The sequence below is a fragment of the Xenopus tropicalis genome, chromosome 4, assembly GCF_000004195.4.
Source record: "Xenopus tropicalis strain Nigerian chromosome 4, UCB_Xtro_10.0, whole genome shotgun sequence".
NCBI classification, from domain to species: domain Eukaryota; kingdom Metazoa; phylum Chordata; class Amphibia; order Anura; family Pipidae; genus Xenopus; species Xenopus tropicalis.
The window spans coordinates 131,263,320-131,324,267 of NC_030680.2; the positions used below are offsets into that span (position 1 = coordinate 131,263,320).

General features: G+C 40.2%; 1 protein-coding gene across 1 annotated transcript; it reads left to right on the forward strand.

Annotated features, from left to right (window-relative positions):
• Positions 1 to 19,699: 19,699 nt before the first annotated feature.
• cav3.1 (caveolin 3, gene 1) lies at positions 19,700 to 60,342 on the forward strand. The gene is given in 2 exon segments (NM_001103028.1): positions 19,700 to 19,853; positions 58,062 to 60,342. Coding segments are annotated over 2 exon segments (468 nt in total). The 5' UTR covers positions 19,700 to 19,727; the 3' UTR covers positions 58,404 to 60,342.
• The last annotated feature ends 606 nt before the right edge of the window (positions 60,343 to 60,948 follow it).

Consider the following 60,948-nt stretch of genomic DNA (forward strand, 5'->3'; position numbering starts at 1 on the left):
CCTGAAACTGATTAATACAAGCATAATTATATTAAGGCTAAATGGAATATCAAAAGTTCATTACAAAATGAGTTTACTTTTATTATTATTATTACTACAAATGGTCCCCAACTAGGGTTTCCATCCGGCTGGTGTTTCACGACATATCCGGTAAAAAAACCCAGCCAGGGCCGGTATTACAAATTTACCGGCATGTACCATGTACTTACCAGTACATTTGTAATCCCTAGTGGTCTGCCTTCAGCTCGCCCCTATTTCTTCCACCCTGCGGTTCCCTCCAGTTTTCCAGACAGCTTAGCACCACTGCCCCTCTTTGTGTCATTGTTCCACCCTCCACCACCATGTCATCGGTCAAGGTGACATCAGAAAAGGTGGCAACCCTATCCTCAACCACCATAATATATTTATATATATACAGTATACAGTATGTGTTTGTGATGGAAGAAGAGCAAATGTTTACAAATAAAGAAATCACATTTCATTGAACCTATCCATACATTGCCCCATGTGTACATATTAACACTACTTGGATTGCAGACATGGTGCACTTAAGGGAAATAAGGCAGGGAATAAAAAGGCAGTTATGTCAGAGTTTATGCAGCTCTTTAAAAGAAGAGGTCTGACATTTCTGCCAGATGCTTCAGTCAAACATTGTAAAGGGTGGTGCCAGGTGGGCTCTGCACAAATGCCCCTTTTGCCTATTTATTTAAGCAGGAGATTATGTTACCATGATTGCAATATGTTTTGGAGGTGTATTGGGGCTTTGGGGCGGGCAGGCTGGCAGGACATTTTAGTCCCTTATTCCATTCTATATCAGCTAAGGTCAGAACTTCCCTTTAGGTAATGCGATTGCCAGGGAAGCACTAACACATTCATGGGAAGCTGTCTTATGCACTCAGTCACAGTTATAAATAAAAATACTTCTATTTAATGCTAATTGCCTTTTAATTCCTTTGACCCTAGAAAGTGCAGCGTTGGCCAGGGAAAAAATACAGACATGCAAGCAACATGCTAGGGAGTGCACAAATCATACAGCGGGATGAGCTGTCACTTCAGCCAGATGGACTTGACTTTATATAGGAATACGGCACAGTATATGCAGCTGTTCCCTATTTGGATGGGGTCTGATCTGAGCCAGAAGTATTTGGGAGAATTTGCTGGCAGATTTCCCTGCGATTTTCAACATTAATAACCCCTCGTGAGAAGAAAAAAAAAAAAAAGTAGAGAAAGGGAAATTTATCTGGGCTGGGGGGGAAGTGGAATTTTCAACAAGAAATGTGAGTTTTGGCTTTCATTTGGGGACGTCATTACTCAGTGTGTGATGGGATGTGAGCAACACGTGTGAACATTGCCCTGTCCCAGGTAGCTTCTTATGGAAAAACAGGGAGACTTTCACTGGTTATTCAGATTGGGATAAAAGGATTTATTGTCCCAAGTGGGGCTAAAGAATGTTAATTACCCTCAAGAAAAATCCACGTTCACTAAAGGCTTCGGTCTGACCTAAAAGAATTTGAAAATACATTTCATACCAGATCATTAGAATAATTAATGAGTAAATCTGTCCCAGGCATGTAACTATAGAGGAAGGAGCCCCGGAGGGACGGGGTGCCCAAATGGAGGGGTTTGCTGCACAGAAAATCCCCCTAACCTGCCACTTTATAATTGGCACGCCCACCATAGCGGGCAAGCACACACGTGCGAGAGGATGTGGGGGCAGTTTTGCTGTTTGCACCGGGGCCTGCTGAATATTTTTTTTGCAGGAGGACCCCATGACTGCTAGTTTCACCGCTGATTTGCCCCGTTTCACTACACTGAAAAATTCAGGAAACTGCAAAAATGTGTGAAATGCATTGAAGTCAATGGGCGTGCTTTCACTGATGTTGCCCATAGCAGCCAATCAGATTTTGCTTATGTTTTATAACTTGTAGGTGACCACTCAAATCTAACTGCTGATTGGTTGCTATGGGTGACATCACCAGTGATGTTGTCTTATACTCTATAATAAATATGCCCTATGCACTAGTACACTGGGGGAAATCCCTATCTGGGGGTGAGGGGTTACACACTGGGGAAATCAATTATAAGAGGTCCAGATACATTAAATATTGCCAAGAGAAGCAGTAACACAAGAGGGCTTATTTACAAACCCAGGCCCAGCATGCAAAATAGGCTACAATTGGGCATTTTAGAGCTGAAGGCAGTGAGAATAGGGCTGGTGTGTGCCTCCTGCTCTTTGCAGGGAGCACTATATTTGTAATCCAGAACATACCCAGCACACCCCTGGGCATAAATGCTCTTAGAATGAGCACTTAGGGGCATGGTCTTGCTTTAAAAATGAGGCCTAATATCTATAACATTTAGTATTTATCAGATTATTATTTATCAATTGTTAAGATCAGCAGTTTAATACTACTAATATCTGGCATTTAGTTCAACCAACATAAGTTTTTGCTTTCAGGTAGGTAGGATGGTGTCTGCAGTACTGCTGAATATGTATATATAAATAATAATAATAATCAAAATGCAGTCCATCTTGCAGCTACCTAGCTGTCGCTTAATTATTGTTCCCTGAATCCTTGGACAGTTGCACTGCTGGGGGCACAATGAGTTTTCATTCAATAACATCTGGAGAGTTGAAAGTTAAGTTATAAACACTTCGACCCAGTTGCGGTGCCTTCTTGTCACCAATGCGGTTAAGGACAGCTCTGAGTTCATGCCTTATGGTTGAACTGAGTGAACGTAATAGACTGAGAATCCCAATAAGTCACTTTCCATTACCACCCAATAGGAAATAAGCCGCTGCCTTGGCTGAATATCAGAGCCTGGGTTTATTGTCTGTAGACTGTCATGTTTAATACATATTTGTGGGGCGCTTGATAGAAACCGGATGGCCTGAGCTGTCAGTGCAGTGAAACATAAAAACAAATAAAGAGAAGTTTTGCTTATCACTCTGTATCCCCGACGGAAGCCACGTTCATATCAGGCTCAGATTTAACAGCAGAGCCATACAATCTCCAATTACCTTGTTAGGCTTAGACACATAAAGAAACCACATATGGTTTTGAGGCAGGGCGCCTGGGGATAGACTGAGAGTGATGGAAGATTTATAACCAGGACTGATCGTCAGAAACTGTTTTGAAAAATAGTGCTGGTATGAAGTAATAAATATATATAAGATATAGGTGACTCCAAATGAACAGACTAAAATGAAAGGCAGAAGGATAGAGGGTTATGCTTGAATTCTATGGGCTACACATGGTGCTTTGCTTAGTGCATCAAGTGCAGTGATCAACATGCAAGACAACTGCAAGTCCCACTTCCCATTGACAGCAAGAAGAAATATCACAAGGAGCCTTTACCATTAGAGCAACTAACATCTCCTTATCCCCCTCCTACAGTCATTCCCTCCATTCCAGATGTGCACAAGCGCAAACACCTCAGCCATTCTGCCTGTCACATCTCTGGCTGGCTCCAAGGAGGTGCAGGCACAGGTGAACCCCCAGAAGATCACCGCCCCCCACTGGCCTTCACCTACTGATTGTCTGGCAAAAAATCACAAGCAGGATTTGGCACATACAAAACTGCTCTTACTTGCACACATAAGCGCACCCAAAAACGTCTAGAGTGTTCTGATGAATTAAACCATTTGTGACAGGTAGAAGGGGGTTTCTAGTGAGGGTTTTGATATTCAGCCAAAATGCAAATATTGTGGACTCAGTGCATCTCTAGCTGTGCATGTGACTTCATGCAATATTTTGCCTTAATGCTTGTACCGCCAACCAATACTATTTGGCATGGCACTCTCCCCACCCCCATTGCACAGCACCGCCTCCGCTTACTCACAGAATCTCCACCTACTCAGTCTCCTACCAAGTCTAGGTCAACTCTCCCCCCCTGCGAACCCTGTTCTATCCCTAACCCATCAATCACTACCCTGCTATTGCGTCCCAACCCATCAATTACTTCAGAGGCACATGTTTCTTCTGCTTACCCCTAGTTCCAACCCTAGTGTTGTCCAGAATGGTGGGCCAAATCATCAACTAAATGCCTTCTAAAGCTGGCCATACACGCACCGATACTATCGTACGAAACCTCGTTTCGTACGATATTCGGTGCGTGTATGGCATGTCGGCGAGTCGACCGATATCGCAGGAAGCTGCTGATATCGGACGACTCGCCGATCGGCCAGGTTAGAAAATTTTGATTGGGCGCCATAGAAGGCCCCTGACCAAAATCTGCCGTCAGGGCTGAATCGGCAGAAGGAGGTAGAAATCCTATTGTTTTTACCTCCTTATCTGCTGTTTCAGCCCTGACCGTGTGTGGCGGATCTGACGATGTTTCGTGCGACCGATGGTCGCACGAAACATCGTCAGATCGCCACGTGTATGGCCAGCTTAATACTGCCCTCTCCTTTCTAGCCTATTCACTTTTCCAGGGGCTGTTAGGGTGCTGAGAAACCCCTTCTGCTCATGTTTGGTCCCCAAAATAACTGAATAAATTGTAAACAAAATGTCAAGCGCATTATTAGGATTATTTTATAGATGCAATTGTGACTAAATCCAGAGGACCAATTTTGGTGTGTACATACAGAAAATGACTTATTTAATGCATTTTACCTTTAAACAGACAAAGAACATATTGCATGATTTCTCCAGCTGCCTTAAGGGCATTGCTCAGTGGCCACGCTGACGCCTCTCTATGCGGCTAAGGCTTTTGGGTATGACTGAGCTGAATACAAACCTTTGTTTTATGTGGCTATATTGTACATGATGACTCAATAAACTGAAATGGCAATCACAGATGCATCACATTTTTGTTGCACCAACAACTGACCCATATGAAAGAAGCTTTTATTGTCACTTCGCTCGGAGTATAGGATTCATTTTACCTGAGCCTGTATTGATTTATCTCCACAACATATTCCATGTGGCTCATGTGTTGGTCAAAATAAATTGTCTTATATTTATTTCCACAAATGTTTTTTAATTTAGAACACTAATAGGCTCAGGTCTGCCGTCTTTAATTATACTGCTGTTTGTATTTATACATTGTATTGTAAAACACTGCATGTGATTATATAAATACAATACCAATCCACCACGTGACTGTTTTGCATCATTCAGAGCAGCAGAAGTGAGAGTGCTAGGTCTACTCAGCAGGGTGGAACATTATCCCTACACGGAACATCAGTGTGAATGAAACTAAAGACGGTAGCAGAATCCACAGTCACGTCATTCCTGCACAGAGTGAGAATTCCTCATGGTTTCTCTTTGTTTATCCTTCTGGTCCAGTTACATTTCTCACAGACATATATCATTACACTGCACCTGGATGTAGCACAAAGGGACCCTATAAAGCAAAGTATTCACTTGTATAAATAATTTTTAAGGGGGGGTTTGAGTTCACCTTATGGTTTCAACCAGTGTAGAAGAGAGAGTGGTAATCTGTCTGCATCCCTTGCAAGGTAGTTTAAGGCACAGTGTTGGGGAGGGTGCAACTGATCAAAGGAAAGAAAGACATCAAATGGCCATTGGTCAGGACTGGTGAGACTGCGTGGACATGGTTGTGAGACTGGGGAAAGTTATTACAGACACAGAAGGGCCCCCATAACTGGTTGACCCTGGGCACATACCCTTCTTGCCCTTTTATTGAGCTGGCCCTGCTATGCTCCCCTGGTTGTTACACCAGTGGTCTTCGGCCCTCTCATTCAAAAAAAAAGCTAGATCATGAAGATGATGATTATTGTTATCATTGGTGCTATTATTCATCAATTTCTGGCCACCATCACACTAGTATAGAGAGCTGTACTTGGAGTCCAAACCAGTAAATCATGGGGAGTGGGGAGCAGGGCATAGAGAGTATCCGGTTCATAAGTGGACATAAGACCATTCTCCATATCATATTCTGCATCAGTTGGCAGGAATAACAGTGGAAAGTGAGAGGGAGAAATATTGGTAGTTATGGGTAAAAAAAAGTATATTTCAATTCCATTTAAAAAAAAAAAAAAAAAGAGAAATGCCTATACATACCTGCATGGGAAATAATCTAATGATAACATATAAATGTGTCTGCTGTATACATAGGCAGCTATATAGAGCTCTGTATAGCTGGGAGGACATTGCAATACATTTACAAATACTAACAGAAAGAGGGAAAAGACTTGGGTCACTGGAGCTTAACATGACATGTCACAAAATGCCAGCAGCAATAGAAGCAGCTCTATATTATATCAAGTTTATTTTTGCTTTCTAGTTTCCTTAGTGTTGGTGCTTCAGATGTACGTTGAAGATCAGAAGCTCAGCGGTGGGTCGAGGTGATTTTCGCCAATGCGTGTAATTACAAATTCAGTACAACATGATAGTTCAACTGCATGGAGAGAAAGAAAATAACTTTTTACATGAGCTACTTAGGATAGCACAGTCCCGTAAGCATGGGGGGGGTTTACCTGAGAAGAACCTTATGAGAAGGGTTCTTTAGGACATTGCTAGAGGACAGAACACAGGCTGGACATGTCCTACCTATATATTAAAGGGTTATGTAATGCAAACACGTCGTGTGTTTTAGGTCTTGTAACCATTAGCAACGAATCAGGTCTTTCTCCTTCAAGCACTAGGCCAGTAAGTTCTACCTGCTGATTGGACCAGAAATGGAACAAACATCACACCTGCCCTTACATTTCCCTCACCCTATCTATTCATTACAATATGCCATGTTATATCTCTTTACCAAATGCCTATTCCAAATACAGGGCACACTCTAAAGCTAGAAGCCCATAGGCAAGTGAAAATATGCATATATCCATGCAAGCCCCTTCAAGATTTGCTTTCTTTCTGGGTGCAATTCTGCACCCTTTTGCACCTAGTGATAATAAGTGGCTATGATATATACCAGTGATCCCCAGCCAGTGGCTCAGGGGCAACATGTTGCTCCCCAACCCCTTGGATGTTGCTCTCAGTGCCCCCAAACCAGGGAGTTATTTTTGAATTCCTGACTTGGGGGCAAGTTTGGTTGAATAAAAACAAGATTTCCTACCAAATAAAGCCCCCTGTAAGCTGATAGTGTGCATAGAGGCTCCCTAATAGCCAATCACAGCCCTTATTTGGCACCTCCATGAACTTTTATGGTGCTTGTGTTGCTCTTCAAGTCTTTTTACATTTGACAGTGGCTCACGAGTAAGAAAGGTTGGGGACCCCTGATATATACAGTAGTGAACAGCACTTCCCCCTCCCGGTGGGATGGTCACATTGTATAGATAGCCCTCTGTTATTACTGGTCCATTGAATGTTTACTTTCTTAATGGGAGCAAGATGATTTACATGAACTTTGTGCAGCAGAAAGAGGGAAATCAGCCAATTTGTAAACTTATACGTTAACATCCCCGTGACCATTCAAGAGAACGTCAGCTTCCTGCGGTTGTATCCCAAACATTAGAACATGCTATGATCTTATTCTTTGCCTAATTCCACCAGATTAAAAAAAAAATACAGAAAAAGCTGGAAGTGAAATAAAAGAATTTATATAACAAATGACCAAGGAAGCCTTCCAGATGGAAATACTGTTTTTAAACCAAAACAGTTTGTTTCTATTAAAACCAGGCTCATGACATAGTAAATAAAACTAGCAGAGAATGGAAAAAACAAGATCATAGTAGACCAAGATGGAGACTTTGTTGCTTTACATAATTAATGTAAAGCAACAAAGTCTCCATCTATATATAAATATATTTTAAATATATAAGGGGATCATATAATAACCTCTCTAATGTTTTATTTACCAGTAGGTCCTTCCAACGGACACGAGGGCACCCACTCCATTTAGAAGAAGGGAGGTTCCATTTAAATATCTTTTTCTGTGAGAGCTGTGAAGTTATGGAATACCCTCCCCGAATCAGTCGTACTGGCTGATACATTATATAACTTTAAGAAGGGGCTGGATGGATTCTTATCAAGTGAGGGAATACAGGGGTATGGGAGATAGCTCTCAGTACAAGTGAGGGAATACAGGGTTATGGGAGATAGCTCTCAGTACAAGTGAGGGAATACAGGGTTATGGTAGATAGCTCTCAGTACAAGTGAGGGAATACAGGGGTAGGGGAGATAGCTCTCAGTACAAGTGAGGGGATACAGGGGTAGGGGAGATAGCTCTCAGTACAAGTGAGGGAATACAGGGTTATGGGAGATAGCTCTCAGTACAAGTGAGGGAATACAGGGGTAGGGAAGATAGCTCTCAGTACAAGTGAGGGAATACAGGGGTAGGGGGGATAGCTCTCAGTACAAGTGAGGGAATACAGGGGTAGGGGGGATAGCTCTCAGTACAAGTGAGGGAATACAGGGGTAGGGGAGATAGCTCTCAGTACAAGTGAGGGAATACAGGGGTATGGGAGATAGCTCTCAGTACAAGTGAGGGAATACAGGGTTATGGGAGATAGCTCTCAGTACAAGTGAGGGAATACAGGGGTAGGGAAGATAGCTCTCAGTACAAGTGAGGGAATACAGGGGTAGGGAAGATAGCTCTCAGTACAAGTGAGGGAATACAGGGGTATGGGAGATAGCTCTCAGTACAAGTGAGGGAATACAGGGGTAGGGAAGATAGCTCTCAGTACAAGTGAGGGAATACAGGGGTATGGGAGATAGCTCTCAGTACAAGTGAGGGAATACAGGGGTATGGGAGATAGCTCTCAGTACAAGTGAGGGAATACAGGGGTATGGGAGATAGCTCTCAGTACAAGTGAGGGAATACAGGGGTATGGGAGATAGCTCTCAGTACAAGTGAGGGAATACAGGGGTAGGGGAGATAGCTCTCAGTACAAGTGAGGGAATACAGGGGTAGGGGGATAGCTCTCAGTACAAGTGAGGGAATACAGGGGTAGGGGAGATAGCTCTCAGTACAAGTGAGGGAATACAGGGGTAGGGGAGATAGCTCTCAGTACAAGTGAGGGAATACAGGGGTAGGGGAGATAGCTCTCAGTACAAGTGAGGGAATACAGGGGTTATGGGAGATAGCTCTCAGTACAAGTGAGGGAATACAGGGGTAGGGGAGATAGCTCTCAGTACAAGTGAGGGAATACAGCGGTAGGGGAGATAGCTCTCAGTACAAGTGAGGGAATACAGGGGTAGGGGGGATAGCTCTCAGTACAAGTGAGGGAATACAGGGGTATGGGAGATAGCTCTCAGTACAAGTGAGGGAATACAGGGGTAGGGGGGATAGCTCTCAGTACAAGTGAGGGAATACAGGGGTATGGGAGATATCTCTCAGTACAAGTGAGGGAATACAGGGGTAGGGGAGATAGCTCTCAGTACAAGTGAGGGAATACAGGGGTATGGGAGATAGCTCTCAGTACAAGTGAGGGAATACAGGGGTAGGGGAGATAGCTCTCAGTACAAGTGAGGGAATACAGGGGTATGGGGGATAGCTCTCAGTACAAGTGAGGGAATACAGGGGTATGGGAGATAGCTCTCAGTACAAGTGAGGGAATACAGGGGTATGGGAGATAGCTCTCAGTACAAGTGAGGGAATACAGGGGTAGGGGAGATAGCTCTCAGTACAAGTGAGGGAATACAGGGTTATGGGAGATAGCTCTCAGTACAAGTGAGGGAATACGGGGGTAGGGGAGATAGCTCTCAGTACAAGTGAGGGAATACAGGGGTAGGGGAGATAGCTCTCAGTACAAGTGAGGGAATACAGGGGTAGGGGAGATAGCTCTCAGTACAAGTGAGGGAATACAGGGGTAGGGGAGATAGCTCTCAGTACAAGTGAGGGAATACAGGGGTAGGGGGGATAGCTCTCAGTACAAGTGAGGGAATACAGGGGTAGGGGGGATAGCTCTCAGTACAAGTGAGGGAATACAGGGGTAGGGGAGATAGCTCTCAGTACAAGTGAGGGAATACAGGGGTAGGGGGGATAGCTCTCAGTACAAGTGAGGGAATACAGGGGTAGGGGAGATAGCTCTCAGTACAAGTGAGGGAATACAGGGGTAGGGGGGATAGCTCTCAGTACAAGTGAGGGAATACAGGGTTATGGGGGATAGCTCTCAGTACAAGTGAGGGAATACAGGGTTATGGGAGATAGCTCTTAGTACAAGCTGATCCAGGGACTGGTCTGATTGCCATCTTGGAGTCAGGAAGGAATTTTTTCCCTCTGAGAGGCTTCAGATGGTTTTTTTTGCCTTCCTCTGGATTAACTAGAAGTTAGGCAGGTTATATATAGGCATTATGGTTGAACGTGATGGACGTATGTCTTTTTTCAACCTAACTTACTATGTTACTATGTTACTATGTAATGGGGCCCTGCAACATGTGTTTAGGTTCAGGCTCCACCAGAAGACACTAAAATTGAACATATATGGGCTGATAAAAGCTGCCAACTTGGCCCCTTCAGGTCTAGTCAACAGCATCTCCATGTATGGGGGCCCTTGGAGATCCTGTTGATCAATATATTGTTGACAACCTTCTGTATGTCCATCGGACTGGTTTAAAATCTTGTCAGATAAGCATTTTCTGACAAAATCCCTGATGGGTCTCTGTTAACCCTACTAATAATCTGACTGTTGGCTCGGAGGTCAAATGGAAAATCCTCATATGGCCTCTTGTGCTGCAGGCCAAATCAAGTAAAGCTCTGCTCTTTTGGCAACCTTGACCAGTTTAAGACAGCTTAATTAGAAGATGTAGATTTGCAACTTTATTGAAATTAAAGAAAGAAACAAACCCCAGCAATTTGAGCCTACTGAGTCTGCCATTGCCCAAGGAGATGCAGCTAAGAAACCAGTAATGACTTTATAGTACAATTACCAGGAGAATTCCTTCATGCCACAGCATTAGGGAAATCTAAATAATTCTTTACAGATATCTATAACTAAAGGCGAAAGATTTCTATATAATGAAAGAAAATGTAATTCTAAGAAATGTTCCAATATACGTTGATTAAAACATTCTCAGTCATTTTAAAGGTATTTGTAAATGTAATTGCCATTAAAAACTATATTTGGTTTGTCTGACGATTATATTCCCTGGTCTGTTGAATCTTAGGGTAGAGGGTGAATCTTCAGTGAAGCAAAATAATTTCCTACTCAAACTATCCAGAGATAGTGGTGCCATGTCTCTTCTTTAACCAAATGGGTTTTCTATGGTTTCAAGAGATATTTGGACACTTTGTGAGCATAAACACTGTACAACATTCATGTATCGAGAATCCAAGGCTGCAAAAAAACGATGAGGGTAATTTTTCCATACTTCCATTGGTATCATTTTAGAGGTTTTTTCTACTGTGACTAAACTCACTTTTTAAAAAAGCGCTCATATATTAAAAAAATATGAATAGAAAAAGCATGAATGGAAAAAACACAAAACAGGAATCCAAATAAGAATACAAAAAAACTCAAAATCCTTATTTTCGTAAGAATTTTTGTGCGCCTACAAATGAAAAAAACACAAAAACCTCTAAAACCACCAGTTAAATATAGATTGTTACAATTTGTCTAGTATAGCTCCCATTGACTTCTACTCGACTTTTGACAGCTTTTAGATGGTGAAGTTTTGTGTTAATGTGGTTTCGAGTAATTAGTATAATCCACGACTTTTAGTGCTAATAGACATCATTCAGGAGAATGAACAAAATATAAATGCTAGTAAATGGGCCCCTCAATGTATGAGCTGTGGAATAGATTGTGAAATATAGCCTTTAGCGCTTATTCAGTAAACACTTGCAAGGGTACTATGCACCTCAAAAAGCACTAACGGCACAACTACCTGCCATAGGGCAGATGGAAAGAATTCTTTATCACCCTGAACCTACCAGCAGCTAGCCAATCACCACCGGCTGCTGTGTCATAGCCCAGCCCAGCTCCTGATATCACAAGTTGGCCCCTGAACATCATCGTTAGGCCCCCCTGACATCACCCTTACTGCTCCTCATATCACTTGCCCTGCCCCTTGCCCAGCCCTTCAGGTGGCAACCTACCCTTCATCAATACCGTTCTGCTGAACTCTCTGCAAGTTCTCTTTTGATGGGTGCAAGGAGCAGCTTCTCTGTGGACTGGTCATTTGACTGATTATGCTTGTACTTACTAGTAGTAGAATGTGAGTTTTCTTTCAGTTTCCGGTTTTTCCCCATTTAGTGCAAGATATAAAAGAAATAACGCAAATATTTCCTAATTTGAAAAATTGGCAAAAGAATATTTAGCAAAAGTTTATTCTGTGAATGTTGAAAAAAAGGAGGGTATACTGCCCCTTTAATAATTAAGAGCTCTTAGTATTACCAGATGTTCTTCTTGACACATACATTTGTGAGCTACATTTTAGCTCCCTGTGCAAATCTCTAAATGAACAGAACCTGGCACGTATTCTGCATCACACGCAGAACATTTTCCCACAAAGTTCCATGCAATAAAAAGATACTTTCTTTTTGCTGACGGTACCAGATTGAGAGAGTAATAAAAATGAGACTAGAGTGAGAAAGCTGAGAGAGACTTCCAATTGAACTGGAAATGTAAACCCTCAAATCAATGTAAAATTGCTCAATTTACATTCATTTTATTTTCTAATTTGCAATATATTAAGTCTTCCTGCTGGTCAGTTATTCCAACCAGTCTACAGTCAGGAGAAAATCTCAGAAGCAGCACAGAAAAGTCATCTGTTTCTTTCAACAGTCACAGATTCTCTAAGCAGCAATTTGCTGTTTACAAGCAGGGAACTGCTAATGAAAGACCTTTTGATAAATACTTTTTACTTTAAAGCTTAGAATTGTAATAGGGCATGTAAACCCAAAGGGGTTTAAGGGTACAAGGGTACGCAGCACTGTACAATCTTACACAATTACACACAGGGAGGACAAGTGTTATAATAAATCCAATAAATATGGATAAATACACAGGGAGTAAGTGCCATGTGTTATGAGACACAGTAGGAAGGAGGTCCCTGCCCCGTAGAGCTTACAATCTAAGTGATGTATAGTAGAACTGAAATGATTAACAAACACATATTTTGGCTGGGTGAGCTGACTTCAATATGCATTGGAAACTTACATTTTCTTTCATTGGGCAAACACTGATCTGCATGGGGCATTGGTTAGAAGGATTATCACAAATTGCCTAAACCAGTGATTTAGATAATTTCCTCCAACATTTCGAACTGAACCCCAGGACAATCCCAAGTTTATTTGTATCAGCACCACATTGATATGTTCTGTGCACAGAATTGGGTTAAGAAACACTGATCTAAACTGTATATAACCATGGTGTAACTAGATGTTACTGGGACCCACACCAAATTCACTTTAGGGCCACAAAACATTTTTAAAAAGATATATCAAAGTTTCTCATTAATTAGGGTCTCACTTAGCCACTTCTGGGCCCTGCAACCCCCATTATACCCCTGTATATAACCTTGCTGGGATAGCTAGGGCACTTAAGGGAGTAATAAACAGAAATTTAAACCTGAAATATATATCAGAATCAACCACAAAGGACTTACTGGAAAGAACTGGACCAGTATAGAGGTAACAAAGATCTAAAGAAGATTGTGCGTGCAATAAAAAACTAGAAGGAAAAGTAAAACATTCAAAGCAATAAACTGCAGGAACTGTTTAAAAGGCCAAATGCTTAGAACAGGGCTGTCCAACTGGAAACCTGTCAGCTGGATTTGAGAGAATTTCTATGGCTCTATTTCTATGTTCGACATCATGATGCTGATACTATGCAACCCAAGAGCATATGGTGTATAACATTATCAACCCACAGTACAGAAGAAAATGGCCGACATTACTTTACTGTAGCAGATTTTCAATAAGGCTAGGGGCCACCTTAAAAAACAACAAAAAAACTCACTGCATTTCTGCACTGCTCTGGAACCTGGTTCTATTGTAATCAGCAGTGCTCTGATTGGATCTTTCTTGTTGTGGTTTCTCCAATCAGAGCACAGCTCTTTTGACATACAGTAAAACTGACCAAAGCACAGATGTCAGTCTATGTATGGCCCATCTTTAGCCTCCCTAAACAAAAAATTCACCTTTTGCCTATGGTAATGTGCAATACTGACCATTATTTAGCAGTAAAAGTATTTCCCGATAGGGATGTAGCGAACATCGGCAAAAATGTTCGCGAACTCGTTCGCGGATTTTCGACAAAACTCGCGAATATTCGCGAACTTTGCGAACCCCATAGACATCAATGGGAAGGCGAACTTTAAAACCTAGAAAAGCCATTTCTGGCTAGAAAACTGATTTTAAAGTTGTTTAAAGGGTGCCACGACCTGGACAGTGGCATGCAGGAGGGGGATCAAGGGCAAAAATGTCTCTGAAAAATACTTTGTAAAAAAAACGCCAAAAAAAAAAACGCCAAAAAAAACGCCAAAAAAAACGCAAGCTATTCCTATGTATACGCAAAGGCAAAAAACCGAAGTGAAAAAACACGGCGGAAAAAACCGAGGCAAAAAAATGTGGCGCAAAAAAAAACGCGGCGAACCCAAAATGGCGAACATTGCCAAAAGTTTGCGAATTTGCGGACTTGCGAACACCCGATGTTTGCGCGAATTAGTTCGCCGGCGAACAGTTCACTACATCTCTATTTCCCGACTACTACCCTTGTTTTTGTCTATCTCTATAAGGAAGCGTGAACTTCTATCTGTATTACTTATACTTTTTGTCAGCTTGTTTGGTCAGGTTCCAGCTCCCCTTCCTATAAATAATCAGCGTAGGAGTTGTGGGAGTGGGTACTGAAAGATGGCAACTCACTACTGACCATTTAGATGCTTCATATACTTTATGTGGTTAAGACTGAAAGCATCTTTAGTGCCCCAAGGTGAAATAATGTTTTCTAAGACTGGCAGAACGGTTTCTATTCTTCATGAATATACTATAAAGCAGTTTCCCAAAGACCCATCACACTTGGATGGGTTTCATTGCGCATGATGGAGCTGTTGCTACTCACCATCTAGAAGTTGCCAAGAGTCATTTTGTTACCATGACAAGATACACAGAGCCGAGCTTCATTTCCCTGTAACTTTCCTGGAGCTTTCTACCATATCTAAAGATTACCAAAGGCAGTGGGATGGAAAGAGGGAGTCCAGTCCGATCCAATCCATCACGTTAAGGACTTGGGTTTGAGTCTGCCCTCTGTGGGAAAATTCCTACAAGCGCCTGTGCCAGCCATCCCCAAAGTAAATATGAACATAACAAAGATATTTGCTTGTTTTTCTTCATGTCATTTTTAAAGGGAAGATTTTTCTTGTTAGGCAGGGTCTGGAACATTTAGCTGTGAAATCTATTGCTGGGTTGTGCAAGACTTTGAAAGTAACAGTACATTTCTTCCCATACATCTACTGAAAGAGCCAGATCCATTCTTTAACCTTGTCCAATTGAGCAGGGTAATGTTTGTGAGTTTACAGGGCAGGCCAGCACCTCCTTCATCAAATGAACATTTATGGCCTGAAGCTAAGGGAGTTCCCACCTTACACTGTAATATACCCTTTCCTCTCACAAGCCTATCTCCAAGTACATCTCTTATCAATGCCTGGAAGGAATGAATAATGAGCAGCTGAAAGCCAATATTTATTCTGGGTCTGTTCCCAGCTCAATCCAAAGTGTTAGGAATTAGGTGGGATTAGCCATAATGGTCCTCTAGTTATTACAGAAGGAAAACAGTAGCTTCAGTAACTCCATCACAAGCTCTTGCCATATTCAGTTGTGTGTATATATGCTATATTTTCATATACTGTATGAACATGGGGCATCAGCAGGAAATGAATCCCTGCACCCCCCACTGAAATGTCTTTAATGAACAGAGAGGGAGACTACAGGTATGGGACCTATTATCCAGAATGCTCAGGACCTGGGGTTTTCTGGATAAGGGATCTTTCCGTAATTTGGATCTCCATAACTTAAGCCTGCTAGACATCATTTAAATATTTTCTAAACGCAGTAGGCTTGTTTTGCATCCAATAAGGATTAATTATATCTTAGTTGGGATCAAATACAAGGTACTGTTTTATTATTGCAATTAGTATTAATAGTAGGTTAAGAAAGAGAGTCTGCAAACGATATCTGTACTGTTTTATTATTACAGAGAAAAAGGAAATCCTTTTTAAAAATTAGAATTATTTGCTTTTAATGGAGTCTATGGGAGATGGCCTTTCCCTAATTCGGAACTTTCTGGATAACGAGTTTCCGGATAAGGGATCCCATACCTGTGCCTAACATATGTAGGAGTAAACATTAGGGGTGCCTGCTAAAATGTGTACTTTGAAACCAAACAGGGAAAGAATGAAACATAAGCAAAGAAAGATGCATTAGTATTTGCACAAATAACTTCCATTTATGGGACTCTGATACCACAAATTCTTGGATCTTGAAACACAATCTAGGAACATAATTTATCTATAGTAACTCTGCTTGTCATGGTTTGTCTCCTCTCTCTGTAGGAACTTTATGCTGGACTTGTCAAGATTGCACAAAATTGCAGCCAGACCATCTCTTTCCATTCCCAGAGCCCTAATGGTAAATGGTTAATGTAAGCTTCTTCTTTTTAAACTTAAAAAAACATACCGTATATACTCGAGTATAAGCCGATCCGAATATAAGCCGAGGTACCTAATTTTACCTAAGAAAACTGGAAAAACTTATTGACTCGAGTATAAGCCTAGGGTGGGAAATGCAGCCGCTACTGTTAAGTTTTAATAATCAAAATAAATACAATTACATTAAATGAGGCATCAGTGGGGTATATGTTTTTCAATATTTATTTCAGTAACAGTAAACAAGCTCTGTAAGCGGAGAAGAGGGTTAACAAAAACAATATGAGTTCTACCCCCACGCTCATTGCACATTGGCAAACTGGCAGCAGACCCGGTCCCAGAGGAGATGTAAGGGGCAATAAGTATTGCTAGTGGGAGCCTAGGCCAGGGCACTGGAGGGTCTGGTTGCAGGTGGCCTAATTTGCACACAAAGGAGAGAGGGTGCTAGTCCAGAGGCCTCAAAGCAGGGGCTCATTTTTTAATTTCTGATAATGAGGCAAGTTTTGGAGGCATAAAAACCAAGTATAATGCTAAACAGAGCCTTCTGTAGGCTGCCAGTCCACATAGGGGCTATTAAGTAGCCAATTATAGGTCTTCTTGTTACCCCCATGAACCTTTTTTCATGCTTGTGTTGCTCTCCAACACTTTCTCCATTTGAATGTGGCTCATGGGTATGAAAGGTTGGGGATCCCTGGTCTAGAGGGATCCATGGCACCTGACTCGAGTATAAGCCGAGTATAGGCTTATACTCGAGTATATACAGGGCTGTTTCATGCAATTAAAATTATGAGGCATCAACATAGTTGTTCTATTGCAACAGGATTGCTAAAATGGTTGAAGTTGTTGCTGAATCACATACAATTTGAAACCCCAGAGCTACCACTACCCTGACTGTGGTGCTAATTCTAGGGTTCCCACAGCAGGCACAGCAGACTTGTGCCAAAAGAATAACAATATTTCTAGCCAACAAAAGGAAACGGTGCCACCAGTAACCATGGTGGATTAACTCACCAAATCAAATACGTGGTCTAGGTGCCCCAGCCCCAGGCCCTCAGCTCAGGCAGTGGAAACACCATCAGTAGTAGAACTAGTAAGGGGGTTTCCAGGCACTCTAGGAATCCAGTGGGCCACAAAATAAAAGCTCAGATTCCTCTTTAATAACGAATTAAAACACCTCTAGCGGCCCTAAGCCTTTTGTGCCCAGAAGGCACTTAGTCATGGTCCTTCTGCTCACTGAAAGGCATCGGGCTGCTGGAGGTGTTCATGTTTTAATTCAACCTTAATAAGAGGATTTCTAACTTTTGTTTTGTGGCCCTGTGGATTCCTAGAGTGCCTGGAAACCCCCTTACTGGTTCTATTACTGACGGTGTTTCCACAAGCTGAGGGTCTGGTGAACCTGTATCACATATTTGATTTGGTTAGTTGACCTACAACAGTTAATAGTGGCACCTTTTCCTTTTGTTGGCTAGAAATATCGTTATTCTTTTGGCACAAGTCCACCTGCATTGCAACAGGCGGCACACATCATGCGGCTGCAATTTGCTGGAATTATTTAAGAAAATGCTCCATTCTAGCGATTTGCATCCAAAACTGCACTTTGCACACTCCCTTTGTGGTGGTAAATGACCCCTATTGTATTTAACATATAACCCATTTAGCAAATAAATTAAAATTACCCAATTTAAGTGGCCGTTGGAAATGCACTTGTCTGTATTTTAATAGTACACTACAGTGGTTTCAACTTTAATCTTGGACAAAATTACATTAGGGGGACAATTGTATATGGCAGTTTGTAGACAGCAACAGAATTAATAGAAGAAGCTGCATCCCTAACATTACTGTCAGATATAAACAAGTCTGAGCGTATGTGTGTCCATGAGTGAGTAATTATAGCAAGATAATGACATGATTAATGGCCACAAAATATCATATTCCTAGCAGATACATGATTATTTATGGTTAAATTGCATTAACCTATCTAATGGGTACACTTTCCTGTTAATGTGTGTAATGGTGAGAGGAATGACATGCATCATGTGTCCTTTATTAATAAAACATATATCTTTCTTTTTTCATTAAAGAATGATTCTTTTCAGTAAGTGATCTTCCAAGCTGCTCTCAGTAGGGTCTGCCAGGAATCACAGCAGATGACTGGTGTCTTGGTGCAAGCTTGGATCTCTCTAATTAAAACCAAATGCAAAGAAAGGATGTTTTTTAGCTTCTGGCTGTGAAATTTAGAATATGTGATATTAGTAACATAATTAAAATGGTGACAGTTAGTCAGTTAGGATAGCCAAACAGGGGAACTACGGCAAAGAGCCTCCTTTGTCAGCTAGTTACAGTTCCAAGCAGGGTTGGACTGGGCTGGACCAGGAAAAAACCCAATAGGCCCCAGCCCATGAAGGCCTCCACCGACCCAGGCCCCCTCCAGATTTTGGCACTCTACCCTCGCCCCCGGTAGTGACCACAAGGAAAAAGTAAAAGGTATGCGGCACGTGAGGGTGGAGGCTGGCGGATTTGACAAGAGTTAACAACTAAAGCCCCTGAGGTGGCAGCCCCAGAGGACCCAAGTTGCCCCAGTCTGACACTGGTTCCAACTTCAGATCTAAAACTATTTACTAAAAAAGGACTTACCATTGTACAATGGCTTGCAAAAGAATTCAGGCCGGTGACCAACACTGTCATTTTACTGGACACCAAATCCTACACTGATGGGTGGCGGTACAACACACTCTGAAAGACTGTGTGGGCAACAATTTAAGAATAACAGTTGTTAGTGTAAAATTACAAAGAATTTGGAGTTTCATCATCTACAGTACATAATAACATTAAAAGAATCAGAGAATCCAAAGAAATCGCTGTACGCAAGGGACAAGGCCAAAAGCCATTACTGGATGATTGTGATCTTTGGGCCAAGAAATATTGTATATTAGAAATCATTAATGCTCCCATGCTCCTTTGGTCCTATCTCCATACTATATAGTAGTGCTGAGGAATGTATCTCTCTAAGTTCGAGTGATCTGATGGATCAGATTCAGAGGAGAGCTAGCCTGGGGTCAGATATGACACTGAGCTTGGCTAAGTTATGTAAAGCAGCTGTCCTTTGGCATTCAGGGAAGCTTGTCAGGCACGCATCACAAAGATACAGCAAACCCTTCTTTCAGAGGCTACTACCCAAACACAAGGGACAGCGGGACGGCAGCGGAGTGTAAGGTGCTGGGAAAGATGCAAGATAGAGTTATGGCAGAGGAACAATCCTTCTATGAAGGCAAGATCGCAAAGGATCTACTGACTAAGGAGATTGATCTGGTGGACAGAGACCCCAAGCGGATTAATGACTCTGTGATTAAGGTCTGGTTCTTTTGTGCACAAGTTAAATATACTCATGAATGCAGTGATCATTTGCACTGTCTTTAAAGGGTTGATTTACCTTTAAGTTAACTTTTAGTATGTTATAGAATGGCCAATTGTAAGCAACTTTTTAATTGGTCTTCATTATTTATTAGTTACAGTTTTTGACGTATTTGCAAAACTATAGTTTAATTGTTATTGCTACATTGTAGTACTTATTTTTTTTTGTTCAAGTCCTCTCCTATTCATATATCAGTCTTTCATTCAAACACCCTGGTTGCTAAGGTAATTTTGACCCTATAGCAATAGCTGCTGAAAATCCAAACGTGAGAACTGATGAACAAAAACTAAAATAATTAAAAAAACTACCAATGATAAAAAATGAAGACCAATTGCAAACGGTCTCAGAATATTACTCTCTGCATCATACTAAAAGTTAACTCAAAGGTGATCAAACCCCATTAAGATCTGTGTTGTGCAGATCCCTGTTGTGCAGATCCCTGTTGCGCAGATCCCTGTTGCGCAGATCCCTGTTGCGCAGATCCCTGTTGTGCAGATCCCTGTTGCGCAGATCCCTGTTGTGCAGATCCCTGTTGTGCAGATCCCTGTTGCTCTTGTTGGTGAGATCATTGGGCACGCAGATTCTCTAGTAGACAGCATTGCCAAACAAGCATGACATAACCTTTGGGTTGGCCATGGTCCAGAAATTGTTGTTTAATTCTAATCATAGATCTGCTTCATTTAGCTTGTAAAGTGCATATCAGCAATGTCCTAGTGCGGATTCCAGTCCAACTGATACACAATATTTACATATATATAACTATGTACAGCCCTCCGGGAGACCATGGACCAGCCAAGGAGTTTGCATGTCTGCTGTGAAAATATCTATTGATATTCTATAACTGAATTACATCCTCCATTCTGTAACTTGACAGTGGTCCGGAAAGAATGTCATTTATGGGTTGCAAAATCTAAAACAAGTTATTGATTGTTACATTGATCTGAGAACAAAACAATTTGGAAGCGGACAGTTTCCTGATAATGCCAAGATACCGTGACAGGCATCAAATGGGTTGTCTCAGTTGCTCAATGTCATGAAGCTGAAAACCATACTGTCTTCAAGCTGTTACTGTGCTACCATTTGAGTAATCCTAAACCAAGTCCTAAATGAGTTCTAGTTTAACAACATCTGGCATGCTACTAATTCCCTACTTCTGAATTAAAGCAAAGTCAGTCATAAATGTTTCCATCCAAATATAGAAGATTTCAATGAGTTGCATGTGTTGGAAGAGCTTCTATCATCACTGTTCCAAGCAGCTAATTGACACTCCCCTCCTTTCATTCATACTCTACACCCTCCTGCCATAGAACCTCTGCAACTGTCCCTCAGTACATGGAACAGACTGTATAGTTAGAGGGTTTCTAATACATTTAGTTTGGCAGTCAGCGAAGCTGCTTATCAACCATGAGAAGTCCTGTTCTTTGTCAAGGGCTACATATATTGTCTCATAGTTTGGCTCATCTCGATGAGACATTAATCAGGTTCTAAAGGTCATCTTCTCCCAGAAGCTCTGTTAAACCTTTATATGCTTGCCCGAAGGTGGTCGCTTCTAGTTATTCAGCTTCATAACAAATTTCTGGTAACCTTTAACCACTTGACATAGTCCTTCATTATATCTGAGATTTACAGCACAGTTAATACATTGAGGTTTTTCACAGTGGAAATCATTGTGAGCCGTTGAGACAGATAAAACTTCCTAACAAATTGGGTTTATTATTATTATAGTTGCAGAGGCATTTGTAGGGTAAGAAAGAGATTACTGGCAAAGAGTGACATGTCTGGAATTTGCCATCTGCTAGAATAGGTGCTATAAATGGCATTGATGCTGGGAGGAAAAAAATGCGTTGGGGGTGGGAGACACCTATATAAAGCCTATTAACTAGAATTCCAACTATTAGACGGACATTGAAGTGATCCACATTGCACACAGCCCGGCAGTAAAATCTTGACACCATAAGGATATTTTTTATTTATAAAAACTTAACTGTAGGCTGCAAAAGCCTGGGTATTTGTTTTTATGGGTTGTTCCATCTATGCATACGTCTTACTTGGAATATTAGTAGTCTACCATTAAATTCAGTCCTATTGCTGCACAGTTCCTGCACTATATATATATATAAATATTTCATATGAAAATGTTATACCACATGGCCAAGTTAAATCTCTTTGGTAAGTCCGAACTATTAATGTATATGAAATGGAACTAAGCACCTCCTAAATAGTTTCATAAAGTACAAGAAACTTGTATTTCTAGGTATAAGAATCCTCCCTGACGTCGATCTAATATAAATGATGAATTGAATGCTCTATATTTGTCTATATTCCTGCACCCATTTATCTCCTTACGGTGCTTGGCACAAGGCCCCAGCACTACATTTGTTCCTAATGCTATAACAACAATCCTATAGCAGGCTCTTCACACATTACATTACATTAAAGCTACTGGAAGACTCATAATATAAACCTCAGCTAAAATGCAAGTCACTTTGTAACACTTAAAATGTCTAAGGAGCAAGTAATGACCGAAGCAAATTTCCAAATAAAAATTCCATTAACCCCGCGATGATGTCAATTTAGTTTCCAGAAATACAAATTAGGTGCCGTAATGAAGCATGTAGGGACAGATAATTACATGCCGCAAAATAATAGGAGTATATTTTATCATAACTATCTCTAATTTCTCCAATAAATTTCGTTCGCTTTCTTTACATGCAAACATTAATGGAAAGGCTTCTAAACTAATGTTAGTTGAACTTGTCCTTAAAGGAATACTGTCATGAGAAAATATGTTTTTTTCAAAACCCATCAGTTAATAGAGCTTCTCCAGCAGAATCCTGTATTGGAATCTGTTTTTTAAAAGCACAAACATATTTTTTTTATATTTAATTTTGAAATGTCACATGGGGCTAGCCATATTCTTCATTTCCCAGGGCGCCACACCCATGTGACCTGTGCTCTGATAAACTTCAGTCACACTTTACTGCAAGTTGGAGTGATATCTCCCCCCTCCCAGCAGCCGATCAGCAGAACAATGGGAAGGGAGCAAGATATCAGCTCCCAGTAGGTATCAGAATAAAACTCAATAGTAAGAAATCCAAGTCCGGCTTGGGACTCCTCCAGTTACATGGGAGTATGAGAAACAATAGGTTAGCTGAAAGCAGTTCTAATGTGTAGCGCTGGTTCTTTCTGAAAGCTCAAACTCAGGCACAATGCTCTGAGATGGCACCTACACACCAATATTACAGCTAAAAAAATACATTTGTTGGTTCAAGAATAAGATTTGAAATGGTAGAGTGAATTATTTGCAAACAGTGTCATTTAGAAATAAAAAGTACCCCATAAAAACATGACAGTATCCCTTTAATAGAGAGGGTAGTTCAAGATTACTTCCCAGACATATTAATAGGACTGTAACTGGTTCTAAGAGAAATTTCATTAAAGTCCAGAAATATAAAAATTATTGCAATCATTTGAGTTCTGATTCTGTTTTTTTCAAGCCAAACATTTAAGGAAATTCAATAAGACTGTTTAAGTCTATAGTTGAAGCATAGATCATATGAGTCAGGCACATCATGTGGCTAATGACTGCTCAGATGGGATTTATACACACCGCATACACAGTAGTGCAATGGTTAGCTTTACTGCCCTGCAGGGATAAACTCTTTCATTCCAGTAAAGGCACTGCAATGACTTTATATATTATTGCTGTGGTTGAATGGGTTTCCTTGTGGTACTCCATTGCCCTCCCATACTCCAAATACTAAAAACGTTAATTGGCTTAAGGTCCCCATACACGGGCCAATTCTAGCTGCCGATATCGGTCCCTTAGACTGATTTGGCAGCTAATTGGCCCGTGTATGGGCACTCCCGACCGATATCTGGCCTGAAATCAGCCAGATATCGATTGGGCAGGTTAAAAAATATAGTCAGATCGCCATGCGAGCGGATCTGAAGGTGTATGGGCACCTTTATAAAATTGACTGTTATATTTGTAAATGGGATAGGCTTCTTAGATGATAGCCTCCACTGGGACAGGAACCGACATTTCAGAGATGCTGTTGAAGAAGTTTACATTTTTGGAAATGTGATAGAATTTCAAACTGCTGTCATCATCATTTATTTATACAATGCCCCCAAAACGTTGATTTTGTGTGGTACACTGGCAGAATAAATGGGGTAAGCTCCCCAGCCAAATCCTGTTTGAGTGCAGTCTCTCCTTTTCCCCTTTTTCCTATACATTGCTGGGACGTTGCCATACGTCTAGGAGACTTTGCACCACAGATTTTTTTAGGTTGAATGCAGCTGTGAACACTCTGTATGCAGCACGTTACACAGCACATTATAATAATGTACAGGATTAATGAAATGGGTAGTAAAGGCCACTGGCTTGTTGCTTACTGGTACGTGGTGTATTTTTTGCATAACCAGATGAAGAACATGCACAGAAAGTAAACGTATTGGGCCTCCAGCTTTGATTTATGTATGAAGAAGGGCCTCATGATTTGTGAGCCTCACTTTCAGTTTTTCCTTTTACAGTAAATCTTGTGGAGACACTTCACTGTCATTTCTGCCACTCTTTGATCCAAAACATGTTCCTTGCTCTCGATTTGCTTATCACGTAAATACTCAGCAAAGAGAGGACACAAGACTGAATATGGAAAGAATCATATGTCAATAGTTTTTTCCAATCTGTTTCCTATACATATAAGTCAGTACCTTGCTATGTCTTAGATATATTGTAGTATCCAAAGAATTTCATTAATTTACAGTAAAATACCACTGAAAACTTTACAGTAGGGAGGCTTGCATCAAGTATATTTTGAAGGTATAGCAATATTGGCCCTTCGGATGGCCATCACATCATCAATATAACTGCACCAATGTAAACCATATTCAGGATATGCATAGTGTATATGTGCACAGGGTCGGACTGGGGGTGCAGGGCCCACCAGGGCTCCCGTCCCAGGGGCCCTGCAGGTGCCCCCGCCAGGCGTGTCCCCTAACCCCCCTGCAGGGGCCCCCACCCTGAGCGTGCGTAAATTTAACGCATCAGGGGAGGAATGGTCAGGCAGGGGGAGCGCTGCAAGGGTTGGATCTGGGCCGCCATATTATACAGCTTGGTATGTCTGGTTGGCATGTGGCCTTTAATGCACTTTCTGCTGCAAAAAATAAACGCAAAAAAAACGCACGGGTGACAATTTCTTGCCACTGACAACAATTTTTTTAGGTGGAGCGACAATTTTTTGTTGCAGGGCGAATTTTTACTGCGAATCCATGCCTGCCGAATTATTTCGCCCATCACTTGTCCCAATACATGACCAAAACCTTTTGTGTTTTATATATATATATACTTTATACTGTATGTGTTTACCTATATATATATAATAGGGATGCACCAAATCCAGGATTCGGTTCGGGATTCGACCAAGATCCAGCCTTTTTCAGCAGGACTCGGATTTGCCCGAATCCAGGCTCCTGGCCGAACTGAATCCAAATCTTTAAAATCACGCACGGTTCTCTTTAACCCATCCTCATCCTGATATGCATATGGCTGAGCTATGGCCATCAGAACAAGACTGCAATGTTAAATCAGTCTTGCCTATAGATGATAGGCCACATGTATTTAATAAAGGTAGCCGTAATGTCATTCTATGCTTTATTTTAATGCGCTCACCTCTTTGTGAATGCACAAAATGTTCACCTGGGAACAAGCCGTAATGTTATTGCATTAAATTCTGCCATTCTTAAGTTGTATAATAAACATAAGAGGTTTAGCATAACATATGATCAGATCAGTTTTCACTAGGAAATCACGTAAATTACTTCCATGGCGATATCCAATAATTCGGAGGATTATTGAACCCCTTTGATTTATAACTAGCTATAATATTCCATGAAGAATGTCTAATCTGTTGAATATGTTTAGCTGCTTTAGAAAATTCAAATGTAAAAATTGTGCGCTGCTGTTCCGCTGGTGTCTCTCTTTAGGAATAGTGCTTTGATCCAGGCCCCCGGTCATAGCATTGTAACAACTTTAATGGAATAACCCCATTACAATATAGTTGTCATTTCCTCAACCTACTGTTGTCTCAACTCTGGATTAGAATTATTGCAAACAACTTGACATTTTTATGCAATTTTGTTGATTAAAATAATTAAATAACCTTTGGGGGTGATGGCTAGATGAGTGCAACAGTGGATGTATATATCTAAAATCTATAAGATGAGTATTTTAGATCCTTATACAAGTATGGGATCCCTTATCTGAAAACCTGTTATCCAGAAAGCTCCGAATTACAGAAAGCCTGTCTCCCATAGACTCCATTTTAATCAAACAATTCAGAATATTAAAACCGATTTCCTTTTTCTCTGTAGTAATAAAACAGTACCTTGTAACTGATCCCAACTAAGATATAATTACCCCTTATTGGGGGCAGAAGAGCCCTATTGGGTTTATTTAATGGTTAAATGATTCCCTTTTCTCTGTAATAATAAAACAGTACCTGTACTTGATCCCAACTAAGATATAATTACCCCTTATTGGGGGCAGAACAGCCCTATTGGGTTTATTTAATGGTTAAATGATTCCCTTTTCTCTGTTATAATAAAACAGTACCTGTACTTGATCCCAACTAAGATATAATTACCCCTTATTGGGGCAGAACAGCCCTATTGGGTTTATTTAATGGTTAAATGATTCCCTTTTCTCTGTAATAATAAAACAGTACCTGTACTTGATCCCAACTAAGATATAATTACCCCTTATTGGGGGCAGAACAGCCCTATTGGGTTTATTTAATGGTTAAATGATTCCCTTTTCTCTGTAATAATAAAACAGTACCTTGTAACTGATCCCAACTAAGATATAAATAATCCTTTTTGGAGGCAAAATAATGCTATTGGGTTTAATTAATGTTTTATTGATTTTTTTTAGTAGACTTAAGGTATGGAGATCCAAATTACGGAAAGACCCCTTATCCAGAATACCCTTGGTCCCGAGCATTCTGGATAACGGGTCCTATACCTGTATAGTGTTCTGATGTTGGAACACCCTGTTTATAACTTAAAGTGACAGCAGCACTGAGGGGCATGATGGGTATTCTGTGAGAGCCGTGTCAGTAGCACTGGGGTAAGTACTGTTGGCTCTGCTATATATCTAAGGATAATATAACACCTACTGAAATATAATTAACTATTAGAAGTCACTCCAAAGTTATGTGACCTCAGCTGTATGGCAGTGGAACTCCTTAGTGATTTCTAACAACCATATAAATTACAGTAGGGACACAGAGACAAGAGCTACAAATATATTTGGGTGCTGTTTCATTAAAGTGTATGTTCTGTGGAAAAAAAGAAGAAGGGCAGGTCCACCAATAAAAGTGAATTAGTATTAAGTGTCAACTTATACATTATTTAGTTAAACAGAAGATAAGAACTCTGTGCATTTGCTGCACTTTTCTCAGTTTCTTTTATCCAGGCTATTAATTCATGTAACTTCTGGGGATTTAAAAATGATTGCTTTTCAGAATCATTATATGATGAACTTGATTGAATGTTCAAATACACTTCATTATGCAGTTGGAATAAAGTGCTGACCAAAGCAATAAATATGGTTTGGCGGATGTAAAGAAACCCGCCCTAGCAGAATTCATTTGCTTATGGCTGAACAATCTGATCAGTGACCAAGTGTAGCCCAGGCCTGTTTTTTTCCCACTTAATACTCCTCCGAATATGTTACTTCTGTGGATATATACAGAGACATATTTGTGAGTATTTTCTGAAATTAAGATAAAACTGGCATTTTGCTAATTAAAATTTTCTAGAACTCTATTCCATGTTGTGTTAAGAATTCGGTCTGTGATTTCTTTGTGCTGTGGACTTATGAGAGGTGATGAGCTCAGTTATCTTAGGGGCCCATTTACTAAAGGTTGTGGGTTTTTTTTCATAATTTATATTTTTTTTGCTCAAAAGTACAATTTTTTCATAGAAAAAAAAACACCTTTTTTCACCATATATTATGTGTCAAAACTGTGACAAATCCAAAAGTAAAAATATGCCGTCTAAAAGCTTCAAAGTCATATACAAGTCAATGGCAGCTGTCCTTTTTCAGTTGGCTAATCTTTCTTTGCTTTGTGGTTTTAGACGATTTCATTTGTGTGACAAAAATAAAACTTGTAGTTTTTGCTTTGTTTTTTTTTCATTCATGAAAAAGTCTGTTTTAATAAATAACATTCGTGGTTTTAGATTTGTGGTTTTAAAAAACACCGAAACCATGAAAATCAGAATGTTGGTAAATGGGCCTCCTTAAAAGATATAGCTACTTACTTTATTACCATAGGCTAAATACAGGTTCACCCAGATTTTGCCAACAAAAAAAATCCAAGTGGAAACTGGGAAAAGAGGAGGGCCCAGGAGGTGAAGGCAATGCGCTGTAAATCCCAGTTCCCAGTATGTTTCATATCAAAGAGGGGTCAGGTCTACTGGATTGCAGTCAGGGTCGGACTGGGGGTTGAACGGCCCACCGGGGCTCCTGTCCCGTCCCCTAACCCCCCCCCCGCAGAGGCCCCCCGTAACCCCCCTCGCAGGGCCCCCCACCTGACGTCCTCCCCCAAGCGCATAAATTTGACGCGTCAGGGGAGGAGCGGTCGGGAGGGGGAGCGCTGGCTAGGGTCGGGTCTGGGCCGTCAGGGTCCACAAGAGCTGGGGCCCACCGGGATTTTTCCCAGTGTCCCGGCAGCCCAGTCCGACCCTGATTACAGTTAAGTAACAGCCACGAAAAGAGAGTGTGATCCGATTCTACAGGAATGTGGTAAGAAAAGGGTTCGTAGAATTCGCAGATTGCCAGTCCAGACCTTCTTCTAACTGAACAGCGGGTTTTTTGTAAAGAACAATACAAATACTGACTTGATAAGCTGAACAAATATGAGCAATGCTGAGCAGTTGATGTCTAGCAGGGAAGAGGTTAATTACTTCTCTGCTGGTCTCTAGTTGCAAAAGGCTAAGGGACCGATATCGGCAGCTAGAATCGGCCCGTGTATGGGGGCTACCAGATCTCGATTGGGCAGGTTAGAAAATCTAGTTGGATTGGGGACCGCATCGGCTTGTTGATGTGGTCCCTGGACCGACTTTGCCTATACCCGTCATTATAATTCGATTGTTTGGCCCCAGGGCACCTTTAGCCATGTCCTTTGTCTCTTGGGCCAAAGGTTAATGCATGATGTTTTGTATTTTCCAATGTACCCGTGGCAGCATGGCACATAACCAGGGCTATGCAGTGCCATGGAATCAGCTTTGCTAGGTATTATTTGCCTGTCACTTGCAAGATTGCTACATTTTTCACCAATCACAGGCTTTAGTCCTATTTAAATCATGTTCTTCTCCACAAAGGTACCACACGTGCATGCATCTCTCAGTAGACAGTAAAAAGCAGTGTTGGCAGGGACTTCAGTTATCTCTGTTGAGTCTACAGTGTATGGCAGGGCTCCAACTAAAGCCAGATACAGCATGTGTTAAGTGGATTTCTCTTTCTGGCCCATTCCCAGAGAATTTTCATTCTACCAGGTCTGTACTGAATTCTGCTTAATAGCTTGGGTATCTGAAAAATAATGGGCTGCTGCAGATTTTAACACTAACTTGGTCAACTTTTAAATAACCAATCATAGCCCTTATTTGGCACCCCCTGGTACATTTTTCATTCTTGTGTTGCTCCCCAACTTTTTTTACATTTGACTGGTTCGGGACCCCCGACCTAAATTATATGGAATAGTAGAGTACAGACAACTAACAGTAATAGGGGCCGATTCACTAAAGGTTGATAAAACTAGCGCTATTTATAGCATGCGTTAAAAATGTTATCGCTTCATTAGGGCCAGTGAGGCCCTAATTAATGAGCAGTTTAAATATATTGTAGTAGAAAAAGTTAACTTTCCTATATTTTGGGACTCAGTAACATCTAGTTACACCACTGCCAGTGAGCTGGTGTTTTTTTTTGGCATTTCACACTAGTGTAGATATTGAATGCTTTTTATATACTGAGGACAAATGATACATATATATGAGGGCAGGATGGGGGCACAGGGATTAGCAGTACTGGAGTCCTACATTTGATTCCAGCCAGGGCACTGTCATGCAAGTGCATGAGAGAAGATGCTGAGAGTAACTGAGCTATTATTATTAATGCACATTTCTAGAGTATATTCTGCAGTCCTGGTGTGGTTAAGAATAGGACAGCACGATGGCTCAGTCTGAAAGCAGGCAAAGTTCTAGGCAGGCAGAAATCAAACACAGAGTCCTCGGAACTTGCAGACAAGCAGAAACCAGGGAATCAGAACCAGACGGGACATAGATAGGGCAGACAAGCAGAAATCCAATTACAGACCAGGGGTCAGAAACCAGGGAATCAGAACCAGAGGGGATATAGGGCAGAAAGAGACTTAGAGGACAGGAACTCAAGGCTTGGACAGATGAGCCTCCAGATGATCCAGCACAGGTTGTAGTAAGAGGCAGGCTTAAATAGCCCCTTAATATGGCTATTGCCTGCAGCTGGATTAGGTGGTTGCCAGGGAATACAGACAAGAGAAAAAGATAATAATCCACCAGGCTCCAACCAAACTGCCTCCTGTGGCTCAGGTAGGAGCCGAGAGTGCCTAGTATATTGCAGGTCGATGGTTCTAGACCAGAGTGTTCCCGACATTAGTTGGCTTCTAGTAAAGCTGACCGTAGTCTGTGTAAATGTGAAAGGCATCACCAGGGCAGGGACTAATGTAAATGATGTATAATCTCTGTAATACACTGCAGAATATGTCAGTTCTATGGAAATAAAGGATAATAATAATAATGTTATTTCATACTTAACTGGCACAGATACATTGTTCAGAAGAGCATGACTTTAAAGATGTAATTCAATAGGTTTTTTATAGTAAGGTTCACCTGTAGCTGCAGTTGTTAATATTGGAAAATTTACATTGAAGTGGCAAAATTCCATCAGTGCGCAGAATTTGGCACAGGCCCGCCACTGAAATTGAGCCCTCAGTATGAGCTGAAGAAAGTCCTTGTTGAGCGTGAAGTATATTCCACTTGCAGATTTCGAAGAAATTCAAAAGGCGTGTAGCCAGAAATTGATTTCTTAACATTCTATCAGATTTCTTTTCAGTAAATCTAATGTGTATTCCTAAGGGCCCTTCCCTAGTGTATTAATTAGAGACCTCTGTGCAACATGCACAGATTTATGGATGTGGGCCATTTGATGTTTGATGATGAGAAGAAGTTTGCCTTTCAATCCAGAATGGTGAATATGGATGATAACATTTACAAAGCTCCTCCAGAACCTTACTGATCTAACATGTCATTGACACAAGTATGGGGGGAACTGCTTTCATGGAAGCGGATAGAGTGGTCTGGGAAGGGCTTCATTGTGAGAAGCCAGGAACCTCCAAGGTGTTTAAGGAATCAAAAGCTTGGCTTTATTGGCTGAAATGTCTTCACAGGATTCCTTTCTACATGGCATAGACAAACTTGCTGACTACTGACCCACTGAGTGGTCCCGTGGACCTCAGTGAATGTAGTCGAACCCTCCCTGAGTCTATGGACCATGTCTGTAGTGCATTATGAGCTGTGGGCTTTATTTATTTTAGAATTGCAGTGAAATTGTGGTCAGTAGACGGGTTCAAACATTTTGCACCATGCAATTCAACCAACTGGGAAATCTACCAAAAGGGTGTACAGGCAGGACTGGGGTGTATATTGACATATCCATTAATTCTGTGAAATATTATAAGTGCAACATTTGCAGAACACCAGTTCTATGGCAGATTTATGTAAGGGGCTCCTCTTTATTCACATTAATTAACTATATTTTGGCCTGATTCACTTAAATTACCAATTCCTTTGATTTAAAATATAGTTTGCTAGTTCTGCATGAGACTCAACTGTGCATGAGTCCCCCCCCCCCCTTCAGCACAAGGAGTGTTCAGGTTACCATTAATCCAGCGGCCCCCAACCTTTTTTGCCTCACCCTGGGGGGGGGTTCAAAGTGCAAAGTATGTAATTTAGTTTTTACATATATAATGTAAATGTAATAATTCCATTTTATATGATGCACTTTATTTCTATTATTATTATTACATTATAAAATATAATACCACTCACCATAATACAAAATCAGTGGGAGCCCTGAGAGTGTTTCCCTACAACTAGACGAGCCCAAACCTCTTACTCTTCTTTCTCCCAAGTGGTGACATCCCCTGCCACATAGTATGGAGTTTTAAGTATTTTGGTTCTTGTTGTGATCAGTAGAAAGCTTCCTGGGCGTCGCATAGTTGTTGTCATGACTGTGTAACACATCAGGGAGCTAGGATCACAGGTAACTGGGACATTTTTATTGTCTTTGAAGCTATTATAGACTGCAGCCAGGACCAGAGGCGCCCGGTTCAGCACAGCCCACAGCCCGGCACTAGTCCACGGCGCACTGGTTGGAGACCCCTTCATTTGTCCCCACTTTAGGGGGAGTTTCTTTGTCCCTGTGGAAAATTAACCCCTTCAAGCGTCCCCACCTCTGAAAGCTGTCCCCTGGTTGCCCCCTTGGCAATCAGCTAATTGTTGCTACTTCAGGACAGGAGGAGGCAAGGAGTGATCTTCTGTCACCTGATCCCCTTCCCTACTCCAAAACTAAAAGAAGGAATGTGTATAAAATTATTTTAGAGCTTTTGTAGGGAAATATATTAAGATTAAAATATGTGACTGTGATGCTAAGTCAGTGTCCCCATATTCCCCATAAATAGGAATAAGCCAGTCCCTGCCAAATTGTTACCGTTTTCCTAAATCCCTAAATATTTTATCCCTTCTGCCAGATATTTTCATATTCAGCCCAATTACCTTGGTTTTTTCCCTTTCTCAGTTATTCTGTGATTTTGAAAAGGGGTAAAACCATTCAAATGGGAATTTACACACCATCTCAGTATTCCAGTAGACACTCCTTACTCTCGGCACCAATTACATTTATAATAAGTGAGTGAGACTGGAAGGCAATTCCTGAATAAAAAGCAATTATGGGAGAAGCACAGGCACTAGATGTGCAGGTCAGGAAAAACTTGATCCGCAACCAACCGTTACCTGTAAAACCTTAACCCGTACCCAACCATATCATGAAAACTGTTGCCATTGTAGGAACCACAAACACCCATTGAAGGACCCGCACCCAATCCATACCTGCATCTTTCCACTATGTACACTACTTCTGCATGTGCCTTAGGTTCCAAGACAGGAAAACATTTCAGGCACCCAACCCCACCCACAATAGTTGCCCCAAATTTCAACTCTAACCTATCTGACATAAGGTTAAACCCATGGGTCCCTAGGGCTGTGGGTCAAACCACATATCACTAACAGGCACAAAGTAAGGATGATGAGAATTAATGTGTTGCTCTAATCCACAGAAAACTCTTAGAATCAGGCACAATGCACTGAGATGGCGCCTACACACCGATATTACAGCTAAAAATACATTTGTTGGTTCAAGAATAAAATGTTATATGGTAGAGTGAATTATTTTCTATGTAAACAGTGTAATTTAGAAATAAAATGTACACCATAAAAATCCTGACAGAATCCATGTAAACTGTGTCCAATTCTGCTATGTTAAAGCAATTTTGGCCTGAAACAAAAGTTTCAAAATAGAACATTTCCAGTAGACATTTTAGCACATTTTCCAATTAGTGAAACAAATTTCCTAGACAACTAAACAACCTGTGAGCGTTGCACAGTGATCCCCATGCTTGTTACAGTTGCTATGGATTTTTAGGTCCCTTAGTCACAGAGATATAACATGATATGACAGAGAGAAGGATGGAAACAACCTAATAATTACACCAGCTTTTAGCTTAGAACAATACCCTAGTTCAAAATCAGCTTGGAGTCAGAGGTCAGCCATCTTTCTCTTTCTATTAAACATAACTTCCCTGCTGTGATCCCCTCACTCATCTAATGAGTTGTTCCCCACAACTATAGCAATAAAGGGAAAGTGACCTCAACATTCATGCAGACAAAGACAAGAGGTCCTCTGCACTCACCCATAATCAATATATTAAGGACCCACAACCTGGTGGGTTCTGTCAGCAATGGATTGATCCTTTCTACCTTCTCTGAATGAATTCCTCTACTCTAGCTGCTTATCCATCCCGCCACATACAAGGTCATACTTATCGCTCTGTCTGAGAGGATAGTGCTGGGTGCCAACCAAATGCTTTTCTATTTTAGGCAGAATGGGGCCTGTGGTGTGTTCTCTGATCTGCATGACTCTGTGAGACAAATATGTGCACGTCCATTGGGAAGATCCCTGCTCTAGTTTCAGAATTACAGATGTCTGGACATACATCCCAGTTCTTGGCTCTGGGGTGCCAAGCTTGCCAGAAGGAATGGATTGCCGTTTTTTTGCTGCTCGATATAAACAGTGTCCTTAGGGGATAACCACTTATGGATTTCAAGTCTCAAAAATGCTATTTAGAGGTTTTTAGCACAGCTAAATAAACAGGAACAGCTTGAGCTATGGGGGCAGTTGTAATCAATGGGCATTTTAATTAACAAGATATTAACTGAAGTAATGGATTTGCTGGCACATACATGTTTTTACATTTTTTTCCAGGAACATTTGATGTCTCTAGCAGAAAAGGCTTATAGCAATAAAGGCACTAAAAGTAACAAAGATTTGGTGATCTCTAACAAGATAAAAAAATAGCATGGGTAGTACTTGAACAACAAATACTGCCCATTCCTCCAGCAATCATTCTGGATGGCCCCTCTGAGCATTATCCCCACCCACCAATAATGCCATCATGATAGGTCATCAGTGGGGAAGCATTCTGATTAGCCAGCGTGGGACTGAAAGTCCCAAGAGACATCTTGCAAAAGGGGAGCCTACGAGAAACTTGGTCTTGGCATCCAAACTGAGAGAATGGCCACCAGGGTCTAGGGACTTCCTGAGGAGTTAGATGAAGTTACCATGCTATTTAGGTTTACCAGTCTATTGCACCAGTACTATAGAGGGTTCCCTCATTTTCCTCATAAGCAGGAGGTGGATGTCTTGTTGTTGGAGTGTGATCCTGTTCCAGAAGGGTGTGCCAGAAAAAACATACACAACAGACAGAAGCTGGTACACACAAGTACATCCTGTTTGTTCCTAGAGTCTTGCTCCAGTTTTAGTATGCATATTTGGCTATTGGAAAGTATATACCCCCGTATTTTATTTCAATATTGTGTTTTAGTTCTGGTGATGCATTTCAATAACAATGTACCAAGACTGCCAATGAGCTTTTCAGTTCAGTATTTCATTAAGGATGGACCAGGAGCTCCTGTGAGTTATTTTGTACCAGCAGAACAGTATGCAAAGTCAAAATATAGGGGCAATGTGCCAAACATGTTGCCCACAATACATCTTGCCAACCATGGGACAGATACAATTCAACGAGAAAACATTATCTCTTAATTTATCACATGAAAACTCATGGACAAGATTCAATTTGAGTAGAAAAGAACGTTTCTCCAAATTAAGCTCCAGTTCTTTCCCATAGACTTCAATGGAGTTTTCACATGATAAACTTTAAAATAAATCTCAAATTGAATCTTGACCATGAGTTTCCACATGATAAACCTTTTTCTTACTGAGTAAATCTGGCCCCACGAGTTGCAAGGGACACTTGTTAATGGAAAATATGAACAAACCACAAAAATATTTGCTTATCTGTGTATGAAAGTGCTTAATATTGGACCGGGTGGTACAGTGCATGGGCAAGACGTGAGCAAGGAAGGTGGTCAAGGGCCACAAGGTCTGGAGAGCAGTTAAAGTTATGAACTTAACAAACAGGAACGCTATGGGTTGGAGACAATAGGAATAATTTATTGAGTTGACATTACAGGGTGCTTTTTAATGTTTAGCCTAAATGTGTTGACTTTACATTTCTTTTACATTGCATGAATTCCTACTAAGCTTTAAAATCAGCTTTACACACATTTACCCTATGCTGTTTATTTTCTTGTTAGTCACGGAGCTCCCATCAATGGGACAAAAGAACTCCTAGAAACTGTTACAAACAGAAATGATGAATGAAAGCCAAAGGATGAGTCATTAACTCATTAAAACAAATATATATCCTACCCCGGATTGCTGCTGGCACGTCCCCTTTTCTAAATAAATAAAAAGTAAGCAGCCGTAAGTACATACCCATGGCAGGCCTTGGCTTCCATGCCTTCTTCAGTTTACATATAGTCAATTAAAATGATTTGAAAAGCCCATAAATATACTGCAGTAAAGATGTCAGTGAAAAAAAGTCATACAACGAGTGGAAAAGATTCCGAGAGAAAGTGATTGTGCAATACTTGGTGTTCCTTGTAAGCACAGATCAAGGGGTAAATAAAATAAGCTTTAACAGCAGGAAGAAGTCAACCTTGTTTACATACAGAGCTGGTCTAGATCCAAGGATGCTTTATACTAGGCCTCTACCCTTTGTACAGCGCTGTATATCATCTGACAGGAATGTGCACAGTCCGACTGCTTCTGATTTATTATTGTTTTTATACATACACAGCGGCGCTACTCATTATCTACTGCTCTGCACAGAGATACCGAGGGCATTCAGACTGGCATCTGAACAGATACCAACCAGCCTGGACTTGCCTGTGCATCAGACTTACCTTATCTTACCCTTTAGTTATAGCAAAACTATAGGGCTCATTGAAAGCTCAATTGCACAGCACAAAGTACAATATTGGCCATGTTTGTATTCCCACAATGCAGTTTTTCCCCCCATAGATCCAGTGTAATTGTAGCCATAAGGTGGAAAGGCACCAGATGCTCTATTGTAAATTTTGGGGATTTCATCATTGCCAGCTTGATGCCAAAACTGATTCTTTAGGCACAAGTTTACTACGTTCAAGTTATCGCAAGCTGCAAGGTTCCCCAGAGCTAATACTAAACAGGGATAAGGATGAACACAGCAGCACCAAGTTTAGCTACACAGAAATGCAAAGAGCGGGTTTGGAAGTACTTTTTATGAATAGTGTCAGTTCTCTCAAAGACTCCATCAACTGCGGTTATGGCTGTAAATATAATGTAACTTTGACCTAATATGATGTAAAAGGAGGGCTGATAAAATCCTGAATTCCAAATGGGGGCCTTGAACCCAAAAAGCCCCCAAAAGTCTGAACTAGAAGTTGCTGTAAACTATTATGCACGACCTGTGTAAAGTCCAACTTAGAACGCATTGAAGACTTATCTCTTGAGCCAGAATAGTTTTCACATACAACAAGGTTCCTGATCAGGATCTCCAGCTATGAGTTTTCTCTATTCTTATTTCATCAAGGCCTAACTCTCCCTACTGAAAGGGCTTTTTCCCTATTATTCTCACTGCCAAAATGGCCTCCACCACCCTACTTACTGCTGGGGTTATTCCCTTCTTCAAACAACTTTATTATCAACTATCAAACAGTCAATTTACCTCTTTACACCTGGCTTTAACCAGCTTCTTTTCAGCAGCTTTTATTATACTATATTTATATAGCACAGACATATTCTGCAGTGTATTATAGAGATTATACATCATTCACATCAGTCCTTGCACCAGTGGAGCTTACAATCTAAGATCCCTATACCTTTCACAGACACTATAGTCAGAAGTCAGCCACCCTGCTTTTATGTTTCTGGAGTGTGCGAGGAAGTCTACACAGACACAGGGAGAGCTTGTAGTGCCCTGGCTGGAATCAACCCAGCACTGTTAGGCAGAAGAGCTAACCATCGTGCTACTGTGCTGCCTTTAGGCTAATAAAACTTTAACAATTGCATTGTCTCTTACCATTTACTAGTTTAATGGACACAGCTACCAAATATTTTACTGCTTTCTTAATGAAAGTAATACTAATTAATAATTGTGCATATGTATCTTTATAGCAGATACATTAAATACATTAGATAGCTTCAACAAAGTGTTGGATGCCTTTTTAGCAAGTGGCACAACATAGGGTTACTAAAATTAACTCTTAGTGCAATCGCTATCTTGCAGGGGAGCCCATGAGAATTCAAAAACTTACTTTAGTCTGTTTGTCTGTTTTTACATGTGGGGGTAACCATTGTGCGGCCAAAAATAATGATTATAGAAAAGCCCGGGGAGTTTAAATCACACCCCTCTTTGTAATATATTGAAATCAGCCATTAAATTCGATAAAATCCCATCTGATGAACACAAAGCTTCTAACACAATGTGTTTTATATCATTTTGTGTGAGTTGCTTTTATGAATTGCATTGTGTTCGTTGTTATCTGAAGCTCCGGAGTGGATAGAAATGGCACCGAGTGCTTCAGAGTTTATAGACAGAAGAAATGAGCTAAGGGATCTTTTTATACTCACAACAGTTATTAAATAGCATCTGACGTTCACACAGATTAATGGATTTCATGGAACCACAATAAAACCTTGGATGCAGTTATTTTTGGAGGTCACTTTGCAATGGAAAGGTGTCATTTGGGACCCCAGAATGTAACTGTTCTATGCAACTATGTGGCAATTATGGTCCAATATCACTCTCTAATTCTGCTAAATACTCCCAAACAGCAACAATACAAAGGGGATCTTAAAGGGGTAGTCCACCTTTATATTAACTTTTAGCATGATGTAGAGAGTGCTGCTGTGAAACAATATGTAACTGGTCTTCATTTTTAATTATTTTTTTTTTTAATTATTTGGCTTTTTGTGGAGCAGCTCACTAGTTTGGAATTTCAGCAGCGACAGTATCTGGTAGCTAGGGACCAAATTATCCTAGCAACCAGGCAGTGGATTGACTGAGAGACAGGAATATGAATAGAAGAGGCCTGAATGAAAAGATAAGTAATATAATGTAACAGTTCCAGTGTTTGTGACCTCCATTTAAAAGTTGAAGTGTTAGAAGAGAAAGGCAAATAATCCAAAAACTATAAAAAAAAAATGAAGACCAACTGCAAAGTTGCTAAGGCTTTCCCCTTCTATAACATTCTTAAACAGAACTTTTGATATGATGTAGAGGGGGATATTTTGACAACATTTGCAATTGGTCTTCATTTTCTATTATTTGTGCTCTTTGAATGTATAGCTATTCGTTTAGCAGCTCTGTAGTTTGGCATTTCAACACCTATCTGGTTGCTAGAGTCCAAATTAACCAGGCACTGATTTGAATGATAAACTAGAGTATGAAGAGGAGGGGGTCTGATTAGAAATATCAATAATAAAAATCAGCAATAACATTGTAGTGTCACAGAGCAATAGTTTATGGGCTTATGGGTCAGTGACCCCCATTTGAAAGGTAGAAAGACCTGTGCAGGTCTGGACAGGTTTTCTATATCTGTGCCCAAGGACCGCCCCCATTTATGCTGCCACCCTAGCCATATGCCCAAGGTGCCTATATTAAAACTAATTACTCAGTGGTTGCTATGGGAAACTGCAGTGGTGCATTGTACCACCTGTGTAAGTAAATGACAATTAAAGTAACAAATTGCAACAGTTGGGAAAGTCACAGTGTCAGTAGTGTGGCTTATTAAGCTGCTACTGGGAAATATGAGAAGGGGGTAATAAGTCAAATTCTTAACATTTGAGAAATACAGTAAAGAGTATAAATAATATATTTTATAAAATAATAATTTTATGGGGTGCTCTTTGTAAAGTAAGGTTTTGTGAAGGTGAACTGCCCCTTTAACGAGTTTCATACCGCCTTAAACATCCCAACAAAATGGCACTTAGTATGCGGAACAGAAGTTTCTTTACCTATTTCCCTTTGACAAAATGAGAAAGAAAAGTTTCATGAAAAAAGTTTGTTAGTCGTCGGCCATTCGCTATCTGGAGCTCGTAATCGTGTATATGTTTTCTTTAGCTGAGGTACAGACGGACTTCTTGGCAGCATTAGCTCAAATATCAGACTATGTAGTTAATGGAAATTTTAAGTGGGACCTGTCTTCCCATTTGATGATTAAATCATATCTGAGTTCAGGGCCTTTTTTGACGGGATAAAGATTCTGATGACAGAGTCAAGTGCTTTTGGGAAATTGCTTTTCTGCTTTAGAATTCTTTTTCTACTTGCATCTCCAATCCTGATCATGGGGGGCATTGCTTACAGCAGTAATTGTATTAATAATGTTACAAACCTAGAAATAGGGCATTGAAAGTTTAGACTTGTTTCCTAGTGTGTAACATTTTTGTTTTAATTATGTTCTGTACAACTAATTTTCCTTTTCAGTACACAAAGAGATACAGGTTGGGCTAAGTGCAGCGGATAATAGGAACAGATATATAGTAGCAGAGGGATAATAGCCTCTGGGAAGGGACTGGGGCTGTGGGATAGCAGGTATAGTAGGGAGAGATGGTGCCTATAGTAGCAGTGGGATAATAGCCTCTGGGAAGGGACTGAGGCTGTGGGATAGCAGGTATAGTAGGGAGAGATGGTGCCTATAGTAGCAGTGGGGGGATAATAGCCTCTGGGAAGGGACTGGGGCTGTGGGATAGCAGGTATAGTAGGGAGAGATGGTGCCTATAGTAGCAGTGGGGGGATAATAGCCTCTGGGAAGGGACTGGGGCTGTGGGATAGCAGGTATAGTAGGGAGAGATGGTGCCTATAGAAGCAGTGGGGGGATAATAGCCTCTGGGAAGGGACTGGGGCTGTGGGATAGCAGGTATAGTAGGGAGAGATGGTGCCTATAGTAGCAGTGGGGGGATAATAGCCTCTGGGAAGGGACTGGGGCTGTGGGATAGCAGGTATAGTAGGGAGAGATGGTGCCTATAGTAGCAGTGGGGGGATAATAGCCTCTGGGAAGGGACTGGGGCTGTGGGATAGCAGGTATAGTAGGGAGAGATGGTGCCTATAGTAGCAGTGGGATAATAGCCTCTGGGAAGGGACTGGGGCTGTGGGATAGCAGGTATAGTAGGGAGAGATGGTGCCTATAGTAGCAGTGGGGGGATAATAGCCTCTGGGAAGGGACTGGGGCTGTGGGATAGCAGGTATAGTAGGGAGAGATGGTGCCTATAGTAGCAGTGGGGGGGGGGGGGATAATAGTCTCTGGGAAGGGACTGGGGCTGTGGGATAGCAGGTATAGTGGGGTAAGATGTTGCTACAGCATTATGGGGGTAAAAGCCTCTGGGAAGGGAACAAGCTGAGGCTGCTGACAGATGGTATGGTATAGAAGGGAAAGTAAGGAAATACCCTAAAACCCACTAAAAACTGAAGAGATATGGGAATAGTAGGCCAATAGCAGCTATAAGTAGCTATAAGGTTAAAAGTTCTCATTTTTATAAGTAATATATATGGATTTCTGTTTTGCACTGGGTCCCGCCACCACTAGACATGACAGCAAAGAAAATGACTACTGTGAATCACATCATAAAGTAGCATGTTTGCAAATAAGAAATTGATATTTGAGAAATTGTGATTTCAGCTGTGAATTTTTGTCTCCTTAGGGAGAGTGAGAATGGCACGCCATACAGCATTTCCAATAATATTCAATTTACTTGCACCTTGAAAGGACAGAGAACATACCTAGTAAATGGAGTTTCAATTGATCTGCTCAGATATAAAGGATATATATATACTGTCCATTAAAATCTCAGAGATTCTCCTTGTGGCTTATGGGTCATTGGAAGTGAATGGGCCGCTGAAGGTCACATACCCGCCACAATGAATTAAAAGATATATTTTTAGTTTTTCCTATTAGCAAGATCTTATTCAGTTCGGCATAGCTGTCTATCAAACAGAGGCCTCTCTGCCTCAACAAAAACTGTCTCTGTGATTGATGTGGCAGTCACTCTAGTAACAAAATCCCTTGTGCTGCAGGACTATTACAGAGAATTATTCATTTCTAGATCTCTAGGAGTTTAGCAGTGAATAAATAGTCACAAAGATCACTTTTGCAAGTTAGGATGCTGGGGTCCAGCGTCCCCTTGAATGTTATTTTTAATGTGTTCTCTAATATATTTTGTGCACCCATTTTTAAAACCAGTGGGCAATTCGGAATGAGAACTGCATTATACTGAGTATTCAGACACAATTCTCTGTGTGCCCCACAGTTTGTTATGCGGGCTGGGCTCAGGGGCACGAGCACACAGAGCTGAGGGAACATTGCAAACTGAATTAGACAAAACAAATTGAATTAGTGGGGAAGCAAACGAACATAGACCTATTTCATGTTGCACTTGGCATACAGAACTATACTCAGATAATTGGAAGTTCCAGGTTACTTATTTGTCAGATTAAATGAAATGTGATAGAAAAATGTCACAGTTTTGGAAATAAAATGTAGGAACCAGGAAAATAAATGAAAATCAATTCATACTAACCAAGATTTTCTGGACTGAAGCATGGCAGTGGGCACTATAGGGTTAACTTGCCTATATTAAGGAAAAGTCACAGGCACGTCAAAAAAAGTTGCGGTTGCGTCAAACAAGTTGTGGTTGCATCAACTAAGCTGTAAGGCAGCCAAAAGGACAGAATGCCCAAAAGATGCTTGATTCAAAAAAGTATTGATGGAAGACCAAACTGCAGCCCTGCAGTCTGGGTTTGGCATGCCCAAAATGTAGTTACAGCCTTAGTTGAATGAGCCTTCATGTTACCAGGACAAAGAGTACTGACCCTGTAAGCTTCAGAAATACGTTCTTTAATCCAAGCCTAGACTGTACACTTTGCAACATGGGAGCCCACTTTAGATCCCAAAGACACAATTAACAGAGAGTCCCTTAATGCCTTGGTTCTTTCCAAGTAAATCTTTACACATCATACTGCATCGAGAGTATGCCATCTTCTCTCCCCGTTAGACTTAGGAAATGGAGAGAAAGCAGGTGAAATGATTTCTTGATTAACATGAAATTATGAAACCACTTCGGTACAGAACACTTTAGGTAATCTAAACACCGGCTTGTCTTGAAACATAATCATACATTCCTTGTTGATCTTGAAAGCCTGAATCTTACCAACTCTGTGTGCCAATGTGATGCCCAACAAAAAGGTGACTATTCAAGAAAAAACTTGAAATATATTGATTCCAAGGGTTCAAAGGGAGCTTAAGTAAGTACAAATAGCACTAACTTTAGGTCCCAATGGGGGGGTGCTGGATTTAATCTTCACTTCAATGCCTGAAAGAACCAAAGGAAAAGAGGCCCAGGACACACCTGTTATCGCTGACAGAGCAGAAACTTAATTCTTTAATGTCGCCGGAATCTTTTTCTAATCCAGACTGCAAAAACTCTATATGTTCTTCAGAAGCTTCTTAGAAGTCAAAAGAGTTTATACTGTATCTATTTGATGTTTCCTAAACGTCTTCACTAACAATACAAACATTTTCAGACTCAACACCAACTCCCCAGAATTAGGCCCTATTCTGCTTAGTTGATCCACAAAAACATTCATTTTATCTGGTACATGAACAGCAGAAAGGTTGCAAAGATTCTACTCTGCCTAGAAAATAATCTCTGTCAGTGGTGGAGGGAATGAGCTCCTAATCCTGACCCACTTGCATTGGTTGTGACTAAAACTCACCGGGGAGACTAGACAGAAACTCTTCTCTAAAGAGTCTGAAGCCACCATTCCATCTTCATATAACTGATCTGAAGCCATATCCATGTACCACTGATACAGAAAAACTGACTGTAGAGGCCTGAGATGAGCAATCGCCTATATGACTGCATTTAGAGTAGTTGTTAACTTGCCCCGAACTACCTGGATAACACTAGCCAAAGTGACTTGCAATAACAGCATAACTTGCAAACATGAGCCTGGGTATCCAGGCTGAACTGGTATCAGGCAAGACTTCTCTTGATTTATCCTCCAACCCTGATTCTGTGAGGTTCTTACCACCAGAGCAGTATCTTTTCCAGAGCATTTGCTTTTATCAGAATATTATCTAGATACACAAAGATCTCTACTTCTTGCAATCCCAAGTACACCAGCTGTGAATACCCTTGGCGACATAGCAAGGCCGAACAGGAGAGCTCTGTACTGGAAATGAGCCCCCAGCACTTGAAGATTAAAAAATCTCTGATACCCTCTGCAATGGGAATATTTAAGTAAGCATTAGTTGGCAAGTTTGTCTTGACCATCCAATCAAATGGTCTTAGAACTTGAGCTATGGCTCCCATATCTTTAACCATATCTTTAACTTGAGCTACGGCTCCCATATCTTTAACCATATCTTTAACTTGAGCTATGGCTCCCATATCTTTAACCATATCTTTAACTTGAGCTATGGCTCCCATATCTTTAACCACATCTTTAACTTGAGCTATGGCTCCCATAACTTTAACCATATCTTTAACTTGAGCTATGGCTCCCATATCTTTAACCATATCTTTAACTTGAGCTATGGCTCCCATATCTTTAACCATATCTTTAACTTGAGCTACGGCTCCCATATCTTTAACCATATCTTTAACTTGAGCTACGGCTCCCATAACTTTAACCATATCTTTAACTTGAGCTACGGCTCCCATATCTTTAACCATATCTTTAACTTGAGCTACGGCTCCCATATCTTTAACCATATCTTTAACTTGAGCTATGGCTCCCATATCTTTAACCATATCTTTAACTTGAGCTATGGCTCCCATATCTTTAACCATATCTTTAACTTGAGCTACGGCTCCCATATCTTTAACCATATCTTTAACTTGAGCTATGGCTCCCATATCTTTAACCATATCTTTAACTTGAGCTATGGCTCCCATATCTTTAACCACATCTTTAACTTGAGCTATGGCTCCCATAACTTTAACCATATCTTTAACTTGAGCTATGGCTCCCATATCTTTAACCATATCTTTAACTTGAGCTATGGCTCCCATATCTTTAACCATATCTTTAACTTGAGCTACGGCTCCCATATCTTTAACCATATCTTTAACTTGAGCTACGGCTCCCATAACTTTAACCATATCTTTAACTTGAGCTACGGCTCCCATATCTTTAACCATATCTTTAACTTGAGCTACGGCTCCCATATCTTTAACCATATCTTTAACTTGAGCTATGGCTCCCATATCTTTAACCATATCTTTAACTTGAGCTATGGCTCCCATATCTTTAACCACATCTTTAACTTGAGCTATGGCTCCCATAACTTTAACCATATCTTTAACTTGAGCTATGGCTCCCATATCTTTAACCATATCTTTAACTTGAGCTATGGCTCCCATATCTTTAACCATATCTTTAACTTGAGCTACGGCTCCCATATCTTTAACCATATCTTTAACTTGAGCTATGGCTCCCATATCTTTAACCATATCTTTAACTTGAGCTATGGCTCCCATAACTTTAACCATATCTTTAACTTGAGCTATGGCTCCCATATCTTTAACCATATCTTTAACTTGAGCTATGGCTCCCATATCTTTAACCACATCTTTAACTTGAGCTATGGCTCCCATAACTTTAACCATATCTTTAACTTGAGCTATGGCTCCCATATCTTTAACCATATCTTTAACTTGAGATACGGCTCCCATATCTTTAACCATATCTTTAACTTGAGCTATGGCTCCCATATCTTTAACCATATCTTTAACTTGAGCTATGGCTCCCATAACTTTAACCATATCTTTAACTTGAGCTATGGCTCCCATATCTTTAACCATATCTTTAACTTGAGCTATGGCTCCCATATCTTTAACCACATCTTTAACTTGAGCTATGGCTCCCATATCTTTAACCACATCTTTAACTTGAGCTATGGCTCCCATAACTTTAACCATATCTTTAACTTGAGCTATGGCTCCCATATCTTTAACCATATCTTTAACTTGAGCTATGGCTCCCATATCTTTAACCATATCTTTAACTTGAGCTATGGCTCCCATATCTTTAACTTGAGCTACGGCTCCCATATCTTTAACCACATCTTTAACTTGAGCTATGGCTCCCATAACTTTAACCATATCTTTAACTTGAGATATGGCTCCAAAATCTTTAAGGCTTATTCCTCACCCAGACTTATTCCACCCTTGGTGCACTATACCCATTAACCTTCATTTCTCTCTTCTTCCTCTACCCCCACCACATGCACTTTTTTAGTTGGAAAAAATTTAAAGTCACACGGAAGGGGGGGTTGAATTTACTATTACATACATATATAAATATATAAACATTTCTGCATCTGGACAGGACATATGATGTATGACTCCAGCTATGGCTCTAGCTATGCTCCTCTCCAGAGAAAAAACGCTCTTCTGTTTGACGTGAATTTTTTTCTTCCTGTCAAAACCTGTTACCGTGTGTAAGTGCTTTAATGTGTTCATACCAGTAAATTGGACTGTTTCTGCTTGATGTGCTGCTAAAGGAAAATAGAGGATGTTGCCTACAAGTACAACATATATATATATATATATATATATATATTATATATAAAGCAAATAACCAACGCACTGCAGGACTTCATATTGCAGTAAAGAAAATCTAAATTTAATCTAATCACTTTTACTGATAATTGGTTTTTTTTTTTTTTGTTTATTTTTGACCTGTTGAGTGCAATTGTATTTTTTGATATCTAATTTACTTCATTTGCACCCAGGCAGTTTGATCCATTGGGCTAAAGGGATACACATATATATCATAGTAGAATGAAGTCACGCCCTGAAAAAGTCGTATGCCTGAGTGCCTTTTTCAAGAAAAAGGTCTGAGAATATATATATATTATATACAACAACAGTAACTTCAGATCAGTTACTCTAACTAAAGGTGGCCCTACACGGGCAGATTTAAGCTTCCAATTTGGGTCCTTCGTCAGCTTATCTGATCAGCCTGTGTGTGGGCACCCTCGATGGGCCTACCCAGCCAATATATGGCCTAAAATTGACTAGATATTGTTCGGGAGGATTTGATTTTCCCATTGGATAGGGACTGCATTGGCGCATTGATGCAGCCCTGGCTCCAACAGGTTCTGTTTCCGTGATCGTAATTTGATTGTTTGGCCCAAGGGCCAAGCGATCGGATTACTCCTATATCACCTGCTTTAGGTGGGCATATTCATGGAAAGATTCACTTGTTTGGTGACCTCGACAGTGTATGGTCGCCTGCTGAGTGAGGTACTTTTTTGTTGCCTTGTACACATTAAACCTGCACCCAGGCATGCTGTGTTTTTGTTTGGTGAGTTCTCCTCCATGCTCCATAAAATGCAGTAGACAGGACCCTGCTCCCTATAAAATGAATTGTGCCCCATGTATGCCAGATGCATTCTGCTGGCTCCATTTGGCTGTGTACGCTAAATTTACTATTAGTTTATATTTATTATAAATACATACAGATGGTGTAGGCTCAGCTACTCTTGTGCTTACTGCCAAACCCATGACTCCCAGCACAAATATAACTAGACTAACCCTAAACTGGTTATACCCCAGACACACACCCACCCAACCATTACAACCATTATATGGAACCAAAAGCAGCTGGTGGTGGTTGGCGAAGTGTGGTTGGTGGTGGCTCTCGGCTGAGCCAAATGCCTAGTATTAGCAGTCTAAAAATACAAATATTTTAGAAACCAATTAATGTTAATTCTGGGAGTGGACGTACCTAAGTTCTCTAGAGAATCTCTGCACCACCCACTATGGAAAGCAAAGGGGCTTCAAATCCCAGGATCCATCACATCCCAATAGACCAAGGTAAGGGTGGAATTGATTAACTGTACACTTGCCCCCATATGTAATAAAAGACACTAAGTTTGCCCAGGGGCACTAACCCATAGAACCCAATAAGATGCTTGTTTTTAAACAGGTGACCAGTAAATGCTCTTTGCTGATTGGTTGCTATGGGTTACTACTTCTGGGCAAACTTAGTGCCTTACCCCCTTTGTGCCAAAGGGGTGTTGGTAGATCTTACAAGTAACATGGCTTCCTTTCATTCTCTGGAATCGGGTATGTCTGTGTAAAAATACATTTATATTTATTTTTAGAAGTTCAGAGAGTGTTTTTGTACCTGTTCTGCGTAATCCTAACTGAATAAGCTCATGTCAAAAGGGGGTTATATTTTCCCTTTGTCTGAGCTGGTGTTTGGTGCATAATGCTTCAGTATAAGAAAAGAAAATCCTCTTTGGAGAGACTTGCAGGCTTTCTTAATTACTGCAGTTCTTTCTCTGTGAGATTCAACTTTAATTGAAATAATTAATTGACTCTGAGACTTTACTGCCAATGTCATGACGGCTAAGGTGCTGATTTTCCAATTGAAAGTTCTAACGGGGGCCGAGCAGACTTGGAAATAGAACAGGATGAGGACATAATCAAAACACTGGCGTTTCCTATATCAAAAGTCTGTTTGAGTTCTTGAGGTATTTGAGATAGAAAAAACATTCTGGGGCTGATTTCCTAATCTGGCGCTAAGTGAGAAATATGTGCAGTGACATCATCCAGAGAGGCTGCGTTAGTACTGAGTTTGTACCGAGAAAGCAGCAGTGCTGCAGAACAAAGCTGGTTACTTATCATTAGGCATATCCCACAGTGCACTTGGAGCTTATTTAGTGACTAATGTACCCCCTATAAAATATAAATTATAAGTTACCGCGGAATTCCATGACCACATAAAAGCGCGGGGCCAATGGCCAAGTGCTTTTATACAGGTCATGGAATTCCAAGGTAACATAATATCTTCAAATTTTACAACAGGGGGCACATTATTTATTATAATACCCAAGTTTCTGTGAGTCATGTGACAGAAATTATATCACTTAGCAGTGATCGTAACTGATGACATCACTAACCACTGTTTATAAGGATATCATTTAAAGTATTTTCATGGCACTTGTGTATTATAAACAAGTTCTGTACTAGTTTATTAGTATAGTACAGGTATGGGATCCCTTACCTGGAAACCCGTTATCCAGAAAGCTCCGAATTACGGAAAGGCCATCTCCCATAGACTCCATTATAAACAAATAATTCAGAATTTTAAAACTGATTTCCCTTTTCTCTGTAATAATAAAACAGTACCTTGTAATTGATCCAAACTAAGATATAAACAATCCTTATTGGATGTAAAACAATCCTATTGGGTTTAAATAATGTTTTATTGTTTTTTTAGTAGACTTAAGGTATGGAGATCCAAATTACGCAGATCCCTTTTCCGGAATACCCGAGCATTCTGGATAACGGGTCCCATACCTGTACTCCTTTCCTTTAGGGATATATAATTAATATAACACTTTAAAGCACATATGGATGTATGATACATACCCCTTAGCGGAATTTCGGGGTGAAAGATGCCCTTTAATCTTCATACGTGTGTATTACTCATTCATTATTCATTCTGTATTATGTATTACATCATTCATTACATTACATCCGTATATGAGTCACGCTCGCAGCTGGTCCCGTCTCTAAAGGTTTCCTGTTTGAGCAAATTAAAAAGATGCCATATTTCTAAACAGAATTTGAATAAAGGGAACATTCACCATGTTTTTAAATCAGATAAAATATGCCGTACATGTATTAATAAATAGGGGTCACAATTATGTTTCTCAGGCCCTAGCCCTAGCAACCAAATAACAGTCACAATTCCAAGCTTGACAGCTGCACACTAAAATGTAAACAACCCAAAACCCACCTTGTCTGCCTCTTCCTATCAGCTAATTATAAGGTGAACTACCCCTTTCAGAACATGGGCCTCTTATTAATAATTATCTTGTATTGCACAAGGGTTACCAACAACAATCTTTAACCAAAGAATACAGCTTAAAGGGCAGTCATAATTACATAATCAGTGAGGCTTAAAGACTTAGGTCTATCCATTTCAGTCATTCCATAACTCTTTATAAAATTGTGACAAAGCCCAAAATAAATACCCTACACCTACATGGAATTCTACTCATATGAGGGCTTATTTACAAGAAGACAGATCAAAGATAAACACTGGTTGTTTTCTACAGTTAATGCAGACATCATATGAGAGCAATGATGTACAGTATATGTATATCTGTTATCCAGAATGCACGAGTCCTTGGGTTTTCCGTATAAGGAACCATTTCATAATTTAGATCTCCACAACATAAGTTAACTAAAAACCATTTAAATATTTAAACAATTAAATGAACCCAAAAGGATTATTTTGCCTCCAGTATGGATTCATGCCCACAAAGAGGTTCACAGTCCCCCCAGCCCAATAAATAGTGAGTGTCTATGGCATCTTACAGCAGCCCCTCTGGCATTTTCCAGAACCCACAGATTATCAGTCCGGGCCTGAGCAAAAGTTAGAAAAAACAAAATCAAGGATATGATTGGTTACACAGAAGCTGTACTGGTGCAATATAGGATATATGCAGTGTCGGACAGGGATGCCAGGGATCCCCAACCTTTCTTACTCGTGAGCCACAGTCCAATGTAAAAAGACTTGGGGAGCAACACAAGCACCATAAAAGTTCATGGAGGAGCCAAATAAGGGCTAAGATTGGCTATTAGGCAGCCTCTATGCACACTATCAGCTTACAGGGGCTTTATTTGGTAGTAAATCTTGTTTTTATTCAACCTAAACTTGCCCCCAAGTCAGGAATTCAAAAATAACTCCCTGGTTTGGGGGCACTGAGAGCAACATCCAAGGGATTGGGGAGCCACTGGGGATCTTGGGGATCACTGCCTTAGACCATGGGCCCACTCTCCAAACTATTTTTCATCCACTTCTTACTCAGTCTCTATATTTTTTTAAAAAAACTATAATCTATTCTGGTTATTTAGTTGCTTTGTTCCCATAGAAAAATAAGTAATTTCCATGAATTAGGCCAAATGTCTAGAAGTAGCCTGACCCACCGGGAATTTTCCTGGTATCCCTGCGGGCCCTGTAATCCTAATGTCACACCAGGTGGATTTCCCACAAGTGTATTTCTGCTGATAGAGGAATGCCTAAAACCACCCAAGCTGCATCCCTTAGACTTTACAACACCTGTACCAGCAGTGGTGGGAGGTTTACATTAAAATTCTATGGGAGATAGCCCTGGTGGTTTCAGGAATTTCTCCATCTATTGGATTTAGCACAGGTACATGGTTTGGCACTACCCCAAAGTGTTGGCCTCACCCCATGTTTCTGATTAAAAAATTGAGTTTCCTGGATTTAATCCTTACATTTTACACTGGAGCTGATGCAACATAATGATAGACATACGGGCCCCTACTAGAATGAAATGTGGTGGGCTCTAAACGTAGATTTGGAACTTTATGATGGGGATTTTCAGCTAGCGTGAGTGAATAACAGCACCACAGTGTCATATTTATCTCCTTATTTTTGCATCATCTCTTTGGTGTTATTGTACTTTGGCAGCAGGAGTGATGGATACCTTGCCTGAATCAGTGTGATATGCCAGCTTAGTTTGAATAAATGCCCACATAGCGCACATTCTGGGTTGTACATTCCCATATACATGATTTGAGGAATGTGGCGTCTGTGCCAAAACACTGCATATATCTATTGAGCTTGTCAACTTGTTAAATATTTCCATATTGTTTTAGTGAGACAAATATTTGCATTGATACTTCTACAAAGACACGCACTCTTCCACATCAAATAGATAACGTATGTATTACATATCTTAATGATCAGACTGGGGCAGATAATAAAGAACCCGAAAGCACCCGATTTTAGTGGTTCACCCCCCAGTCTCCCACTTCTGTTCTAGATTCCCTGATATTCTGGATAAATAAAAATCTGTATTGTTGCAGGCAAACTATCTGTCTCGCTGTTGATTCTATTTTTCACCTTATTGCTCCCTTAGGAAGCTGCGCTATGGGAAGTATTTGGTAAGGAGACAAAATCAGTGCTAGAGGTGCTGTATTTTCTTAGCTGAACTTACTGTACCACCAGGCCTGGACTGGGTTTCAAAATAGGCCCTGGCATTTCAAGTACACAGAGGCCCAAACAGCCCTCACCAGCCCAATAAATAGTGACTGTCTATGGCATCTTACAGCAGCCCCTCTGGCATTTGCCAGAACCCACAGATTGCCAGTCTGGGCCTTTGTACCAGCCCAGGGGTTCAGCAGCCCTATAACATTAATGGTCCAGGCCTTCAAAGTTGTCCACAGCAGCTTCCAATCTTGTTAGAGCATTTTACGAGTGTCCGTGGCTCTGCACATACTCAGTGTGTTCTAGCCTGCTGAGCATGTGCTTTGTTATCAGAAATGATCAAAACTTTAACAGATGGTACATCTGGTTCCTAGTTTACTATCTATTAGTAATCAATGCAGCCGAATGCACTGGTTTCTATGCTACCATATTCGTTGTATTATGAATGTGAATTCATTACAAATCATTGTATTGTGAAATACATAATGTATTGCTACTGTGTGTTGTGAGTTGGCCCCTAATCTCAGGTAAGCAGCCCAGAGCATGTGCTGGGAATCATCAGAAAATAAGATGGGGAGCTGGTACAGAAACCCAATACATAATGTCTAACCATTCAAATTCTGTGTTAATATTTAGTTCTCCTTCAAGGACGTAAGTAGCTACTGTGCCTTTAAAATGTAAACTTCATCTTAGAATTAACTACTATTCGTTTCCAATCTGACATTCAAGCTCCTGGCTCATTCGGTAAGTAAAGGCCAAAGGAACAGCAGTACAATCAGCACAGAGCAAAGCAGAACATCAGCCCAAAGCAGAGTCGCCTTACTGCAACCCTGTCCTTATTTCTCCAGTAAATCATTTACAAAATACGGCATTTTGCCTTCTAAGGATAATGGGAGTTGCTACTACTCATGTTTTGTCCTTTAGCAGCAGCTTTCTCTGGAATAAATGGTTAAAGTGTAGTTTATCTTCATAAAACATCATTTTCTAATATTACATGACAGTGTTATTTTAGTGTTAGTTTTTCCAGATGATGTCTATTGTTCAAAATAATTAAAGGGGAACTCCACCCAAACGCAACATAAAAGCTTTTTGCAAAGTAAATATAATTTTCAGCCTTGCTAAAGACATCAATTAAACATATCCAGCCTTTTCATGATTTTTAATATAATAATATGGTTTGGAACAGTTCCCTAAGCCCCGCCCCCTGTTCCCCTGCTGATCTGGCTGGCTACTTTGAGACTCAATTAAAAAGTAACAGTAGTCGCCTGTCCTCAGCCTGCCTTCAGCCTGCATACTCCCAATCCCACAATTCCCTGCAAAGTGATGTTAATAAGGAAAGGAACATCCCAGTGCAATGCATTGTGGGTAATGTAGTTCCTGCATGCTGTTTGTAGGCTGCGAAGAAGTTATTTTTGTAATTGTAACATCACTGTTTTAGTCCCTCCTCCCCTGCCAGGATTGCAAATGATACAGAAAGAGAAGAACTGTTTTGCAGCTGGGTTTCAATATATAAAAATGACATTTATTCATACTTTTTGAAGGAACAGATTACAGTGATATATTATAGGTTTCTGTGTTGTGTGGGGCTTTTAACACATTTTGATTCAGAAGCTTTAGTTCCCCTTTAACTATGAATAATTGGATTAATGAGTTTAGTGTTTTGCAGTAGCGGCTCAGTAAGACAAATGACTGGCTTTTTAAATTACTATAATGTGTAAAATGTATAATTGATCCATTTGTTTGCAGCAGCAGCAGGCAGCCCCTACGAAGCAAGTCTGGGCTCTTCTAAAGTCTGTTATTACTATTAGGGCTTTCTATGAAGCTGCTGAGAAATATATCAAATAACCCACATTTTTAGAGAGTTGGTGACAAGGCTTACAGGGCTTATATGAGAAGAAGAAGAAAAAAATGTAACAAATAGAAAACAGACATTTATTAGAAAATGAAATCTTTTGTAAAGGTACGCTATCCCTTTAATTCTTTAATCATTATTATATAAATGATCTAAAGGCAATGTAATCCAAAGGATATTTCTTCCAGACAAAACAGACTTCATTTCCAACCCTAGCGTTACACAAAGGCATACAAAGCTAACCTTCTCTATGCTGGAATCATATTGAAATTTGAAAAGACTTTTTTTTTATATTACATTTGCTCCTGTTATGAAATATGTGTCTTGTTAGTACATATTATTAGTAGATACATGTATTATATACAGGTATGGGACCCCTTATCCAGAATGCTCGGGACCAAGGGTATTCCGGATAAGGGGTCTTTCTGTAATTTGGATCTTCATACCTTAAGTCTACTAACCACTTAGATTGTAAGCTCTATGGGGCAGGGACCTCCTTCCTACTGTGTCTCATACCACATGGCACTTATTCCCTGTGTATTTATACTTATTTATTGTATTTATTATAACCCTTGTCCTCCCTGTGTGTAATTGTGTATATTGTAAGATTGTACAGTGCTGCGTACCCTTGTGGCGCTTTATAAATATAGTTATACATACATACATACTAAGAAATCAATAAAACATTAATTAAACCTAATATGACTATTTTATACAAAGTAAGGATTAATTATATCTTAGTTGGGATCAAATACAAAGTACTGTTTTATTATTACAGTAAAAGGGAATCATTTAACCATTAAATAAACCCAATAGGGCTGTTCTGCCCCCAATAAGGGGTAATTATATCTTAGTTGGGATCAAATACAAAGTACTGTTTTATTATTACAGAGAAAAAGGAAATCAGTTTTAAAAATTATTTGATTAAAATGGAGTGTATGGGAGATGGGCTTTCCGTAATTCGGAGCTTTCTGGGTATCGGGTTTCCAGATAAGAGATCCCATACCTGTACTTAACATATAAAAATATAAATGGGGGTATTTTTGTTGGGTTTTTTTTTCAGTCACACCCAGGCTGTATGGAGCGTGCGCCTCTTCGTGTTTATAATTATATTTCTTAGAAGCTTTTTTCCCTTCTAGCATAAAAACCACAACTGGAAATTGAATAAAACCCAACACTGAGGGAGAACTGGACACTGGTTCTCAGATAATGACATTAATATTTCGCAGACTCTCTTAATCAGATGTGATCTTTCCGTGAGTTCTGCTTCCATCCACACAAGTCTTTGATCTGTTCTGCATGAAAGTGAGTGATATGGAGCTTGTCAGTGACCCGTATAATTTACCTTCTATTATATCTGGCCTTTAATGAGAACAAAGAAAGTTTAACCACTCAGTTGCTGCAAGGGGCAGACTGGGAACATATTGGCATAATAGTCAGTTGCTTCTTTAGTCATCTTGGGTCATGGGTGCCTGAGGGTTAGTTACCAGCAAGGGCTTTGCAATAGTCGAAACAAAAATTGAATTTGTGCAACCATTCATATTCCAGATAGAATATGTATCTATACTGTGTGACACATATGATCTAATTCATGGCTATATACATAGAACAGGCACAGAATGCTCGGGACCTGGGGTATTCTGGATAAGGGATATTTCCATAATTTGGATCACTGTACTTACAAAAAATAATTTAAACATTAAATAAACCCCATAGGATTGTTTTGTCTCCAATAAGGGGTAATTATATCTTAGTTGGGATCAAGTACAGGTACTGTTTTATTATTACAGAGAAAAGGGAATCATTTAACCATTAAATAAACCCAATAGGGCTGTTCTGCCCCCAATAAGGGGTAATTATATCTTAGTTGGGATCAAGTACAGGTACTGTTTTATTATTACAGAGAAAAGGGAATCATTTAACCATTAAATAAACCCAATAGGGCTGTTCTGCCCCCAATAAGGGGTAATTATATCTTAGTTGGGATCAAGTACAGGTACAGTTTTATTATTACAGAGAAAGAGGGAATCATTTAACCATTAAATAAACCCAATAGGGCTGTTCTGCCCCCAATAAGGGGTAATTATATCTTAGTTGGGATCAAGTACAGGTACTGTTTTATTATTACAGAGAAAAGGGAATCATTTAACCATTAAATAAACCCAATAGGACAGTTCTGCCCCCAATAAGGGGTAATTATATCTTAGTTGGGATCAAGTACAAGGTACTGTTTTATTATTACAAAGAAAAAGGCAATACTTTTTTAAAAATCCCAATTATATGATTAAAATGGAGTCTATGGGAGATGGCCTTCCTGTAATTCGGAGCTGTTGCATAATGGGTTTCTGGATAACGGATTCCATACCTGTATCACAAAAAGAATTAAATCAACGCATTCTAATAGATATAAGCCTTGTTCAAATGTCCAATCCATATGAAGGAAGTGTTTACACTTTACTTCTCTCTCTTCTTCCTTATGGAATGTTGTTTTAGTTATTATCAGGGTCGGACCAGGGCCTCAGGGTGCCCCCCCCCGAGCATGCATAAGTGAAACACGTCAAAGAAGGAACACTGGTGGCTGGGGGAGCACCGTCAGGAATCGGGTCTGGGCTCAGTCCGACCCTGGTTATTATACTAGGTACCAGTCTTATATCATATGTGCGTGCCAATGCTAGTTCACTTTAAAATTATAGCTTCTTCCAGTCCAAATATTATGAAGATACATAGGGATAGATGATAGATAGATAGATAGATAGATAGATAGATAGATGATAGATAGATAGATAGATAGATAGATGATAGATAGATAGATAGATAGATAGATAGATAGATAGATAGATAGATGATAGATGATGACAGATAGATGATAGATGATAGATAGATGGATCGATAGATAGATAGATAGATAGATAGATAGATAGATAGATAGATAGATAGATGATAGATAGATAGATAGATAGATAGATAGATAGATAGATGATAGATAGATAGATGATAGATAGATAGATAGATAGATGATAGATAGATGATAGATAGATAGATGGATCGATAGATAGATAGATTGATAGATGATAGATAGATAGATAGATGATGAATAGATGGATCGATAGATAGATAGATAGATAGATAGATAGATAGATAGATGATAGATGATAGATAGATAGATGGATCGATAGATAGATAGATAGATAGAGATTTGAACACCAATAATGAAAAGAATGCAGCAGTATCTTTAATATCAGATATTTCTTAAAGGAAGCCCGACCTCAACTTCCCAGAAAGTTGACTGAATCCATAATAAAATAAAAGCCAGGTGCTATAGCATTAATTTTAGGTCAACTTCTAGATCCTAATCGTGGTCAGCTCTAGTATGGTGAAAGCATTGCCACGAGCAGTATCATGACTACAATACTACATACAGTGATGGCTGGGTACAGTATTATGAGAGATGTTCAATTACAAAACCAGAAAATGATGGGCAAGCCTAATATCCAGAGACAATGACACTCCCCCGCAAAACCATGAAAAGATGTCAGATTGCTATGTAATATAATGATAGCTCCAGTACTTGAATATGACGGAAGTCTGTGATATTATACACTGTTCTTATCGAGTCTTAGAAAGGCCCTATAATTATAACAATAATTTCCCTTAATGGGACACTGTGCCCTTTTGTTTTCTGTCTGATCAGAATGATTCTGCGTTTCCATTGAAATATCCCATAGAAGGTATCAATCATGTCTCCTTGTGTTGCTCTGTTGTTTTTTTATCTCTTGCTCTAAACTTTTCATTGCTTTTATTCCACCCACAACCCTCCCCTTCTCTGTTGGTTTAGCCTCAATACTTAGAATGTGACCATGAAATTAAGGCCATGGGGTTAGTATAGTAAAATATTGTGTTCCCCTTGTCATTATGAGACACTTTTCATGAGAGGAAATGCCACATAATATCAAGTTTAATCTGTATAAGTTAGAAATATACCATTTATATATGTAGCAGTTTTACATTTATTATCCTTTACTTAGCCAATAGAATATATATACAGGTAAGGGACCCTTTATCCAGAATGCTCGGGACCAAGGGTATTCTGGATAAGGGGTCTTTCTGTATTTTGGATCTCCATACCTTAAGTCTACTATAAAATCAGTAAAACATTAGTAAACCCAATAGGATTGTTTTTCATCCAATAAGGATTAATTATATCTTAGTTGGGAAAAGGTACTGTTTTATTATGACAGAGAAATTTTGAATAAGAGAATTATTTGATTCTAATGGAGTCTATGGGAGACAGGCTTTCCGTTATTTTTAGCTTTCTGGATAACGGGTTTCTGGATAACGGATCCAATATATAATATGCTACTAATGTACATAATATGTTCCCTCCCCACATTATTTGGAGGCAAGCAACGTGGCTTTCCTGATTCCTTAAACATTAACATTCTCTGCAGTTTTTCTTCACCATTTAACCAATAGGTTTGTTCTTTGCTCCTGTGCAGGTGGATTTTGAAGATGTGATTGCAGAGCCACAAGGAACACACAGCTTCGATGGCGTATGGAAAGCCAGTTATACCACTTTCACCGTAACCAAGTTCTGGTGCTACCGCATCTTGTCTGCTGCCATTGGCATTCCTCTCTCCATTGTTTGGGGTTTTATCTTCGCTCTCATTTCCTTTTGCCATATCTGGGCAGTTGTGCCTTGCATCAAGAGTTACCAAATAGAGACTCACTGTTTGGGAAGGATATTCTCCCTTTGCACCCATACCTTCTGTGATCCTCTCTTTGAGGCCTTGGGCAAAATCTTTAGCTCCATTAAAGTGACTCTGCAGAAGAACATGTAATGCTCAGATACCCTCTTCATCAACCACATCATCCATGTTAAACATTTTTGGAAGTGATCCATTACACCACTGTAATATCAATGGGATATTTGCCATGGAAAAGATGGCGTTTTTTAAAAAATGTATTCGCACAAACCAGTGTCTTGGAATGTAATGCTAAGAAATTAATCTCATAATGATTGTTTTGGTTATTTCACCATCATTTTAAAACAGCATATGGCAGAAGACTTCTTATCCAACCGTTGGTCAGTGGCTCTACCTGTAACCTCCTGATCAATTTGCCCAAATGAATAAGAGTTCTGCACACTCACACTATATGGGGAAATACAGAGCAATATCTGCCAGCTTTTCCAACAAGTGCCTTTCAATGTAGTTGAATACATCTCAAAGTTTTTGGCTAATGGACGCAACAGAGACACAGTTCTGAGTGTGAGTTACCTGGTCTGAATCAACAGTGAATGGTGGTGCCATGGCCTCATCACTCAGCTTACTGGAGACTGCACCGAGGTTATGGCTTGAGAACAAGTGGAAATCACCATTCCATTGATTGGATAGGATAGCACCCCATAATTCTCTAGTTACTTGGTGGTTCTAGTCACTGATATGGCTTCAGTCATGTGCATTTGAAACAGAGCACCATTTGTAAACATTGTTTAGTGACAGAATAAGTTTATCAGCCAACAAAGAAATGGCACTGCTGGTTTCCTTAGAAACTCTGCCCTAGTTGGTCACTGGAGAAACATGTTTTTTTTACCTAAGCTCCTATCCTGAGCTCAGTTTAAACGTTACAGCGCTCAATCCAAGGATGACTTTTCATCAAAGTATATTCTGCCTGTGTAAGCCTGCATTCTTTATTGTGTGAACTTTAGAGCGTGCATGTGCTGTTTGCATACATAAATGTCACTGAAGATGCATAAGAGGGAAAATGGCCACCGGGCAAAAGCTGCTATTTGTTTTAGGAAAATGTGATGGTGCTGGCAAACTGAGGGATATATGTGGTACAAATGATGCGGTGTGGGTGGGGGAGACGTGCCCAACTAATATACAGTACATGGTGGGAAAATGTAGGGTTTACATGTCAGGCCAAACTATAGGTGAAATCTATAGTACAGTGCATATTGGGTAATGGGAAGAGATAATTTAACGTGATATAGTAACATAGTAAGTTAGGTTGAAAAAAGAAGTACGTCCATCACGTTCAACCATAATGCCTAATTTCTATATACAGGCACAAAGGCTGAATAAAAAGCTAATAATACTTATGGAGCAGTTATAACTAAAACAGAAAGACTAGGTATGTCAAGAAAAGATTAGAAGGGATGTTATGCTGAAAAAGCTGGTAGGGATCTTAGTGGGCTAAGAACATTCCTGTGGTTTAAAGAGATGTTAATATATTTAGGACTATGGCAGACAGGATGGATGGCAAGTGCTTAAAAGTGTCAGTGCCGGTGCTTCTCAGACTGTTATGTTAAAATATACATTGTAGTAGAAAAAAACCCGCATCAGCCATTTAACTCTATGAGAGAGAGATAAGAGGGGGTAGAACTGGGCTGTCACCAAAACATTTGAGTTCTACCCAATGTGCCTGAGCCTTAGAAGAAAGAAGACCATGAATATTGCCTTCAGTTTCCATCTCTGGATCAGTTCTTCTGTATCTCTAGCTTGTATGGTGCTTGGCAGTTATTCGTTATTTGCACTGCATCAGATAAATCTGTGAAAAAGCAAACAGAACAGACTGCAGGGCAGGAACAGGCTAGAGATATTCTGTTACCAAAGCAAGCTGACAAATACTCTGGAACACAAACGCTACCCAACTGCCAAGCGCTCCCACTCATTCTTCCAAGTAGCTGTGTTTCCCTCATATAAATATCAATATCGTAACACATGGGATTTGGTGTTAACAGTCACGGTATCAAATAAACTGCTATTAACACTCTTACAAACTCTCTGTTGTCACTCATCCATGTTGCTCAAACAAAACATGTTACAGATTCCCAGCATGCAGCACTTATTCATTAGCTTCGTTCAGATGGAGTTATGTAACGTATCACATGGGCTATGCGTTCATTCACAGTCACCCATAACAGTCATTACACGAAGAATGGGAGCTAACCAAGATTCAGATACAGCAGTTTGCTCACGTTTTGGAGCTTTCTGAATACTGTATTGGGTTTGAGGACAATAGATCCCATACTAGAGGTAGTGGGTTATACAACTAGAGAATGGGCTCATTTTTGAAAGAGGGAGGCAGCTGGTAGGTTATTCAACATTATACTCAATCACTAGAGGATGGTAACTTATATACAGGCAAAGCAGAGGGCTGCAAACAGCACTGTAAATGGGGTTCTGCCTACTCCCTTCAGTGGCTCTTAGCCAACCTTGGCCCTAAGCATTATTCATAATACACTAAAAGATCCCCCTGTTTAGCGGTTGCTTTGCTTAATGTATTACATTACATTACATTAACATTTATTTATAAAGCGCCAACATATTCCGCAGCGCTGTACAATAAGTGGGTTACATACATTGGACATACAGAGTAACA